The sequence below is a fragment of the Salvia splendens genome, chromosome 19 (assembly GCF_004379255.2).
Source record: "Salvia splendens isolate huo1 chromosome 19, SspV2, whole genome shotgun sequence".
NCBI lineage: Eukaryota > Viridiplantae > Streptophyta > Magnoliopsida > Lamiales > Lamiaceae > Salvia > Salvia splendens.
In genome coordinates, this window is record NC_056050.1 from 5,223,779 (window position 1) to 5,294,783 (window position 71,005).

Genomic DNA, 71,005 nt, shown 5'->3' on the forward strand with positions numbered 1-71,005 from the left:
TCTTCGGGTAAAAGGGGTTTTTCTCAGTCTCTCCTTATTTTTCTAAATCTCCCTCTGATGGTTCTTCTATACTGACTGGTAGCTGAGCCCCTGCGGCTCCAATGAACTCCGATTTCTGACAGAATTCCTTGATCGCTACTTCTATTTCTTCATCAGTCAACCCTTGGCTACTGATCAGATCACACCATGCAGCAGCTTCTATGTCAGCCTGTTCATAAACATCTAAAGACTGGAGTTTCTCCTGCAATAGTTCGGTCTCAAGAAAATCTTGGACTAGGGGGTCAATCACATCAACATAGCATAGATTTTCAGAATCGATGGGTTTCTTCATGGCATCATTTATATCGAAGGTAAACTTCTCCCCATGAAAATCAATGCAAATAGTCCCCTCAGCCATATCCACTATTGTCTTGGTCGTTCTCAGAAAAGGTCTTCCTAACAAGACTCCACTAGACTCCCTCGCTTCATGCTCACTCATTTTAATCACATAAAAATCAGCAGGGTATGTAAAATCATGCACTCTTACTAACACATTTTCTAAAACTCCCTCAGGACTTATGCACGACCTATCAGCCAGTTGGATCAACACCCTAGTATTTGACAGCCTCACTCCTTTCAACCGATTATAGATAGACAATGGCATGACATTTATAGATGCCCCCAAATCACACATTGCATGTTCGACCTTCACATCTCCTACAGTTATGGGTAGGGTGAACATACCTGGGTCGGTTCTCTTGGGTGGTAACTTCTCTTGCACTATTGCTGACGATATCCCTTCCACCATAATCTTGCCATCTTTCTGGGCTCTCCCGGCTATGAAGTCCTTTATGAATTTCCCGAGAGGGGGTAGCTTCACGGCTTGGAGGAATGGTATGGTGACATCCAACTTCCCAAAAATCGACAAGTAGTCAACCGGGTTCTCTTTCTTCCTCTTTGTAACAAATCGGAATGGGAATGGTTTCTCCCCTTTTTTCTCCTCTACTGGTCCCTCAGCAACCTTCTTGGAGTCTTTCTTGGGTAGTTCCTGGGTCTGGGCCTCCATTCTGGGCTCTTCCTCTTGAGGAGGTTCCTTCCTGGTCAGTAGGGTGTCGGGTTCACCTCTTACACTTGGTGTATCATCCAAGAAGAATGGATCCTGCATCCGAGGCATAGGTCTCCCTAATTCTTCCGCTGAAATGGTATCGCCTCCGATCTTCATTCCATTGGATCCTCCACTAGGTCGTTTCGGTTGAGGCGCGTCATAAGTAGTTCCTGACCTCAACGTAACCTTACTCACATTTGCCTTTTCGGGCATTTGGACTGTAGATGGGAGTTTCCCCGCATTTCCCTTCAAATCACCCACCAAACTGGCCAGTTGAGCTAACTGCCTATTCATCATATCCATGCTCGCCTTATGTTCCTTCTGGGCATTTTGCATCCCCTGCATGACCTCATTATGGGATTGCAATTCTCCTTTGATGCTCTGTTGTGACGCTAGCATTTCACCCATCATGTCCTCAACGGATCTCCTTGGCCTGTTCGAATTTTGGAAATGACTCGGCCCTTGGTGTTGATAGTTCTGGGAGTTTTGCTGGCCTTGATTAGGCGGGAGGGGTGTACTGATCTTGAGGATATTGATTCTGGTGCTGGCCTTGGAATTGATTTTGGTTCTGATGGTGTTGGGGTCCTGGGTTCGGCTGATTTTGGAAATTTTGGAAGTTTCTCTGGTGGGGCGGCACATAGACAGGGTTCGGGTTCTGGTTTTGTGGGTTTTGGTTTTGGGATTGTTGGTTTCTTCCTGACCAGTTGGGCTGGTAGTCTGGGTTTGCTGGTCCACGGTTAGGGTTTTGGTTCGGATGGGGGTTATACTGGTTCTGACCTTGGTTCTGATGTTGGCTTCCGTCACCCCATCGGAAGTTTGGATGATCCCTCCATAGTGCATCCCGTTGTCTACCTTGAATCCAATGCCCACTAGAATTGAAGTACCCCGCAGCATTAACTTGCTCCATATTCCCGAAGTCATTAGGCTGATCATAGTTCGGTCCTTGATTTCCCTGCTCTGCACCCTTGTAATTCCCAGCTGGGGGAGGTGGTGGAGTGCTCTTCTCGATCGCACTCAGAAGTAACTTCTTCAGCTCATCCATTTTCAAATCCATTTTCTGCTCCAGCTTATTTTCCTGATCAGTAAACGAGGCAACAACAGCCCGCTCTCGGTTGTATCCTTCCCTTGAATGGTCATACTCTTTCTTTGCATTCAGTAGCTTCCTTAGGACTCTCTTCGCTTCGCTGACCCGTAATTGCGTGAAGCTTCCTCCTGACGATGAATTTGCCAGGTCCTTGGTTACCGCGTTTATACCTTCGTAGAAAGTATGATGTACTTCAATGTCCGCCATGCGATGGTTGGGACATGATTCCAAAAGACCCATGTATCTTGCCCAATAATCACTCAAGGGTTCATCATACCCTTGCTTCACATTAGTTATTTTCCTCTTCAGCGCGCTTGTCTTGGATGACGGAAAAAACTCGCCCAGGAATGCTGACTTGAAATCGGCCCAAGTCTCAATAGAGTTGGGGGGCAGGCGCATGAACCAGGTGTTAGCTTCCCCCTTGAGCACAAATGGCAAAGCCTTCAGCCTATAATCATCCTCAGTCGCTCCTGCTGGTCTCCTCTGCGCCCTACAAATTTTACAAAACTCATGAAGAAACTCATACGGCCCTTCATAGCTCTTCCCACAGTATGTAGGCAGGATCGCGATCACATGAGGCTTCATCTCCCTGGTTGGCCATTTCCCTTGGGTTGTCTTCCAACAGTGGTTTCTCTTCTGGTATTGGTCCCTCTATGGTGCCCTTCTCCTCGTCACTACTCGTGCCTTGGTCAGACAAGGTGGTCGACAGGCCAGAACGAGTGGTTACGAGTATAGTTCCTCGCTTGAGTATTTTCGGCCTCCACTGATCAGGAGACGAGCTACTGCTCATAAACTGAAATGAAAAGAAAAGGAAAATTATACACAATATATACACCAAAGTATCACACACAATAGCAACTCAAAAACGCCATCCATCCCCGGCAACGGCGCTATTTGAAAGAGCAGGTTTGTGCAGGTGTCGTTTCAAGCAAAGGGTGTATCCTACTGATCAGTATGGAAGTCCCTGCTAATCCTGAACCTGGTATCAATAAATCCTCAACCCTCTTCTACTGGGTAGTATAGTGAAGGTAGGGGTCGAATCCCACAGAGATGAATGCGTTTTGGGAATTGTGGTGATATTCTGGAAAGGTTTGGTTAGCTACCACGCTTGGGTTGAGTCTCTACCTAGACGGGAAATTAAGATGGTGTCCTACTGACTAGGAAGGGTGAATGGTGGTCGACATGTAGTGGTGTACGTGGAATTATGGTGGATGCGGTGTAATAGAAAATATGCGGAAAGTACTAGGTTTCTATAAAAGGCTAAACAGAAAAGCAGAGAATAAGTGGTAGTTGTGGTGACTAGGCTGACAGATCTGCAGGGTGTACTAAAGGTGAAGGACAAAAAGCAAAAAACATCTGAAAAGCAAAGTGGTCCCAAACTTGGATATGGACATCATCTTCTTCAACAAACACAAACTAAAATCAGAAAACAAAACATATTCAGCACCATAAAAACACAGATTAATAACTCACGAACACAGATCTACAATCAAACATTCCAAATCGAAAATCAAACATGGAAACTGAAATCTCTCCTACTGATCAGCATGGAAGAAAACAGGAAACACATAACTGCACCTTGCATGAAACAAACCTCTATGAAATAAAAGTAAACAGATTATGCTAACTCGAAGAAATAAACTACTAACTGGAAACACACGATTCGATACTCAAAACGACCAGAAACTCTAGATCTAAGCTAACTAGGCAAAAGGAAAAGAGATCGGCGAAGTAAACTGAACAGAAAACAACTTCATAGCATAAAACATGTTTGGATCTTCAAACAAAGTACTTCTAGGCGGTGAAATTCAAAAGCAAACAAAGATCCAGCGTAAGGAAAAATGCAAGTAAATTAAACTACGAAAGCGAAATAAAAGTGTTTTGCCACTCCGGGCGATGGAACTCCTAACTACGATCGTGCTGACTGGAAAGAGAACTTCTGGAACTCCGGAGACTTCTAGAACTCAGGTGATCATGGTTGTGGCGAGGAATGAGGCTCTGGACTGGGCTGAAGGACTGAACTACCGAGAGAATTCTACCTAATAGTGGATGATGATGAATAATAGATCCTCCTCTCTCTCTCCAAGTGGCTTCCTTTTATAGGGAGGCTTACCCTTGATTTTAGGGTAAAACCTTGTGGTGAGATGATTTTTTTGCCCTTAATTGTGGTTGATCAGTCCCAGCTATCCTTCTTCTCCATCTCGAGCCATTTTTGCATGTATACTGGTCAGTACGTAATCGTCCTGACGCCCTTTTCACCTGAAGTATCTGAAGCTTTGCCTACTGGCTAGAACACTCAACCTGCACGCTTAAGCAACTTGTTTTGCAGATAAAGTTCAAATATGCACATCATACTGACCAGTAACCAAGGCCTAGAATACGACTTATCAACGCCCTTGTTTAACCGTCACATGTGGACTTCGTGACTTGATCAAGGCACTGATCAAGACATCACTCAAGGCACATCAGGCCGAGTTGATCAGGCTGCTGCCCAAAACTGAGGTGGTCCAAAACATTAAGTCTGGATCCAGGGACAGGCCCAAGCCCAAAGACCACCCAAAGACCAATTGCCAAGATCCAAGTCCAAGTCTAAGACCAAGAGCAAGGGCACGGCTCGGCTCAGCGCGCGTGTGCGCGCGCGTGGGCTCTTTCACCCATCTCAGTCCTCGATAATTACTAAGTGTAGTAAGTCACTTAATAAATACACATTTAAAGACGTGTCTCATCTCCTATGTGGGATAATTAACATTAGTTAATTACTCCCTACACTTTCAACTCATAGCTTTATCAAAAACTACAATGTGACCAACTTTTATCCACTATTTCTCACTCACCGGGAATCGGATTTGAAAAAGTGGATATACTACGGTCATCTACGCGGAACGTAGATCGACGCTATATCATTTAATTTCCAAAAATTAAATGTCTCGTCACATTTATTATTGGTCAAACTTCGTTGACCGGACATCTTAAATTCAATATTCCAACAAAATATTCATACAGGATCTTAAAATAGGCATATTTTTCGGTATTATATGCACTGCATATAGAACATTATATATATTGCACTTGGTTCATCACACTGCAACATATTTCATTATATCACAACTGCTTGCAAGTTCAAAAATACATTTTGATGTGAATCAAATTGTAGTCTTTGATTGCATTATTTTAACACCTTTCTTAGGTGAAAACTAGACTCATTTTGATATATTGTAAGACGAAAGACCGAGCTCTAAGAGAGAGCGGAGAAAGAAAAAAAGGTCTGAATCTAAACAGTATTCAATCTATCAATATTAATTTCAGACGCATCTACAAGGCCACCAGTGCATTCATCTTCGAAAGAGCTTCGCGTGGATGTTTCACACGCCTCAATCAGAGTCTGGTAGAAGAAGATATGATTGTTTCACTAAGACGCCACATTGTAGTGAGAAACGTCTGACCGAGTGATTTGGGCAGGTCGTGTGATACGAGTATATCACTAGAAATATCCCCATATATCTATTATTTGGTTTAGTATTGATTTAGCATATCTTTTCATATATTCTTAGTATCTATATTTTCTTGTTCATTTAGTTAGGGCTAATCTTATAAATAGGAGTCATTGTATCCTCCTCAATCATTGAAGAAATACAATTATCTTATTTTAACGCTTTATTTCAATTTTGTATTGTTCTTGGTTTGATCGACGGGCAAAGCTCCCGCGACGCCGGAATCTTGTTAAGAGAAATCCTCTCTTAACATCGTGAGTCGGAAAAAAACACGCGAATCAAGCGTTTTCTGAGTAAAAAAAGAACCAGACCAGACAAAATATGTCTGGGACTGTTTGTTAAGCTCTAACTATTTAAATAGTTGGGGCACGACTCCGTAAATGAAAGCCGGAGATGCATAAATTGTCATAATAAGAAATAATAAGAAACGCGGGCTTACCAATGGCTTATTTTTACTTTGAATCTCCTATATGAGAGCGAATGTCATTTAAAAGTTCGTAAGAAATGTATTATTCCCCTGTTGTGTGGTTGTGTTATATTTTTGTTTAATGATTGATTTATTATTGTTAACTTTTTTTTTGATATAAGTAATACATTTATCAGTTTTTATTTTATTTTCAATTCTTATTTTCTTTTTATTAAACTCATTAAACATCATTTTCTTTAATCACATATTTAAACGGAATGTCCCAACAACAGTGGGACATAAGAACTATAATTAGTACTTAATTTTTTAAAGTATAGTTGTATAACAAATGTGTACGAAACGGTCACAACCATTTTAACTTAATAATAGCTTGAATTCTGCATGTTTCTTAATTTGTTGAGACAGTTTAACATGCATCTCTAGGATTTATATCCTTCTTTCCTAAGCTGAATGGCATAGATAAGGAAAGCCAATTGTATAGAAAAGATAACAAACCGAAACCAAATTATATATCACGATTCTATGTCTATGTGTGTAACTGTGTGTGTGTCTGTGACAGTGTGTGGTTTGTGTGTGTGTGTGTGTGTGTGAGACTATGTGTGTTTAAGTGTGTGACTGCGTGTGTATGATAACGTGGGTGTGTGATAGAGTGTGTGCGTGTGTGTTAATGTGTGTGTGACTATGTGTGTGCGCCTGTGTGCGTGACTATGTGTGTGTGTCAGTGTGTGTGTCAGTGTGTGTCTTACTTAATATAGATATGACATAAATTATACATGAAGGATCGGTGGTCCATTGATAGATTATTCTATTTCTCTGGTCAATGACCAGAGTTCGAATGCTGCCTCCTTGTTCTTCTCTATTTTATTTATTAATTATTACTCCAGTATTTATCTTTATAAACCATTTTTATGTTTTGCAGATTTTAGATAGTTTTCATTTATTCTTTCTATTTAACATTTTCAAGTAGTACTACATAGGTAGTTTATGGAGTACTCCCTCCGTCCCAAAGTAGATGTCACACTTAGAAGATGACACGGGATTTTAGGAGATGTTATTTTGTGTGTTAAGTGGTGAGAGAAAATATAATTTTATAATTGATATGAGAAGAAACTTTTTCCAAAAGAGGAAATGTGATATCTTTTGGGGGACAAACTAAAAAGGAAAGTGCGACATCTACTATGGGACGGAGGGAGTACTATATTTTATTCTTTTTTTTATATTTTATCTCACTTATATTTTTATTAGAATTGTATAAATTTGAATTTGTTTCTATTTTTATTTAGATATTAAGGACTACTTTGCATTTTATTTTTTTTATTTTAGTTATTATTTTAATATATATGACTTCAGAAATGAATATTATTTAAGTTATAAATTGTAGTGTTTATTTTCAATGTGTAAAGTAAAAACTCGTACCCCCAATTTAAAATTTCTGGATCCGCCATTGGTTACTCTGTGTGTGAATGTGTGCGTGTGACTACGTGTGTTGTGTGTGGTGTGTTTATGTAGTGTGTGAAAGTGTTCAATTTTATAATTATTTGGAATTCCAATTTTCTACTCTTGACGTGGAATTGAAAAGAATTGGAATTCTAAATCAATTCCAAATTCATATAATTTGCAGTACTGAATATCGGATTTGGAATTGAAGGCTCCAGTTCCGTGGTACCGGAGCCTAATTATGTGATGTATCTTTCTTATCCAAGTGCCATATCTAGTTATCCTTATTACTACCAATACATTTCCATGTACCATACCCGGTTATCCTTATTAATACTGATATAAAATTAAACAAAATAAATATAGAAAAAATATACTTTTTCAAACTGAATAGTCCAATCCATTTTTGTCATTTCTAAATCTAGCATCTTCCCTTCTTTTAAAAGAAACTCCTACACAAGTTATTTCTTCAATTGTGGATATGGCAGAGGCGTGGAAGCACACTGCTCTTCTTGTGATTGATATGCAGGTCCATTTCAAATTAGTTATATTTTCATACATAATTATGCACTCCATTTTCTATTAATTAATTAATAGTACTATAAACTTAGCTCCTTTATTTCTCTCTCTAAATTAACATCTTTGTAGAAAGATTTGATCCTGCCGTACAGTCCGGCCGCTGTGAAAGGTGAAGCTATTGTGCCGAATGTTATCAAGGCCCGTTGAAGTAGCTCGAAACCGCGATATTCCGATTATTTGGGTGCAATTTTTATTTCTATGCTCAAGTATCATACTCTATGTTCTTGGCAAATGAATAGTAATATAAGGATCTATTAAAATAAATAGTATTTTGCCTTAATTAATGATCTAAGGTTGTTCGTGAGCACGATTCTCTTGGAAGAGACGTGGATAAAACTAAACTGGTCGTAAAGGGTAGCCCTGGCGCAAAACTAGTAGAAGGTCTCGAGATCAAACCCCATGACTACAAACTCATAAAGACCCGATTTAGCGCGTTCCTTAACACGAACCTTCACTCATATGTACAGGGAGCTGGAATCTCCAAGATAGTAGTATGTGGTAATTTAAATTTAAATTCATGTTGTAATTGTTATATAGGGAGATTAAATTTACATAAGTAATTAAATTAGTACTATAATCCTATTTAATTAATTGTTAGGGGTTCAAACTCCAAATTGCACAAGACAGACTGTGTTTGATGCGGTATCGTTGGACTATGATGAGGTTACTGACATTGTTGATGCAACTGCTGCTGCCTCATCTGAAATTCACAATGGTGCAATTTTTGTTTCAATAATATACATATGATCAATTCTTGAAATTGGTGATAAATAATGGTTGTATGTCATGTTTCAGCCAATGTTGTCGACATGAAGAACATCGGAGTGGCAACGCCAACACTCGAAAAATGGTGTCATACCTATAACTAGTACATTATCTAGCTGCTAAGAAACCTCTTAAAACTAAATAAATCAATCAGAAATGTGCTTTTATTAGTTAAAATTTCAGTATTACTATATTTGTGTTATTAATTTACCGTCAATTTGTCACAAATTAAGGCTGGACTATTGTTTCCAAATTAATATACACCCTTCGTGTACTGCCAATAATATATAGTCTTGGTAATGGACTTTACAAATTGAGGGAGTATAATTCCAAAATTGGTTGAATAGAAAATATATGGTTCAGCAAGAAAGATAGATAGAAAATATAATAAGTGTTATTAATAGATACTTAGAGCATCCGCAGCGGTGGCGAAAGACGCCACCGCCGTCCGCGCCGTTGGCAAGGCGCAGGACCGCCGCCGCTGCAGCCGCGCCGCTGGCACGGCGCTGCTCGATGTATCGAGCACGTCCGTGCCAGCGGACGCACACGTGGCGCGCTCCCATTCGTCAACGGCATAGCCGTTGTGTTTAACTTTTTTTTATTTTTTTTTAAAAATCGGTATTTAATTATAAATAATGCTAAAAAATAAAAAAAAAAATTTTCCAAATCCCAAAAATATGGCCGTTTTTTTCCCGTTTTTTCTGAATTTTTTTGATTTTTTTTTATTTTTTTTTCCCCAAAATCATCTATAAATACACACATTCATCATCCATTTATCACATCAAATCATCTCTCATTCATCTCTCATTCATAATTCTCATACAAACTATCAACACATTCATCACCCACTCAAAATCTCAAATGGATTTCACCCATATTATGGCGGAAGCGGAACGCGAAGAATAAGAATACTACGAACAACATCGTGCCGCTTACGAAGCATATGTCGCGGCGAATACCCCTGCTCCTCCTCCTCAACGAACCAGATCAAATCGACGGTACATCCATCGTGACCGGGAGGGAGCCCACGAAAGGCTCGTTGCCGACTACTTTGCCGACCAGCCGCGGTTTCCGGCAGATTACTTCAGGCGCCGTTTTCGCATATCAAAGCGCTTGTTCATGCGAATTGTCAACACATTGTCCGCACGTGTTGAATACTTTCAAACAGGTGTAGATGCAGCCGGCCGGCAAAGTATCACGGCGTTGCAGAAGTGTACGTGTGCCATCCGACAACTCGCTACTGGGCAAACGGCCGACATGTTCGACGAGTATTTGCATATCGGTGAGTCCACTGGAATCCTATGTTTAAAGAATTTTTGCGAGGGCGTTCGTTCTGCTTTTGGGGATGAATTCCTTCGAGCACCCACCACTGATGATTGCCAACGGTTGCTTCGTCTTCATGAATCAGTCCATGGCTTTCCCGGAATGCTTGGCAGCATTGACTGCATGCATTGGAGGTGGAAGAATTGTCCGACTGCTTGGAGGGGGCAACACTTGAGCGGTCACAAAGGCGGCGGCCCAACGCTTATCCTTGAGGCGGTCGCCGACTACCGCCTATGGATTTGGCATGCATATTTCGGCGTTGCTGGATCCAACAACGACTTGAATGTGCTATATTCGTCACCACTCTTCAATGATGTGATGAATGGTGTAGCACCGGCGATCGACTTCACCATCAACGGAAATATATACCGCATGGGTTACTATCTCGCCGATGGTATCTACCCAAGGTGGTCGACGTTCGTGAAGACGCTCCACAACCCGCACGACCCGAGACGGGTTCTTTTTGCGCAGCGTCAAGAGTCAGCGCGGAAAGATGTCGAAAGAGCCTTCGGGGTCCTTCAAGCTCGATTCAACATTGTGAAGGCCCCGGCTCGGCTGTGGTACGTGAATAATATCGCCGACATCATGTTCACGTGTATTATATTACACAACATGATTATAGCCGACGAAGGGCCGAGGGCGGCTAGCTTCTACGACGAGGACGAAGCCGGAAGCTCAACAGCGAGGTCTCCCCTACGCCGAGGCGAGCATACGACGGTTGGCCAGAGGATCGAGACAAGACACACAATGCGCGATACTCGAATCCACAATCAACTACAAGAAGACCTAATCAACCACATGTGGGCGAAATTCGGCAACGAGTAGTGTCATTTTTAATTTTTAGGATTTTAATTATGTAATTTTTAATTTTTAGGATTTTAATTATGTAATTTTTAATTTTTAGGATTTTAATTATGCAATGTTTAATTTTATTTGTCATTTGTAATATTTATTGTGGGTTTTAAATGAATTTTAATATTATGGAAATGTTTTTGTGTAATTGAATTTTATATTAATTGTGCTCGTCCTTGCGGAAGAGCACAGTTGTGGGTGTTGTGCTCTTGCCAGAGAGCAGGCATGAATAGTACCGCCCGGGCCCACAACCGTGCCGCTGGCAAGAGCACGGTTGTGGATGCTCTTACTCTTACCACATAACAAAAAGATGAATTTACCAAAAAGTGACTTAATTTTGTGTACGATCCAAAAATAAATAAATAAACAAGATTATTGATTGTGTGAAATATGAGTTATTAATTAGGTAGTGACTAGTGGCGGACGCAAGATATTTATATTGGGGGGTCCAAATTACGAATATCGATAATTTCATATTTTTAGGGTCGACAATTCTAGAAACAACCCAACATATTACGAAGTTGCGAGAGAGATGGATGAGAGAGATAAATAATTTGAATGAGCAACATAAATTAAATACCATACGATGTAATGTTGGCGTTGAAATAATTAAAGAAAATAATTTTATAAATTAATGATTATTAATTTATGATCTTATAATAATAACATTTATACAAATATAGAAAAATAAACAAAATTTATAGTGTAAGAAAATAAAAAATACTACTATTAATTAATTAATTAATTAATAGTTAATAAACTACGTGAAAATAAAAAACAACGTTAATAAATTAAATTAGTTACGAGAACCATGGAAATACAAATTAAAACAAATAAAATTTTACAAAGGAAACAGGATAAGAATAAATTAAGTCAACATATGCCAGCAAGAGTAATCAAACCTATGATAATGTGGTTACATGTCAGCCTCGTCAGCCAACAGCCAACAGACCAAACAAATTACTAATATTTTATTATAGACACTAAAGTCCAAAAATAGTCCTTAACATATTGCGTTTTTTATTTTGGTCCAAAACATTATCTTTTGAATTACTCGGTCCCTCATATTTTAAATCGGATCACATTTGGTCCATTTTGGACGGTTCCGTCAAATTTTTGACGGTTTTAATTACCGGGTCACAAATCCGTCACTAATCCGTCACTAACTGGGAGAAACAGATCCGTCACAAATCCGCGCAAGAACATCTTCAAGTATGCATTTGATACCTCTCGTTTGCCACCATTTGATCAACTTCTACTCCAAGCTCCAGCTCCCGTATTGATCGGAGCGAATATTTCACGAAACTCAATTCAAATCTTCCACCACTTGGAGTTCAATCATATCATGTTTCGCTCAAAATGAGCTTCCCTTTCACGGATTTTGAGTATTTCAAGCTGATGCGTCGCAACGATGGGATGATTCCGGATGATTATATTTTGCCGCGTGTGATGAAAGCTTGTGGTATGAGTAACGATCAGTTTATGGGGAAATCCGTTCATTGTCTCGCGGTAAAAACTGAGTTTGATGCGGATGTGTTTGTGGGGAGCTCTGTTGTTGATATGTATGCAAAATGTGGGAGTTTAGGTGATGCGCGAAAGGTGTTCAGCGAAATGCCTGAGAGAAATGTGATATCCTCGATGATATACGGCTATGCCCAAACAGGGGAGGACGGAGAGGCCTTGAGAGTCTTCAAGGCTGCGTTATGGGAAGGTTTGGATGTTAACGACTTCACATTCTCGAGTGTAATTCGAGTTTGTGGGAATTCGACTTTGTATGAATTAGGGAGACAAATGCATGCTTGAAGATGTTCTTGCGCGTATTAGTGACAGATTAGTGACGGATTAGTTTCTCCCAGTTAGTGACGGATTTGTGACCCGGTAATTAAAACAGTAAAAAAATTGGCGGAACCGTCCAAAATGGACCAAATGTGATCTGATTTCAAATGTGAGGGACCGAATAATTCAAAAGATAATGTTTTTGACCAAAATAAAAAAAACGCAATATGTTAAGGGTCATTTTGGGACTTTAGTCTATTATAGATAATTAAATAGCCAAATGGGTGGGGGGTTCCAACGACTCGCATGACTCGATGTTGGTCCGCCTCTGATAGTGACTTATCCGTACCCATAAAGGAAATGCTTATCTCTGTTTAACTGATTTGTATTCGTTTTGAAATGTCACAAGTTGAATAAGGCATTACATCTCCTTGACAAATTAAAATTATCATTTACCTATATAAAAAAGAACTATTTTTATTTTAACCCGTCCCTTAAAATTATACATTTTATTTTAGAAATTAAATTTATTTCTATCTAATAAGGTGAAATTCATTCTCATATTACTTCTATCACTTTTTGTTCTTTTTATCTTCCATACTTGATTAATTGTACATTAAAATACTGTTCAAAAGTTCATATTTCCAAGAGAGGTAGGGAATACTACTTATGCCAAAAACAAACCCTTCGATTAACACAACACCGGGATATATATAGCTAGACTATTGAATTCCAAGATTTACTAGGCCAACAAAATTTAGTTTTAGTTGCCAAAAAATAAAGTTAACATACATTAAGTTTCGAGCAAGCATCTTCTTAGTTTTCTTGAGTATCGTCTTTACATATACGTTTCTTTAGCATAGTTCGAAGGAGTTGTTCACTTAGCAACCCACGCCAGTTATCTATACTTATAAATATAAATCCACTTAGCGCACGTTGATTCGTCGAATTCCACTAAATAATTTCGAGTTCTTTTGACAAATTCGAATTGACCAAAATCAAGAACTTATAAATGCCGTAATTAATAAGCAAGCAAAACAATGAAATGCGTTATTACAGCATATAATACACCACTAAAAAAACCTAAATAAACTCAATCAATCCTTAACTAGTAGTATAGTGTAAATTACATAAAAACAATGTAACGCTCACACAATATCAGAAATGAAGGGACGTGTATCCGATGGAGAAGAGATCTCAGTTTTACCACTAGCCCACGTGTAATCTATGTCTGTAATCATCATTGGCTTCACTTCACATCCACTAATTTCTACACCTTCTTCACCCCTTGCAGTTGATGGCATTTGCGACATTCTAATGCTTTCCAACTCTATTGCTACTTCTCTCATACTTGGCCTCATTTTCCCCTTGTGATTCAAGCACCTTTCCGCAAGCCTTGCAACACTACCAACCTCTTCCCTCCCACCCTCCTCCGACACCCGGCCATCGAGGATACTCTTGAGATCGCCAGCTTCCAACGAAGCCAAGAAACGCGTCGCTAGATTCCTGTCTCCTTCTCTCGTATCTGGCGATATCGGCCTTCGTCCTGTCAGAAGCTCGACCAGTACTACTCCAAAGCTGTACACGTCGCTCTTGTCTGTGAACTGACTAGTCTGGAAATACTCTGGATCTAGATACCCGAATGTCCCTTTCACTAATGTGGTCAGGTGAGTCTGATCCACTGCGACAACCTTGGAAGTCCCGAAGTCGGACACTTTGACCACATATTTTTCATCCAGAAGGATGTTACTGGACTTGATGTCCCTGTGAAATATAGGTACTGAAGATGCTGAATGCAAGTACGCCAGTGCCCCTGCTATATCTGCTGCCATTTTCAGACGCATCTCCCAAGAAAGGGATATTTCAGCGTTGCGGTCATGGATGAGATCGAAAAGGGTCCCGTGAGACACGAACTCGTATACGAGGAGAGGAACCTCCGTGGCCAAACAACATCCCAACAATTTAACCACGTTTCTGTGGTTTATCTGCGATAGTATCACCACTTCATTGATCAACTGCTCAAGTTGATCCTCGTCGACCAGCTTCAGTTTCTTGATAGCGACGATCTTACCGTCGGATAACATTCCTTTGTACACCGTGCCTTGTCCTCCTTGCCCGAGAATTCGGCTCGCGTTGAAGTTATCGGTGGCTTTCTCCAACTCTTTTGCCGGGAAAAGCTTGGTTCTTTCGAGTGTGCCTTCGTTTGTTTGATGTTGTAAAAGAAGATGTTCGAAGAATTTCTCTTTCTCTATTCTCTTGTTTCTTTTCTGCTTTGCCTTATATACATAAAAGCATATTGCCAGTAGCATTATAAATCCCACTCCCGCACCAACTCCTGCAAAACAAATGTAACAACAAAAACCAAAATAAAAAAACAAGAAAATAAAATATATCGTTTTTTTTATAGACAAATGAATATAAATTTAAAAAGCCACGCCACTGTTGACCCAAACCTGAGACCTTTTTGGTCATGATTAATTACTCTACCATTAGACCAACTGATGAACACTCTGTATATTATGTTAGTAAGTGAGGATATGTTACCTATGGAGACATTAATGATTGTAGATGGGGGCAACTTAGTGCAACCACTTCCGCCTTTCATTCCGTCGCCTCCATAGCTTTTACGACATTTGCAAATAAAACTCCCGGGTATATTCGTGCAATCTGCGTTGGGGTCGCATGGATTATCAGCGCATTCATCTGAATCTGCTCGTAACCAAAACAAGAAAAATTATTTTGTTTTCAGCACAAAATAACAATTATCTTATATACTCCATCCGTCTCATAAATTGTTTCACACTTTCACCGGCCACGAATTTTAAGAAATGTAATGAAAAAATGAGGTGAAAAAGTTAGTGGAATGTGGGTCCTAATTTTATATATTAATTTTATAATTAAATGTGAGTGAGAATGAAGTTAGTGGAATATGAGGTCCCCTACCAAAAATAGTAAAAAGTGAAATGTGACAAACTTTCAGGAACGGAGGGAGTACTAATTAAAATTATAATCGGAACGATGCTCCAACCTTGGCATCCCGGGTCGAGATATGGATTGCCTTGGTATCCTTTGGAGCAGTTGCAGAGATACCCTACAATGTTTGTATCGAAATTAACACATTCACTGTTGGCTTTACATGCGTATGTTGTCAGATTTCGTCGCGCTTCGTCGCAATTCTGCTGCCCGATCTTCCAGTCGAGGACCACCGGCGGGGTGTTTTTGGCTGACCAATTGTCACTCAAGAATATTGTGGCATTGTTTAAGTCGTTCAAGCGGTATGAAAAATTGGAGGTGACCATCTCCCCCACAAAGGCATAGCTAGTAGAGAATAACTTGTTGTTTCTCCAGTTTCTGTGTACGTCTGTTAAATTTACAAACAAGTTTGTGGTGCCTGCATGCGATTGATGGTCAGATCGGAGAGAGAATAATGTAAAGAAGACTCCATCTTATTTTACTTTTTCTCTGCTTTAATTATTTATTATTATTATTATTTCAAAATAAGTGTAAAAAATGAAGCACCTATAAGGAGGGATGGAGGGAGTTTTTACTTGCGACAAAACAACTGAATCTGCAGGCCAGTCTATGGAAAAAAAGACACGAAAAAGAGCATCGAACATCATCGTTGTTTATTTTTTAAAATCCATTTGTGATAATTAACTAAGCTAAGATTATCCGAATTGATGATATTAGAGTGTGAACTAGGCTAAAAGGTCTTGATTCTGATCATTAGACTAATACTGAAAAAAATTGGTTTAATTTCTTATTCTTAATATACCATACTAAGACAAGAATGTGAAAAGTGGTCAACTTTGGATGGTTAAATGATCATTATCTTTATTATAATTAGATTATTAATCAATAGATTTCCGAATAAAAAAATTGTTTTATTTCCGTATATCACTAAAACACGGTAAGTCACTATAACGTGCTAAAAAATATTCAAAATACGTTGATCACCAAAGCTAGAAGAATCAAAATAAATGTTTTTTTATACACTTAATTTGAGAAATTGATATTTAAAGATTAATTGAAAGGAGAATAATTATGAAAGGGAATCAAGTGTGTGATGAAAAGAAAGTAAAATAGAGAACATAGGTTTTTTTTAGTAATAAAAAAGAAATGTAACAAGTAGTTTGGAACGATCCGAAATGGAATACATGTAAGTACCTTTAGGAATAGGGGTACGGCAACAGCCAGTGCCAAGCCCAAACCCGTTGCTATCATTCGGGCACGACGCGACGCCACCAGAATCACCCGCGCTCTGACAATACGAGACGCATCCACCGCTGAAGCTCCGGTTGGCTAGCCCCGTGACCGCCGCCATGTCGTCGCAGCCGATGGCCGTGAGCCAGTTCTGGTCAGAGAACGTATACCGAGTCGTCGACAATCCATAGACAACGGTCAAGATCCTCGCACCCTGTCCGTAAGTAGAGAGCGCCAAATTCGGCATATTGACCCGAACGTTGGTCGGGTTTATTCCCATGATCTCCCCGCCAAGGATGGAGAGGAACGCCCTTGGCGGGTTAAAGGAAGTGTTGCAGTTGATCTCGAAGGATCGCTCCATGGAGCAACCCGGCCCCACCCCGAACGGGTACGGGACCGGCTGGGTCCCGCACCGCTCTAGGCATCCGGGCTTCGCAATTGATGAAGATTGCGCTGAGACTGAGTGAAGCCAGATTGTGACATAGAGGAGACAGAGTTGGAGAAGCATGTTTGTTTGATTAAATTCAAATATATTTTGGTATTTATAGCAATTGCCGGCCGGTTTTATATTTGTATATTCTAAGTGGATTAGACCTTGACCAATGACCACGTCTAGTTTTCTCAATAATTCAAGATTAAAAGGAACATTTGTCTTAGTCGACGACCAACTTTATCTACTTATTTTGAAATACTATACAATATCTAATAAGACTTGGTATGCATTTGTTGCAAAGGAGTTAGCACTGGCCTGACAAGACAAATGTAGAGCCTGAACTGGTTCAAATTGATACTACTTTGAAAAACTCAAGATGTGAACTCATTATTATTAACTTAAACATTGTAAATATGAAGTCAAATTTTGCGATTTGAGGATCGTATTTTAATTTTTATGGGTATTTATATCATGAACAAACAATGAGAGAAGGGACATCTGTGCGAGACCATGTCCTGAGATGATGTCCTATGTGAATAAGATTGAGAATATAAGTGGAAGAGTGGGTCTGAAAACCCAAGTCAGCATCATCCTTCAAATTTCAAAGCTTGTCTGCATGATCATATTTGCATTGAACCTAATTTGATGCCGGTGACAAGGTAGTTGCGTGAAATTGAGATTTACTTCAGTAAGGGGATGCTATGAGAGTAGCGGCTGTTGCAGTTGGAGCCGTTTATTCACGTTTTGCTCACGATAAAATTTTGGTGTTGAACAATATTGCATTGGTACCGTCGTTTTGCCAATATTTAACTTTAGTTTCTAAACTTGTGGATAATGGATATTTTATTTTGTTTGATTATTCAGGCATCATTAAGAAAAGTGGTTCTTGCATCTGTTGTTGTATCTTAGAAAACAACTTGTACACCAACACAATACTCGCAACATCATAAAGAATCTAATAATACATCGACTTCTTCTAGGAAAAAAAAGTCTCATTCTTTCACAATGAATGATAAGCATTTGTTGCACCTTAGACTATGCCATGTCAATCAGAGAAGGATCCAAATGGTGGTGGACTACATTTCACTCAAAGATTTAGAAATAGAACCTTACTCTGGAAGACAAGATGACTACTAGACTTCATTTATTCTACGTGTTTGGTCCTATGATACTTCAAGCTAAAGGTGGCTATCATTATTTCATCACCTCAATTGATGATTACTCAAAAATGGAATACTCTATTTGATGCGTCATAAGTCTGAATTCTTTTGATAAATTAAAGGAATTTAGAGCACTTGTGGAACCTATGTAGTTACTTTCGCTACTCAAGCTTTCTTGCTTACTCACTCCTTCTGTCAGTTATTTATAGTCTTGTTTTGACTTGACACAAATTTTAAGACATTGTTTAACTTTGTGAATAGAAGTGGAGAAAAAAGTTAGTAATTGTGGGATACACTTCTATATATATATATATAGGTTCAATAAAAAAAATATGAGTGCAATGACTCAGTTGAATGTAGGGTCTAATTACCTAAAATGAAAATTGCAGAAGACCCAAAATGACAAAATGAATTTTTTTTTCATGAATGGAGGGAGTACTTTCTTGCACATATCAGTCCATAAACAAGTAAAATTGTTGTTAACATATGTTATGCACAGAAAGAAAGGATAAATGTAAGAGTCCACAACATTGTAGTTTTTACAGCTGTCCAAGTACGTACGGTTGATGCTATTATGTACAACAATCCTACAGCTTCAAGTATACCGGCTGAAAACCACAAAGCGAATGTGTTTTATTCTAATTTTGTGTGTGATGCTTCATTACTTTTAAAATTTGCAGTAAAACTTTTGATTGATCAAACATACACTATAATATTCCAACTTCATTGTATACATTGAATACTGTGTAAAGCTTTTATTCGTTGGAATGTATATTAACCGCAACTTATTCTTCCTCAATTTAAATTGCATTCTACTACTTGATTCATCTATTGAAGTTGGTGATTGAGGTAAATTTAAAAGACAAGATTATTATCTAGCATAAAAAATTAAAAAGATTAATGTGTCAGTTTCAAAACTGTAGTTCAGAACTCAAAGAGAATAGTATCATTTTGACTTAGGCTTCGTTTGTTACCCATGTTAGGCATAGATAGGCCTCCCTATCTACCCATTATTCTTTGTTTGGTTTCCATGTTAGCAATCTTACTGACCCGGTGCATCCATCCCATAACCCGACTCTTAGTGCGATACGGGCGACGAAAACAGAGTTAACTCTGTCTCTACTGAAACACGCGATAGGAGCTCAGCATCGCGGTGAATATTTCGCACTTCACCCAAATTGACTGCAATACCCTTCAGCTCAGCTCCATTTACTCCATCTCCATCGAATTTCCGCCACAATCAACCACCAATTGCTCATAATCGACGTGTTCAGTGAGGATCATTGGGTCGGACATCGTGGTTGCCGTTGTAGCACTTGTAGTTTAAAATTTCATAATGTGCTTACCCAATTCGAATTTCTGACCACGGGTGCTTTGATTGTTAGGTTGCAAGCTAACGTTCTTGGTCTCTCGCTCGCCGTGCTTGCCATGTCCGACCACGACGATGTTCAGCAGGTATGTTCGGCATATCTCGGTACCTGACTTTAAATTAGGTTGCTATTGAGCCGAAATGGCCTTTTAAATTTGTTGCTAAGGGGTCGCCTATATGTTGTAATATGTGTTAGACTGCGGTCCTCTGAATTTGGCTTAATAAGTATACGTGATTCCAGAAATTGGCACTGCTGATATTGAAGTCAGTATGTGTTCTGTGTTTAAATCAACGATGGTGTCTTGCGTTGGCAGATACGTTGGCCATTTTGAGGTTTTGTAAACAAACTAAGAAATACATGTGGTCATGAACCCCCATATCCTTCACCATTTGTGCCCCAGTGTCCATTCAGCAATTGATTTAGGCATACAATTCCATGGATTTTAGGGTTACACAAATACCATCCAGCAATTGATTTAGGCATTTTATTAACGTTTTTTTTTAAAACGATGTAATGTGATGATTCAACTGTGCTTGTCTGTCATTTGAGCTGATGTTGTTGTATTTGTAGCACCTCCAGTAAGCTATGCTGACATTTGCTCATGTAGATGGATAGACAGGAGCCAACCGAGGTACTGATATTGCTTGAGGAAATAATGCGAAACTATCGGCTAAACATGCTTCTTGTCAGCATGTTCATCACAATGTTCAGATCGAACGAACGGAGTAGGAAACGGGGGGGGGAGAGTTACCCAAGAAGTAATGATTGACTCCATTCTGGCGCATGTAAAGCAGCTGGATAGGCTTGTCCGGGTCAGTGATCGTTCATGTATAGACAATTTGCGGATGGATAGAAACACGTTCGGTAGATTATGTCGAATTCTTCGTGACCGGGCTGGATTAATAGACCAGAAATTTGTCACGGTGGAGGAACAAGTTGCTATATTTTTGTCCATCCTAGCTCATCACAAAAAGACAAGGGTTGTGGGTCACGATTTCATGCGTTCTTCTGAAACAGTGTCTAAGTATACACATATGGTGCTCCGTGGGGTGCTTACGTTGCATGAGATTATGTTAGTGAAACCTAATCCGGTTGGTGATGATTGCACGGGCTCAAGATGGAAGTGGTTTAAGGTATGTGTAATCTGTTGGCCGCAAGTTTTTACTTTGTACTAAAATCATGGCTGACCTGTGATCCAAAAATGTTTGTAGGGTTGTCTAGGAGCTTTAGATGGGACATACATACCCGTACGAGTACCCATTGTTGACACACCACGTTATCGTAATAGAAAGGGGCAAGTGTCCACAAATACACTTGTAGTATGTGATCGACAACTTCGGTTCGTGTATGTGCTGCCAGGTTGGGAGGGTTCAGCTGGTGATTCGCGAATATTACGTGATGCAATAAGCCGGCCTCTCGGGCTTAAAGTTCCCAAAGGTCAGACATAGTGATAGTTGCGTTAGTATTGTGCATATGCTGGACACTCACTTTTGCACATTGTTTCAAATTTGTAGATTGCTATTATCTCTGTGACAGTGCATACGCCAACAGCGAGGGATTCATCACTCCATACAAGGGCGTTCGTTACCATTTGAAAGAGTGGGGTCAAGGATCCCAAGCACCGCAAACAGCAATTGAATTGTTCAACTTGAAGCATTCTAAAGCTCGTAATGTGATTGAGCGTTCTTTTGCAGTTTTGAAGATGCGTTGGGGAATACTTCGTAGTCCAAGCTTCTATCCTATAGAGGTCCAAACGGGATTGATCATTGCGTGTTTCTTGCTCCACAATTTTATTCGCACTAACATGGAGGTGGACCCGTATGATGAATTGGTAGGAGTTGAGCTTCAAGATGGGTACGGGAGTGATCATGATGACCCCGTCTTGCCCACTATCAATACGGTCGCGCAAACCCCAATGTGGACGAAGAAGAGGGACGACCTTGCTGCTGCAATGTGGGCACATAGGGCAAGCGTGTGATCGATGGGGGTGCGATTATTCATCAGATGACTCTGCACTTTATATTAATGCAATGATATGTGTAATAACATACTTTTTAACACACTTTGTTTGTTGTAATGCGTATTTGTTTTACATCTTTATAGTCATTAGTATTGCTTTTCGCCTCTGTAGAGTACTATGTTATGGTCAACTACAATTGCATTGCATCGATTAATCATACAAAATATAAATTCAAAACCAAACAGATCAGTCCCGCTTCTACATCACACTTACCAAAACAGCCCTTAAACACACAGCAAACAACCATTACTTCATTCTACTTATACATCAAAATATAAATACTTTAACAAAAGATATCGACACTGGCCGGGTCACAACGTACATACTTACGGTGCTGCTTTGCGCGATGGTGCGGCCGGACTCCAAGACGCGCACGACGAGCCTTTCGGTGATGAGTACTCTTGCTTCACTGGAATCAACCGCGTTCCATCCATGCGTCCAACAAGTCCGCCCGCCCTGCTTGGGGAGCCTTGTTCAGTATTGCTCGATGACTCGTCAAACAGTTTCCGGATAACCGTCTTAGATGGATTGATGAAGGGCGAATTGACTTCTTCCGCATCACCTGGCGAAGGAACATGCTTCGCACGAGTTGGTGCATTTGGCACGGGCGAATCCGTTATCACAATGACCTCGGTTGTGTCGGATAGGGTTATCACCTCGCGTGAATTTTCCTCCTTCACCCCCGTACATCCAAAGACGGCCGTTAAGCGGCCATATTCCGCTTCGTCTTGATAATAATACGCTCCGGCGAGGGGGTTAGTCTGCAAACAAAGGTATGCAAAACGCATGGTGAAAACCAATATGCTTCAAAGATAATGCCAACACATTTCACACTTCAACGACATACCCGAAATATAATCTTCCAAGTTTCGTCGTCCGCAACGATGTGCTTCTCGTCAAGGTCCCACCGGACACCTGGTGTACTTAGAATTTCGTTGAAAGTCTTGTGCCGAACACGGAGTAGCTCCAGCCGACTGACAACATCAGCACAAGTTATTGCATTGCCAAAATGTTGATTTATTACCTTGCATGCCTCGTGTAGCACCGAGTCGGAAACCATATCATCAGTCGAAGCGATGCTTGTTCGCATCTTGCTTACAGTAGCCAGTAGCAATGTATCCATCGATGCGTTCCACTTGCCTTTGTAGAAGAAGGTCGCTTGATTAGGGATACGTGTGATCATGGCCCTTTTGTTGTTAGTTGTGTGTTACAAATATTGTGAATTTCCTAAGTGATGCACAAGCTCCTTATGTAATAGCCTAGGAAGTACCCATCGATGCAATTGTTATGGTGGTTGTTATAGATGTATTAACTCCAGTTAGATTAAAGTCTTATCAAACAAACCATTTATTTCTTCCGCCGAGCTCGCCTGCTAGCATAATAGGCAACAACTATGTTTACATCTATTATTTTATGCATGCATATAATGTGTTAGTGGGGAAGTCATGTTTGTAGCTACAGCATGGTCTTTATCAATTAGATGAGTTTGAGTAAATTTGATTGACACTTATCTACCAATGACATAAATGCTACTAGTGTCCCTCCAGTCAAAGTACCATTGAGCCACACAATAAACTAATTGGGCATATGACTATCTATGACTATCTATGTGCAATCAATGCATGCATACTTCACAAGAAATAAAGCATATAATATTATTTTTAAGTATTAGTGCAATTGTTGCAGTTTGTGTACATTTATCTTGTACAAGTTGAGATTAAAAGGAACTTATAATCAGTATGTATAAGCTGGGTTCACTCTTTCTTGTTTTGTTTATTCATTTTGTAAGTTGTGTCATGCGAATATACTACATTTATAAATGATAAACCTAGATTATAGAGGGTGATCTTCAATTTTGGCATTTCTTACTAATAATGCATATAAAAACTATAATTTCTTCAAGTCATTCTCTGTAGACATTAACATACATTGTTTCTCCACTAATAAATTAATGAAATGTCTTGCGTTGTGCATCTATAACCAAGCACCAAGTGGAACCTTAATAAATAATGTATGACAAGATGATGACTTATGATTGCCTATGTCTTTGACCCATCGATGCATGAATCATAAATTTTCTCCACCTTTCTCATCCTGTCACTTTAATGCATACGGTTGTCTTCTCCATGCAAATGCTATATAGGAAATAGGTGTATAGACGGATATCCTACATTCAACCCTTAGTCGAAAATTTCGGCACCTTTGCTGCAGATACATACCCGAAAATGGAAGCTGATGGTTCAAACTCCGGCCCTAACGTCGACCCGGCCTACGAACGACTCCCTGCATTCATGGCGGTTTTCGAGCAGGGGCGATTCCATGATGACATGGTAAGCTCGTTTATGCGTTGATGTGTTACTCACGATATTGGAAGAAATTATATTTCACGTCGGCGTATAATATGCAGCGACTTCCCGACGCATTCATCGGGTTTCACGGCCATGACCTACCGTTCGACTGTAGGCTCGTTTGGCCGAATGGAATCCGCTATAGAGTGCGAGTTCTAAAGCTTGGTCATGGGTTCTTCTTCGCATCGGGATGGAGGGATTTCGTTCGTGCTACCGGGATCGTAAATGGCGATGTTCTCACTTTCACCTTGGTGGATGTGGGAATTTTCAATGTTAAACGGTTTGATAGCGAAACACATTGCCCCCCCCAGGGAGACGTCGACGGTAATGTAACTTGAAATCATATAATTTCTAGATATCGGCCTAATACTCAAACACTTGCTTATTTGTAGTTGTTGAAGACGACAATGTAGAAGGAAGCCACGGCCCGGACATCGATTCGTCCGACAATTACTTGCCTTCGGGGACTGAATCCGAGACAACAATGGACGAAGACTACGTAGACGATAGCCGGGCACTAAGCATCGATGGCTTCCCAACATTCATCGTTACGCTCACTCCGGCTAACATCAATCGCAGACTTGACATTTCATATGGCTTTTGGCGACGCCATATCCCGATGGGTGCAATACAAGCAGGATTGTATCTGGTGACAGATGGGAGGATGTGGCGTTGTACCCTTAAACACAACTCGACGACTATATGGGTTAAGCAAGGGTGGGCGCGATTCAAGCACGACAATAATCTGGTCGAAGGGGTGCGGTGCCATTTTAAGCTCGTTGATGCGTTTGTTGTCCAGTTCCATGTGGAGATTGAACGTCCTTAGATCGTTGGAATTGCGTACGTTAGCTATGTTCGGTAGTAGTTAGGATCTGATTATGGTAATGTAGGTGATTGTGACCAGTTTGTAAGGGGATTTCGATCAAGGTAAATTTTCATTTGACCTCCGTTAGTGCCTTGATCAGAGTGGTTAATGTATGGGCTTTTTCGATTAATGTTAAATTCAGCTTGACCAATTTCAGTCATCTTATTATTTTGCAAGTGATTCTGTTGCTTCAGTCGAATAACACACGGCGTAGTATTTGTTCAATTTAAGTTGCTTTTTTGGGATATAGTCTTAAGTATATTCCTTTTCACATGGCCACATGACTGCAATGACCAACGTGCATCCACGCACAGTGATCACAATTGGATTCACACTTCCTTTAAATGCACTCATCAAATGCAAACCAACCACTTCTACTTTGTTGCAGCCTTTGCCATTGACTCGACTTGTCATAGTATTAAAGAGGGTGGGGGGTTGTTGATCCACCGAGGAAAAACGACAATAAATATGTTAATCGATGCCTCACTATGTGGAACATGTTGATATCTACCTATGGCGGACAACGCAACGTACGGGGAATACCATAGGCTTCCTTCCTTCATCAAAGTGATTTCCGGTTCCCGCAACAAAGAGGAATTGGTATGCTTTATAGTCCTTCCACGAGTAACATTGTCGATTTGATGTATCGAGCAACCGTAAAAAAGTGTTTCTTCTGTTGATTCCGTGCAGCGGCTACCTCCACAATGGGTTGCGGAATATGGGAATGACCTGCCGTTCGACTGTCGGCTCGTGATGCCAAATGGATGCAGTTGGCAAGTCCGCGCACTTAGAATAGCCAGTGGATGCCACTTTTGCGTTGGATGGTCGGAATTCCGGAGTGGGAATAATATTTCCCATGGTGAGAAACTAACCTTCACTCTAGTGGATGTGGGGATTTTCCACGTAAAGAGATACAAGTCGGGGACCGGGTGTCCGCCACGCTGTGATTGCGCAGGTGAGTCTCGTGTGATGTTGAACATGTTTTACTTGTATAAGTTTAAAAAACTATCCGCCTGCATTGCCCTTCTCATATTTGTGAAATAGCGTTAACTGAGGAGGAAGAGGACGATGAGGTGTACACACCTGACATTGATTCGTCGGATGATTATCCCCCCTCCGACGTGGAATCCGAGTCAGCAGACGACAGTGACTACGACGCTGATAGGAGTGCGCTTGATGAAGACGAGTATCCCACATGGTCGTTGAAGCTGACCAAATCAAACACCAAGCGAACAATAGAAATTCCTAATGAATTTTGGCAGCTTCACCTACGTGCCGCCCCGAAGCAGAGTGTCGTGCATTTTCTAGTCGACGGGCAAACATGGCGGCTCTTGATCAAGCATCGCTCGGGCAAGTTCTGGGTCAAGCATGGATGGCGCCGCTTCAAGGATGCCAACGCGTTGATCCCCGGTGTTCGTTGCCACTTTAAGCTCGTTGATGCGCAGGATATCCAGTTCTATGTTTGGTTTGATCGCCCATAACAAGCTTGTGTGTTTCCATTATTATTCGGCCATGATCTTAGTTAAGTCTTAGGGTTTGTTGTGTTTGTTTTTGTGCGTAAACTCTGTGGGGTGCGATTTTTCTGTATGTCTATTAATGCAACCAAAGGAAGGAGCCGTCTGTGCAACTCCACGTACGTATATGGTGACATGTTCGAAAATCAAATATTAACAATGTCCAAGGATCCCCATGTTAAACGACAAAAAGATAAGCTGCATACTACAGGAGTTTATCCAAAACGAACTTCGTAGCTACATGGATTAAGGTTTAAACCATGATATATAACAAAATAGCCAATAAGCCATGGACTCAAACCTTTTCAAATCATTCCATCTGTCTCTAGGAGGTCGAGCACAAACGCCGGTCGAGCCAACTCATCCAAACCCCTAAACAGATCCATAAGCTCAGGCTCCTTTACCAACTTTTTTGCGGCATAAAATTGTTGCTTTATGGTCAGCCCGGGCATCCCTTTCAGCTGATTGAAGACTTCGGTTCTCTTCGTGCTTAGATCAAACTCGTACCCAATGCGGCTAGAGATGTCCTTCAAACGCTCATTAGTGTCTTCATGGATGCGATTCATAAGAGCAAGGACACAATCCATCTTGTCCTCAGTCTTCCTCTTCTTCGGTGCCTTGTTATGCACCCTCGGATGTGCACGCCCATGCCACGGTGCGGAAGTGCACTCATCTACCATCTCAGGCATAACACCGCTCGGGAACACTTCATCAGGGAAGAGTTCCTCTAAAGTAATTGGAGAATCCATTGCTGAACTTTCCCCCACCGCAGCAGTTGACCCATAAATCTTTTGCACTGCCTCCCCAGTGTCCATGCCCTTAAGCCCTTCTGCACGATCCTTGCCAAAAATCTCTTTCCAGTCACTCAACATAGGCCACGACTTATTCCTCATATACTTGGCATTGCTATCTTTCTGTCACACAAATTTAAACAAATGCACAAGTTAAAGCGAGTACCACCATTGAAACTTGAATATGGTAAGAGTGATTATGATAGTATTATTGCAGGTTGCATGACTCTACTAAAATTCGAACAGAAAATGCAGAAGGCCGAATCCTTGTGTGTGTGGGTTTGGTCTCCCACTGAATGGCTCAGTGATTTTGGAACAGACACAATATGCAAGCCAATTTGTTTTACCTGCACGACTTGTGCCCATTGTTCATCGTCGATATCTATCTTGTAATCACCATCCGCATTGAAACCAACTCCACTTCGATCAAGGATCTGCATTAGAGAATAGTAATTCTTCTTCCAGGAAGTGATTTTCGATTTGATGTGAGGATGAACAACAATATCCGTTTTTGGAAATTCACGTTTCAGTGCTTCCAGTGCACGAGTTAGATATCCCGAACGGAACCCATTATCCGACTTCCATCCAGTGGCAGCCAACTCCTTCATAGCTGCCATGAGGATGGCCTCCTCGCGTTCTGTCCAACAACGTCTAGCGCCACCTGCAACTACTCCTTTGTGCGATACCAATTCAGAGCAACCTGCATAGAAAAGGTAGTTCTGTATAATGTCGATGGCTAAGAAGAAGAGGAACGACGCATAGATGAAGGCATTACCCTCAGGTATAGGACTGCCGTCGGCTTCATTAAAGCTGTGCTGTTGAGAACCCATTATCAATAGAGCGTCGTATGTCTGACAACACACAAAATACATAAATATAAACAGTAATTCATCAAATTAATATGGCCGCATATTCACTAAAAGGAGTGCAAACACGACATTTAAACACAATGTTGGCCACAAACCAACTAACTACTGCTAGTAATGAACCTATTGCACAGAGTAAGACGATCGGACAAAAAAATTCTTCATAATCACCCACATTGCACGGCGACCACATGGAGGTGGCTGGATCTTCTCATCGACGATACACATACCTGGGATTACAGCTGGGATTGAACTTTAAATGAGCCGATTCACAGGAACACGCCCGTAGTCGCCACTGTAATTGGGAGAGTATGTAAGTTGTTGGCGGGCATTAGGGTTGTAGTCGAAAATTGGAGATCAGCGCCAAATGGGGGCAACGAGGGCATACTGGGCCTTTTGAAAAATCAACGAGGACAAAATGGGGATTTCACGTGTGTATCTATAGTTTCTAAAGGGCGTACTAAACGAGTGTTTACGGATATGGAGATATGTGTCTGTACAAACAAACACGGAGCGAAGATTACTATCTCAACCACTAAACCTACGCTTGGAGGTTACAACCTCTTAAACCATGTTGGCCCAACATGGGTAACAAACGAGGCCTTAATAAATTTTTATTGTGAATAAGATGTTTTATCGAAAGCTAACATATGTCTTATGTAGAATCAAATTTTTTTGGACAAAGATATAGAACTTTTATTGAACTCTAATTTATAAGAGTATTTAATAAGACCAAAATATTACTCCATTAGTCTGTGAAATATTGTCCAAGTTTGATTCCGTACGAGTTTTAAAAAATGAGAAGAAAAATGAGTTGCAAAAGTTAGTGAAATGAGAATCTCACATTTATATATTAGTTTTATAATAGAATGTGAGTATAAAGAATTTGTGGAAAGTAAGGTACATTTACTAAAAATAGAAAAAAACTAAATGAATAACTTTTTATGGACGGATTAAAATGTCAAAACTGGGCAACATTTTAAAAAGACGGAGGGAGTAATATTGTGCTACACATGGTGGCCGGCTGAATATTTTTTTCTTATTTAAACTGATTCCAGCGTCACTGGTGACGAGACAAAAGCCCGTTATGGCGGTCGGGCCCACCCCACATTCTGAATTTAAATACGCATTTGCATTTGCATTTGCATTTGCATTTGCATTTGCATTTGAACCGCACAGAATTGGTGTTCCAGTGGGTCCCAGGGTGAAGATTTGACTTTGACCAATAGAGAAATGAGAGGAATAAATTAACTGATTCGAGAAGAAAAGTCACACCATCCTTCATCCATCTCAACCCTTTTCGGAAAAATTTTCAAATAAAGCTTCAATTCTCTGCCTCTAACAACTCATATAACTTCAACTCGGATCACTCCCCAGCCCTCGTAGCTTTTCAAATTCGTCCCTCAAAATTCTTCTTCTTAATAAAGGTTAGTCTACCTTATCTATTTTCTAGTTAAAGATTCGATCTTTCTTCTTCTTTATTTCTCGGTGAACTTTATATCTGGAATCCTAGCTTTGGTGCTTCAGTGGGTTGTTTATTTTGATGATAAAGATCCGAATTTTAGTTTGTTTTGCTAAAGGTATTTCGATAAATTTGTTGGTTTCAAGTTTCAAGATTTTGGTTTAGGCCTGTCTGAAATTAGGGTTTTTATGCTGTGTGATGTGATTTGTAAAGGGCTTCTTGATTAACTGGTTTTAAAAAATTGGGGAAGATTATTTCTGTCGACAACCTGTCTGTATGGTTGGATAAATCTTTGGTTTCTCCGAGAAAATATATGTAAGTATTTGTTTTTATTAGCAGAACCAGGCTGTCAATACAACTAGAACTGTTTGAATCTATAAACTGTTTATATGTATATATATGTCAAGACTATAAGCAAATCTGGTTCTTTCATTTCAGGTTTTGAATGTGCAGTGATTCAAAGAGTAAACGCAGCCCTTCTGATTTGGAGATGGAGGCTGGATTTCATGTGGGGAAACACGGGAATTGCTCAAAGCTGCTCGAATTGGCAGCCACGGATGATTTGGCCGGCTTCGTACACGAAGTCGAGCAGAGGGGCTGTGATGTTGATGAAGTGAGTTGTTGGTATGGGAGAAGCTTTGGGTGGAAGAAGATGGGGTATGAGGAGAGAACTCCTATGATGATTGCTGCTTTGTATGGGAGCACGGAGGTCTTAGGGTATGTAATCGCAACTGGTCGAGTCGATGTCAATAGGGCGTGTGGCTTTGATGGTGCCACGGCCCTTCACTGTGCTGCAGCTGGTGGCTCGTGGTCCTCCGTTGAGGTTGTTGAGTTGTTGATGGCTGCCTCTGCGGACAGCAGCGTTGTGGACGTCTCTGGGAGGAAGCCCGGTGACCTCATTGCCCCGTGTGTGAGATCCTCTGCAGATCCAAGGAGGAAGCAGCTGGAGATGTTGTTGAACGGGGTGAGCAGCAAGGGGGAGGAAGACGGGAGCAAGACGCCGTTGGCTGCGAGTGAGAGGAAAGAGTATCCGATTGATATATCGTTACCGGATATAAACAATGGTGTTTATGGCAGTGATGAGTTTAGGATGTATACCTTTAAGGTGAAGCCCTGCTCGAGGGCTTACTCGCACGACTGGACAGAGTGTCCATTTGTCCACCCCGGTGAGAACGCGAGGAGGCGTGATCCGAGGAAGTATCACTACACTTGCGTCCCTTGCCCCGAGTTCAAGAAGGGGAACTGTGGGAAGGGCGATGGATGCGAGTATGCTCATGGTGTTTTCGAGTCGTGGCTGCATCCCGCGCAGTATAGGACTCGCCTTTGCAAGGACGAGACGGGCTGCTCGAGGAAGGTGTGCTTTTTCGCGCACAAACCCGAGGAGCTGCGCCCGTTGTATGCTTCCACGGGCTCGGCCATGCCGTCTCCAAAGACTCTTTCTGCGTTGGACATGGCGACATCGTTGATGATGACTAGTAATACGTCGACACCACCAACGTCCCCATCCGTTACCTGCTCGTCTCCGATGGGGGGAAACATGTGGCCGAACAAGATGAGCCTTGCTACACCGCCTGCTCTGCAGCTGCCCGGGAGTAGGCTGAAGACGGCCTTGAGCGCGAGAAATGTTGATCTGGATCTGAAGATGCTCGGATTGGACAGAATTCGGACCCAATACGGGCAGCAGTTGGTTGAGGAGATGGCTAGTCTCTCGTCTCCATACTCCCGAATGGCTGATCTGACGCCAACGAACCTTGACGACGTGTATGGATCCATCAACCCTTCTCTGCTGTCTCAGTTGCAGGGACTGTCACCGAAGATCAACGGCTCGCAGATGCAATCCCCAACTCGACAGAATATGAACCAGCTCCGAGCAAGCTACCCGACGAATGTCTCGTCTTCGTCATCAAGAAATCCCTCAGCATACGGTTTTGACTCCTCTGCGGCAGTAGTTGCAGCGGTCATGAATTCACGGTCAGCTGCCTTCGCGAAACGGAGCCAGAGCTTCATCGACCGCAGCGGTGGCGGTGGATATCATTACGGGCCGACAACCAATTCGCCGGCTGGTGTCATGCTGCCGAATCACTCGGAGTGGGGTGCTCCTGATGGGAAGCTGGAATGGGGCTTCAATGATGAAGACGTGAACAGGCTTAGGAAATCCGCGTCGTTCGGTTTTCGATCCGACAGTACCGGTGCGAATGTTCGTTCCAATGCAGGGGAGCCGGATGTGTCGTGGGTTAGCACGCTGGTGAAAGACGTCCCGGCTGGTGGGAACACGGGGATGTACAGCCCATCAAGGGGTCAGGGGGGCACGGGTCTGTATAGTCCGCACCAGAGGCAGGCCGCGGGTGGGTAGACGCCAACGGCGATTCCTCTCCGGCTCGAGCAAATGTACATAGAACAGGAGCAGATAGAGGCTTGAGATGATCGTTAGGAATTGATCATATTCTTTCTGATTCTTACAATTTTAACACCATATCTTTAGCAATGGTTGCTTCAAGGATTTACTGATGGAAATATCAGTACTAGATTGGGAAATGAGATTAGTTAATTTTTTTGTTATTTGATATGAATATATTGTTTACTTGGGAATCGGAGTAGTTTCGTGTAATTCTCATATTCAAAACGATGAATAAATGTGAGGAATGAATTTCTATATTTCTGATGCTTGTTTAATTGCGTTTTCCTGATATGGAGTATTTTACTCCAACAAAATTTATATATGGTATATTTCTCGTACAGATATAAGCCAGTTACGCTAGGTTGCTAACTATCTTAAAATGCTAAATATGTTAATAGCATATATTATAGATGTCAATACGAAGATTTGACATATAAATGCCCTTGTGTTGACATGTATTTTTACATGTCAACACGAAGGCATTTATATGTCAAAGTTAACATACAAATAACTTTGTGTTGACATCTACTCCCCCAGTCCTATTCAAGATGGTCACATTCTTAAGTGACACGGGATTTTAGGAAGTGTTGTTAGGTGGAATAAAGTAGAGAAGAAAAATGTAGTTGAATATTTTAATAAGGAGATAGGAGAGAGGAGGTTATTTCCAAAATTGGAAAGTGACCATCTTGAATGAGACAAACAAAAAAGGAAAGGTGACTATCTTGAATGGGACGAAGGGAGTATAACATAGGCGGTTGATATAGTTAGCAGTTATCAATTAGTAAATAGTTAGAAACTAATCACATCCCTATGACGTTATTATTTACATAAAAATATATTGATAAAATACGTGACAATATTTTTTTAAAGTAGACTGACAACATTGTTGTATCCGCCCAAGAGTTCAAACGTTTAGGTGCTTGAAACCAATGTTTTAAAAATCGAACTGGATCAATCGGTTTGATTAGTTCGGCTGCAATCTGATACCTTTCTCGTTCTATCTATAAGCCGGTCTTCAATCGGGCCATACTGGTGAACCAGCGGAATTGGCTAGTTCGGCTGAAAATGGTGAACTAGTCTGGCCCCATTTCTATTTATCCTTGCTTTGTGTTGAGTCTATTACTTATTAATTGTACTGTTTGTTGATTGTCTAGCAATTAATTGTGTAGTACTTCCTCCATTCCATAGTAGTAGATACATATCTTTTTGGCATGACGATTAAGAAAAAATGTGTTAAGTGAGTTAAGTACATGAAGAATAAAGTAAAAGATGAAGAATAAAGTAGTAGAAAAATTTATCCAATTTTCAGTAGATATGTGCGTGTAAAGCAAAATTTTGGGGTAACGCAAAGAATACACACATGAAATAAATATTTAAACAAAAGGAAAGAAAAGAAAAGAAAGTTAGGTAATCGATCATATAGAAGTGTGACAATTGTTGAATCGTAAGTCAGCATCTACTACCAAAGTAGACCAACAACGACTTATACACCCCACTATATTATCAATTATCAACACTTTAGATTTAGGGAGGTAAAAACGTGTATCACTACATAATAGAATGGTGACCAAAACTTGAAAATTTTATCAACTTTTCTAATCCACTTTTTTTTTTCTTTGTATCTATAAATACGAAAAAACTGAAAAAAGGATAGAAATTAAGAAAAGGTTGCCGGGCTAGATATAAGGAATTTAGGAACAGATAAAAAAATTTAGAGAAATTAAATATGATGGGTTTAGTATCATGGAATTGAAATTTGAATATGGAAAGCATTCCAAAATTCATTGTTTGGCATTACAAAAATATTTAAATTTAAAATTGAGTTGATATTTCATACTCCGCTACCGATTAAATTCAGCGAATTCAAATATATAAACAAAGTAACTTTATAAAAGTTCAAGTAGCTGCAAAAAATAAAAGAATTTAAAAATGAGATTTCTTAAATTATACGGAGTGATTATTTATTGATTTTTTTTTGCAGCCGCCTAACCAGAACGGTATTACCCTTGATTATTTTCTAATTCTTGACCTTACTACGTTTATTGGCGGTGGCGGATCCAGAATTTTTATTCCGGGGTGCGAATAGTAAGGTAGATAATTACATAACAAAGTAAAAAAAATATACATTAAAACATTGTTTAATTTTAAATTAATACTCCATCCGTCCCACTCTAAGTGAATCATTTTTCTTTTTGGGATTTCCAACTCTAAATGACATATTTTTAAAAACAAAAACACCACTCTCTCTATTTTTTTTCCATCTCCACTTACTTTATTCTCTCCAAATAACACAAACAATAATATAAACTATTACTAGAATAGAAAATATACTCATGTGTTATAAATTATCTAACATAACAACAAATAAGGCACAAATTTTTATGACTATAACAAGAATTTAAAAAATAAAGTGTGAATATTAATTAAATGCTGTATCATATTCATAATTAGACAATAAATCTAAAATGAGGCGCCATGTATCATATACTCCATATCATTACCATATCACTATTTTCTAGCAGCTTAATTTAAGTTAAATATCTTCTTTAAATCAGACGTGAGATTGCTTTATAATTTTTAATTAGAGATATATTAAATTATAAACAATAATTTATAGTGATCAAAAAATTAACCATAGGTTAACGTGGTTCTTATAGAAATACATATATAATACTCCCCAACCATCAATAAATATTCAATTTTTGTCATTTTCGCTCATCCACCCATAAATAGATTACAACTAAAAATTATATACATAGAATTAAACATATACATATTTATAGTGATCAACGGCTAATAAAAACATAATATTAACATTTAACGGGCTTCAGTTTGTAGTGATCAACAGTTTAAAATATTAACCTTTATCGATCTTCGATAAAAGGCGATTGATTGCGCTTCTTTCACGTGTAGAATTATTCAATGCTGACATTGAATCTAATAACTTATTCCCACATATTTTCTTAGGTATAGATGAAGATTATGGTTTGGAAATAAAGAGAATGAAACACGAGTGGTCTAGTATGGACCCTCATTTATTATATTCGAATAAGTTCCAACTGGTTAGGTTTTGTATAATAAATCTTTATCCATACATTTCTTGGTCATAATTTAAACTCGGACACCAAGATACAATTCTATACAATGAAATAACCAACATCATTAAATATTAATTACCACTGTCCAAAATACCAGATTTAAGGTTACGAAAACATTACATATTTCATAAGTCAAATGAATATACATATAATCTTGGGGTTGTGATCAATTGAGATTTTTTTTGCCTAATTGAGAATTGAGAATTGAGATGCATTATGAGCCACTCATTTTTATTAAATGAGTGGTCCAGAATTTGCCACATGGAAAATATTTTTAGATTAATTAATTATGAAAGGGCGGAATGGTAATTTCATGGTACATTTTATTCAATAAATACTTTTTTTTAATTTTTAAAATTTTTTTGTCAACTACATATACAATTCATGTCAACTACACACATATAATGTCAACTATGTGTATAATCCATGTCAACTACATATACAATTCATGTCAACTACACACATATAATGTCAACTACATATACAATCCATGTCAACTATACACATATAATGTCAACTATAAGTTGTTGACATTTGATGTGCAGACTATTGGCTTTTGATGTTCAGGCTATTGACGATAATACCCCCGAGTTGACATAATCTACTTGTAGTTGACATTTCGAAAATGTTGTGTATGAGTGACTGAAAATGCATCTCAATTCTCAATTAAGCTAAAAAATCTCACCCTAACTGGACCTCTTATATTCTTGTATGTTTAGTTATATAGTGATCTATAAATAACTAAATTCTAATGCATAATTAGAGACCATTTTATTAATTCCGTGTAATGTAATTTATGAAAATAAGGCCATTTCATAACCATTTTCGATCACATAATTTTATGGGGGTGTAATTAGGTCATTTCCTAATCGTTTCAATATGCTAGATAGTATTAATCATTTCAAAAGGAAAACAATACATTCCAATTTGGAAAGACCATTTTATCCTTGGGATTAATCAAAACACTCTTACTGACCTTCGTCTATATCACATGAGGAAATTTTAAAACTCAATCCATTCTGTCAATTTTTGATCTAATGATTGAGATTTAATCACTGGTTATACACTAATATAATTTAGTTATTTATCAATCACCACCCTATATATGTTACTTCATATAATATTTGGTCTGTTCAGTAGTCAAATTAGTTCGATTAATTGAATAATGAATCAATAGTTTTAATAATTTGCTTATTGATTCGATCTTTTAACATTTGTCACGGTTAACTTGCCATGGTGGAATGTTTCATAAAGAGAAGAAATAGATATAAAGATTAGCGCATCCGCAATGGGCGGACGATGGCACGCCCGATGGCGCAGATCGTCCGCGCCATCCATCGTCCGCACCCATTACGGGTGCGCGCCATAGGGCGCGGACGATAGTCGCGCCCTATACTTCAATCGCGGAGGATAGCGCGGACGATAGTCGCGCCCTATACTTCAATCGCGGAGGATAGCGCGGACGATGACCATCGTCCGCCCCATTGCAGTTGTCGCGGACGATGGTCATCGTCCGCCCCATTGTGGAGGTCGCGGACGATATATCGTCTCACCTTGGCCCGGTGTTGGGTTGATTTATTTACTCGTTACTTGTTATTTGAAAACAGTTAAATTAATTAAATAAAACAATAAAATGATAATGTGGCGCGCCATAGGGCGCACCTTAGGGCGCCCCACTGCAGGTGGGGAGGTAGGAGGATAAAACTGCTGACGTGGCGCGCCATAGGGCGCGCCTTAGGGCGCCTCATTGCTAATGCTCTGTCTCATCTTTATTTTAACCTAAAGTGACTATGTATTTTGCAATTTCAAACAAAGTATAGTGTTGAATGCCATAACACTACAACTCAACATAAAAATCAAATACACTATTATATTCTTTGACAAATGCAGTCAATCTATTACTAATATATGATTGCTCCATTATAGTAATGAAGCAAAATCAATTGTGTTGCAAAAAAAAAACACTATCTATATGTTCCAAAGGTCAGAATGTTTGCAGTATGAGCCCAGACCAGTGTCATTAGCATCTGGTAAAGAATCCATAAAAAAAATTTCATCACAGCTTAAGATTTTTGACCCCCATTGAGTTGAGGATCTGTCTGATAATAGACGATGTCGCCTGTGTCGCTCACATAGTGATCCTTCTTCATGCTTCGCACGAGGTCTCCCAGCAAGTGGAGTGGCAGAGGGCCTGACTTCTTCGGCTCTCTGTAGTACTTGCCCAACACCCCCTTGGCTGCTTCCGTCTGCATTGCAAGAATCGGCCAAACTCACGAGTCAAAAACATGTAAAACCAAATCAACTGTCTAAGGCAAAGTAATGCCTTTAAATATGGAAAAAAACTTACAGCTTCTATTAAGTTGTAGTGTGGGATTTGGGGGAAGAGATGGTGTATGACATGAGTTCCTATATCATGATGGATGTTGTTAATCAACCCGTAGTCACGGTCAAGTGTCGTGAGCCCGCCTCTCAGATAACTCCATTCCTGTTTTATCCAAGAATATAGAGACATTATAAAAAAATAACTACAAGTACAAGTTGTGAGATTCTCTCTTCCCGGATTTTCATACTCCCTCGTTTCCTAAAAATAGGAATATTTTTGAAACAGCACGAGTTTTAATGCAAAAGTGTGTTAAAAGAAAATAGGTCTCATCTCATAGAGAGAAAGAAGTTTCCTATAATGGAAAGTTTCTATTTTTATGAAATAGACCAAAATAGAACGAGTTTTTTTTAGGAAACGGAGGGAGTATTATGAGTTAAGTTTTACCTTTCCGCGGTACCAAGGGAGCTTATCTTCATGGCCGTGATGATGCAAATAAGTCACGATATCAAGCCACACAACAAAGCCCTGAAGCACAAGTCAAATTCGAAGTTTTACCAACAAGTCCGAGATAGGAAAATTCATGACCAGTTTATACTAAAACTGCTCAAATCTTTGACACGAAGAAGAAACCACATTTAACAGTCGTCTAATCAACGGGATTGAAATGACTGACCAAGTAAGGAATGCCGTATAATTTGAGAAGCTGGACCGGACCCATGACAAAAGATAGTCCTACAAGCAAGGCAGCCATTGCAGTCCAACAAACTGTTGAGGTGATAATATCTTTCCTCTCAGCCGGGACAAACAAATCACTGTCCGGGTGGTAATGAGAGCCTTTTTTTCCAGGACTTCGTGTCCACTGCGATCAAAACAACAAAAAACACGAAATTAAAATGAATTCAGAGGAAAAAAAGAACACATCGAACAAGTAAGGTGCTCACCAGATAAATAGGATATGCCAACACAGGGAAAGGCAATGTAAACCTCAATTTCTTGGACATACTGTCCAAGCTATTGTAAATCTTCTCAGGCATCTGCAATCAAGATTATAAATTCCAGAATTTGTGAGACATCACACAAAAGCATCAACAAACAATCGAGGTTTTCGAATCCACAGAAACAAACTTACAGGGTGCCAAGATTCGTCATTCTCAACATGCCCATGGTTCTGATGATGAGTTCTGTGACTAATTCTCCTACATCAATCAACCATAACAATCAACAATCAACATGATTCAATTTTAGTTACTAAACATAAACGTTACCAATGCAATGACAAATAGGCATCAACATACCATCCATGGTAGGGCACCAAAATTGAAGAGTGGAGAAAATGGCCAAACACACTATTCAACTTGGGGTTGTTAGAAAAGCTTCCATGGCCACTGCATCAATCAATTCAAGGCACATCAAGATCAAATCTTTAACACAACTCCCACCAAAAACACAAAAAGCAATCTCCCAAAAACATTACCAGTCATGACCAAGAACAAAGAGAGCCCAGAACATGGTGCTCTGAGCAAACCAGTACAATGGCCAAACAAGCCAACTGTTGAAATAGGCGGAGGCGGCCGCCATCCCCAAAACAGCCACGACATCCCTCACCACATACCCCACAGACCTCCAAGGGTCCTTCACCCAACAATGCTTAGGAATGGCTGCCTTTATGTCAGACAACTTGAACGGAGGCGGCGCCGCCGGGTCGAATTCCTCGTTCTCTTCTTCCAGTGGCTGAATCCTCAATGGCGCACTCACTCCCAAACCCCAATTCCGTTTCTGATTAATCCCAATTGACGAAGAACAAAACTGATTGGGTCTTGAAATCCTTAAATTAGAGCTACAGAAAGAATTTTGGACACTCCTTGGTTTAGGATAGATTCTTGGAAGCGGCTTCAAGCCACATCCTGATATGACAAAACTCGCCATGAGAGAGAGAGGCAATCCAATAAAGATTTCACCTTTTTAAGAGGGTGGAGAAAATTGTGGACTTGAGGAGTTGGGGAATGTTGTTTGTATATGGAAACAGAGCGCAAGTTGGTTTCGGTGGAAGAGAGTTGAGAGGTTGATAAAGGGTTCCACTTCTCTGAAGTATGCAAGTGGAAGCAATTTGTGGCTGGGTTGAATTGAAAGGGAGATGGTTGTATATACGTTTATATATACAGCCAGCCAACGCGCCTCGTCTCTTTCTTCTCTATTTCCGATTTTGCAGCGGCCTATTATCATATGTATGTCACGTGATTCTTAAGCCTCAATTCTAATTTGATTTAGGTTTTCCGTTAATTAGTGATGGGTCGGTGCATTTGGATTTCCCTCCATTATACGGTCGGTTGATTTGGCTTCGGCTTCGGCTTCGGTTTTAGTTTTGCTTTCGGTCTCGATTTTGGTCTTATAAAGGTTGAGTAAGTGTTACTTCATCCGTACACGATTAATTGACATCAATTTTCTTTTTCGTATGTCCACAATTAATTAACACTCTTATTTTTTACTACTTTGTGATATCCACTAACGTATCACACTCACATTTTATTAGAATTAATATATAAATTAGAACTCACATTCCACTATATTTCTTAAAACTCGTGGAAAGTCAAACGGTCTCAATTAATCGTAGGCGGAGGGAGTACATTTATTTCACACGAGTTGTTTTCTTTAGGCATGTGATTTAAGAAATTTGTATCTAATGGCTAAATGGGAAAAATTATTGCAGGGAAGAAAATTAAGTAGCACGATGATAGAGAAAAAATATTAAATTATGAGAGAATAAAGTAGTAACATACAAGTAGGGGTATCATATATGATACTCCCATCTGTTCCTTGCTAAGTGATTCATATTCTTCTTCTTCTTTTGGATATTCTAAGATAAATGAGTCATTTCCTTTTTTTGACACTCTCTCGTACTTTTTTCTCTCTACTTTATTCCATCTCTTACTTGATTCACCTCCACTTAACTAATAAAACTCTATTTTCTTAAACATGTGCCAAAAAGAAATGTCTCGCTTAGTGAGGGACGGAGGGAATATATGAGTATACCGGTTAAGAGTTCTACTTACTTCCTCAGTCCACCATTTAAAGAACCATTTTGACTCGGCACAGATTTTAAGAAATTGTTTGAATTTGTGAAGAAAGGTAAAGAGAGAAGGTGAGTGTAATATGTGATCCATTTAAAATATTAGTTTTATATTAGATTTTGAGTGTAAAAAGTTGGTTGGATGTGAGATTCGCATACTAAAAGTGGAATAAAGTAAATGGTTATATAAATGGATAACTACCTTAAAAGTCACCAACTTTCAACAAATTCCGGTTTTTCCCACGAACTATAAAGTTGGCGCATAATGTCACCAACTTTGCCGGGTTGCTGGTATCTCCCATTTTGACCCGACCCTGTGTTTTCCGATAAATAAGTGTCCTATGTGGCATGTCTGAAAGATGACATGGATGTCGCCGGATAATAATAAAACGACAACGTTTTTAACAGCTAAAACGTCGTCGTTTCATGACGAATTCTTTGAATTAGGTTTAAATTCCCAAATCGAACCTCACAATTGACAAATCGCGAATCCACGCCAATTTCAATTGTTCTTCCCTCTGTGGCGAACCCACTTCAAATTCAGCCTTCACCCGTAATCACGTGGGTAATATCAATTCAGTGCCATTTCTTTACAAGGTAAGGTCATAGCTTCAATTTATTGTTTGAAATCCCGATTTTTGAGAAATTTCAAATTTTGAATGTGCGATTTAGGGTTTTGTTGGTTTTAGGGTTGAAGTTCCCGATTTGTGGTTGGATTGGGCGATTTTGAATGTGTAATTGGTTTAATAGTTCATGATTGTGGTTTTGGTTTAGGATGTCCACTTCTTCGCAGTCTTCGAGCAGGGTGACTTGGCCAAGGTGTGAAGCAGTGGTCTGTGATCACGGTCTAGAAGCTGATGTGGTGACATCAAAGACGGATGCCAATCCCGGGCGATGGTTCTATCGTTGCCAAGTATGGAAGGAGGACGATTGCAAATTCTTTCGTTGGATTGATCCATCATTGTCACCGAATCAAGAGTACTTTTAAAAAAAATTGAAGATGGATAAGGACAGCATGCAAAGAGCATTGAGAGAAAGAGTTGCTATGCAGGATGCACTTGATGAGAGTGTTCGTTCCAAAACCAGTGAAATTGAAACACTCCAAGTTGTTCTCGCAAAATTGCATCGTCAAAACCGAAAACTTAAGTTTGTCATTTGCATTTTATGTATCGACATTTGGATACTGATGTAGCTTATATAATAGAACCAGCGATTGTAGTAGACTTTTCAAGTTGAACTCCAATGTAATACACTACAGAATTGTAGTGAATTTTCCCTATGAATGCATTGAGTAATGAGTTCAACATTAACTTTTGTCCCTTTGTTCACATTCAAAAGTATCCAATGCTATGACATTCACACTTACACAAAACATTCCCACAAAATTACACATAGTTTAGTAACCAACTACAAATAGTTTGGTGTCCACAAAACACATTGTATACATATAGTTTACTACCCAACTACAAATAGTTTGGTGACAAAAAAACACATTGTTTACTTTAGAATACACATCAACGACTTCAAATAGTTTGGTGACAAAAAACACATTGTATACTTCCAAATACACATTCAAGAACTTCAAGCATTGTTGTTGCTTAGCTACGTGGGGATTGTATCTCCAAGATCTCCTCCAGCACGGCCTCCTCCACGGCCTCCACCACGGCCTCCCATTCGTTCAGCTCTCCCCGTAATAGCGGTGGTACCACCTTCGGCATTAGATGGTGTCTTGCGAGGCCTTCCCATTTTGGCCTATAATTTTGAGTAATTGCACTGTTAGTAATAATAGATGGAGATAAAATAGAGTGTAAGTTGTACAATTAAAACTAGAGTTTAATACCTTTGGTTTAGGTTGGACTTCAACTAGATCGTTTTTGCAAGTTCTAGAGTTGTGGCCTTCTTGAAAACAGTTCAGGCATGTCATCACACATATCTTCCTCATTCTATTAGGCTGGATGGATCCTTCTCGAATGGATCCCTCCTTCTTACCTTCTTGGGCCTACCGGGCATCTTCTTCACAAGTGGAGCGGGTACCCCTCAGCAACAGACCAGAGTTTCTCCCCATTTAATGCTGGCAACCCATATCCATAAGCAACCTTATACTTGCTCAATGAGAAGTATTCGTGGACATAATCATCAACATTCTGCTTGAGGAAGTGAATAACATCACATGCATGAAGGAAAGGGATTCCAGTCAAATCCCATTTCCTACAACCACACTGCCTTATGGAAGGAGTCACTACAAACCTATCCTCAAAGTGACTAACTTCAAATTTCCCCCAATTGCAGGAATGGTGGTACAATTTATGCTTTCATAAATCATAGCTTCAATTTTTTTCCTCACTTTTGGACACACAGTTGAACTGCTACCAGCAATCTCCATTTCTACACTCTTTCTATAAAGTCTCTCCATGAGTGTGGTTCGCATTTCCTCAAGCATGTCTATTACATGTTTACTCCTAGCCTCCAGAATATAGGAGTTGAAACATTCACAGACATTGTTAAGAATAGCATCAGCGCATTGTACAGGTGTTAGAAAAGCCTTACAGAATCTGTTAGGTTTCTTGTCCATTAAATCAGCAAAAGCCTGCCCATCTTCCTTCTCTAGCTCTCGGCATGCAATCTTATATTCTTCCATATAAGTACTTCTAACCAGCCTCCAGAAAAGCTGCTTCAAAAGTGGACCTTTGTGTGTCCTTTTCCAGTTTGCATAGATATACCTTGCACAGTTTCTATGCTCTGCCAATGGAAGTAGATTATGTACTGCATTCTCAAGTCCCTATCAAGCAACATTGTAAGTGACAACATAACAAATTAGACAACAATTGCAAATAATACATACATATAACTGACATAAATAATAAGTTAGCATAATATATACCTTTTGTTGATCACTGATAATGGTAATTCCTACTCCTTTACCCAAGGTCAACTCTTCAACAAGAATGTTAATGAACCAAGTCCAGCAAACCTCATTCTCAGCTTCAACCACTGCCTAAGCAATGTGATACATTTGATTGTTTCCATCAGTTCCTACAGCAGTTAACAATATCCCACCAAGATATGTCTTAAGGAAAGCACCATCCAGACCAATCACATGTCTACATCCCTCCTTGAAACCCTTTCTTACACCACTGAAACCAATGTACACAGCCTTAAATACAACATCTATATCTACATGTAGTTTAAACCACCCTTCTCTGTCAGACCTACCCAACTCCAGCATATAACTCCTCAGCTTTGCATAATGAGCTTCCACTATTTCCCTTAGCATGTCAATTGCCTTTCTCTTGGAATGGTATAACCTCCACTTGGTTGCATCAAATGCAACCGCTGCATCAAGTCCTTACCCAATTCCTTACAGCTGAACTCTAGTCTAAGTCTAAACACATGCAAGTATTTTCTGGCAATCCAATTAGATGTCACAATCTTGTTTCTCATAGCCCTAGGACATGTGTGCTCCGGTTCAAGTTTCTTTATTACTACAGAACCATTTATCCTCACAAGACTCCCAGAACATAACCATTTGCAAGGACTTTTGCAACCTGCCTCAAATGCCTTCGTACTTGCTCTTTTGAAGTGAATCTTCCAACCATTCTCAACTGCATTGTCTGTCAGAGCATCTATGGCTTGAAAACCATCAATAAATCCCATTCCAATACACAATTTCAAATGCTTATGATCACTCCTTGGATCATACATCACTTTAGCATGCCTTTCCATCTTTCTTCTCCCTTCATCCTGAGAATCAGTTGAGCTAGAGTAGATATCACCTTCTTCTGAATTCTCATACTCAGACACATAGTCACTTTTCTGCCCTCCTCTGACTAGGCCAAGAACATGTCATCAGTAACAACAAACTCTTTCTCCTTATTTTCTTTTGCTTTCTTCATTCCCTGTGTTTATTCCTCATCCTCAGACACTAACTCCTCAGCCTCCATGTCATCATCAGTTTCCTCATCTTCAGAAGATGGTATATAACTCTCATCATCCTCACTATCATATCCCATACTCACTCCCATACTTTGATCAGGCTTATCTCCCACACTCTCATCAGGTCTAGCTCCCATTCCCACAAATACACTTGGAGCTCCATCAGGTTTCCTACCTCCAACATCTTCACCCAAATCCTCAGCATCAGAATTCCTACATCCCACACTCTTACCCACATCCTTAGCTGCAGAATTTCTAGCTCTCACACTCTTACCCACACTTTCAACCACTGACTTCTGGGAAGACTTGAACAAACTCTTCTTCACACTGCTTTCAACACTCTTTTCCACAATATTTTGGGTAGAAACTGATTTTAACTTGCCAGCCTTTGAAGGTGTTTCCTTTGTACTCTTTGTGATACACTTACTCTTATTCACAGACTCAACATTAGTCTTTCTCACTGACTCAAACTCAACCACTCGATGCTTGACAACTTCATCACCCATAGTGTCTCCCCCACTTACGGATTTATCATCATCAATTTGCTCTAGGCCACCCCTTCTTCCCACCAACAACATACACATCACATACTTGATCTTTAACTGTGGTTAGAAACTTAGTTTATCCCAGCTATCTAAACTTAGTTTGTTCAGTTCCTCCACTAGGTCGAAGTAACCAAATCTATCTGGATCAAACCCACTGCCTTCCCACATTTTTCCCACCTATGTATTTCTCGCAAATCTTCCCATTTGGAATGAAATGCCCCCCATGGTAAATCCGAAGCACAAAAGGCTTACTGAAAAAATGAATGGAAAAAAAAGTCAAAAAACAGAACCAAATGGGGACCAACGAATTTAAACAATGCAGAGTGGGGACCAAAAATTTTAAACAAAATTGATGCAAACTGGGGACCAACGCTAAACCCTAAATTTAATCAAAATTGATGCAAAGCATGTTCAAGATAATGTAAACAATGCAAAGTGGGGACCAACCAACGCTTTTGCAGTAAAAAGGCAAAGATACACTTACGGGTTCAGATTCGGCTTGTCCGGGAATAAACCCGGCCACATCTCCATGTCGAAGAAACCTTTCTCTCTGCCGCCGTCGTAGTCTGGACTCGACGGTGACCAATGTTGTTGCTCGTCGGCGTCGTCGGCGTTCTCGTCGAGGACCAAACTGGAGAGTGAATTTGGGGGTGGAAGCGTTTGGGGGTGAAGGCGTTTGGGGGTGAAATTAGGGCATGTAATTTTAGAGTGTAATTCTAGAGTGTAATTTTATTTTAGTGTATTATTAGTGTATTTTTTTAAGTGTAAATTATAGTAAATTGAGTGTCATTGCCCCGTCAACTATTTTTGGCCAAATCACCCGCCACGTCAATTAAAAGCGACACATCAGCTTACTCATTGACCGGAAAAACCATCGTGGGAAATCAGCGACAAAAGGCAAAGTTGGTGACATTATACGCCAACTTTATAGTTCGTGGGAAAAACCGGAATTTGTTGAAGGTTGGTGACTTTTAAGGCAGTTACCCCTTAAATAAATCGTTGGCAAACCAAAATGGCAAAATGATTCTTTAAATGGTAGATGGAGGGAGTAATTTTTACCATAATTGAAAAGTAGGCATCACATTTACCAACTTATTTCACTCACATTTTATTATACTATTAATATATATAAATAAAAAGCATACTCCACTAACTTATTTAACCAACTTTTCTTTAAATTTCTTAAAACTTATACCAAAACCAAATAGGACCTCTCGTAACTCAAATATCAAATCTGTGATAAAAGATGTTTCATTTTCCTTTTAATTTGTCCCACTAAAGATGCCACATTTTCATTTTTAGAAAATGTTCCCTCTTACAATGATATAAATATTATATTTTCTCTTTCCACCTAACACACAAAATAAAAAAAATAAAACCTCTTAAAATCCCATGTCATCCTACAAGTGTGACATCTTTTATGGGACGAAGGGAGTAATATATAAGCGGTGTCCATACCGAAATTACTCTGCATTTTAACATCCATAGACCATAGGGCAACCAACTTATATTCATTCTCTTGTAGGAGATGCAAACTGCTTGTATATTTACGTTACTTTGATCTTTTTTAATTACTTTATATGGTTCTTTATGGAATGCGTTCACAATATGACTTTACCTTATAGACCTATAGCTTTATCTTTTTTTTATTCAACTCACACAATTATTTTCCACTTTCAAAGTTCTGACTTTGAAAAATACTACATCAACCATCTTTATTGCTATAGATATAATTGTGAATAGTTATAATTTGACCCCTTTCCGCACGTGTGAAATTTAAAACAGCTAGACTCATTTTCATGCCCATATTCAAAGGTCGGCTGCAGAAATTTTGGTCAATTCTTAATTTTTTATGTGGTATTTATAAATAGGAGAAAAGATAAATGTACATCTACATAATATTCTTAAATTATAGTAAAATTTTATTGAATCTAATTAAAGAGAAATTTTCGCCGTTTGTGGATCACTCGGATAAACGCAGTAATTCGAGAAAAGGGAGTATCCTATAGTTATAGTAAATTAATACATGATTTATATAAGAGGCAGTTGCTTCTTAATCGTAAAATACTGGCCCAAATAGCTATATCAAATAGGAATTGTCTTTATATGATTAAAAAGTAGTTTTGTTATTTATTGTATAATATGTAGCAATAAAAAAAGAAGTGATATAGAAAATTTATGTCAAATCGTAACATAATTTCGAGCTTGATTAGAATTAATTATACAATATTTAGTAAAAAATATATTTTTTCTTAAATTTACAAATATTTAAGTTAAAATTTTAAATTTTTTACGAAGTGTTGCAAAATGATTAGTATGAAATTTAGTTTAAATCAATAAATGTTTATAAATCGATTTTCAATGTAAAATGTTTTAAAAAGTTTGATTATGCACGTACAATTATATACATTTATCACTACCCAATAGTTACGTGATTTGGGACATAAAATCTTTGTAACAATAGAGTTTAAACTTTAATGGGGTATTATTTTATGTTAAAAATTACCCTGAAATTTGCTTTTTCATTAAATTGAATAAAAAATCTAATCAATTTTTTTTATCAATGCAACAAATTAATATAATTACTGAAAAAGGATAGAGCTATAATAACTGAGTTTCTTTTAATATGTGAGATTAAGAATATTAACTACTTTGGTGTATTTTCATTCATTCATAGTAGGATTTGGTAATATTTGTTTTTATATGAAGATGTTGAGTTATTCGATTTCCGAACTCTAGATATTTATTTGTTATTTTTAATTGATTTTCTTTATCGTATCTATTAAAATGTAATTATGTGATCAAAATAAATATATTATGAGAGACAGTCAAATAATCATTTCACTTAACTTGGATCTATTTAAATAAGAGCATTAGCAGTGGTGCGGATGTCCCGGCGGACACACCTGCGGACATCCCAAAAACACCCTACTGCCATGTTATACGGACATCCCACTGTGGATGCCACGTCATACGGACATCCCACTGCACAATGGCGGACATCCCCAAGGACATCCCGACGGACTTCCCACAATAATAAAAATTCACAAATTCACAAATTAAACAATTTCCGGAATTAAACAATTTACAGAATTAAAATTTCGATACAAATAGGGAAAAAATTTTCATTAAATAAAAAAAAGAAAAGTACATTTCACCAAATTAAAAAAAATACATTTCAATAATTAAAAACTACATCAACGACGACCCATCCGCTGCCATACTTCTTCAATAATATCGTTCTGGAGTCGAACATGAGCTTGTTTTTGGCGCATGTCGGCAAATGCACGGACTCAATCGACTTCGTCGTGGGGTATCCCCATGCGTACATTGCTAGTGGCCATGCCGTGGCTTGGACCAGCAACATCAGCATCATCATTAGTCCAATCAGTCAGTGCTGGACCTTCATCTTCGACAATCATGTTGTGCATGATAATACATGCGTACATGATGTCGGCGATGCTGTCAACATACCACAGCCGTGCTGGACCCTTCACTGCCGCCCATCGAGCCTGGAGCAAACCAAATGCCCGCTCCACATCCATGCGCGCTACCTCCTGACGACCTACAAAATATATCTTCTTTTCATCTGTTGGGCATCTGATCGTCTTCACAAAGACGGACCACATAGGGTATATCCCATCCGCCAAATAATAGCTCATATTGTGTTGGTTGCCGTTGGCGACGAAATTGACTGTCGGACCAACGCCCTTGCTCTGGTAGTTGAAAAGGGGCGACGACTGGAGGACGTTGATGTCGTTGTTAGACCCGGCTACTCTAAAATAGGCATACCAAATCCACAGCCGGTAGTCAGCTACCGCTTCAAGGATCATCGTGGGATTCTTGCCCTTGAAAACAGTAGTGTACATCCCTTTCCAGGCAGCGGGGCAGTTCTTCCACTCCCAGTGCATACAATCTATGCAGCCTAACATTCCCGAAAACCCGTGCTGATTCCCGTGCATATCTAGTGAGGTGGTTCCGGGGTACTATAGATCGACGATGGATGGGTCGAGGTACCGCCGGCTCAATGCCGCTTGTTCCTCCCTATCCGCTGCCTCCCACACACGTGCATGAATTAGCCGCATCATGTGTTCATAATGTCCACCACTACCACTACCACTACCAGCCATTATGGATATATAAAAGAAATTTAGATAGAGAGAGAAACTTGTTAAAACAAGTGGTGCGAATGAAATGAAGTTCAACGAGCCTTATATATAGACTTTTAAACAAAAAAAATTAAAAAAACAGGACGTCCGCACGGACGTCCGTCGTGTCTTCGCAATGGCTGACGTCTGCACGGACGTCGCTACGGACGTCCGCGAAACACCTCGGAACTCCAGTGTACTCAACGAACGTCCGTATCTGTCGCGACCTTGCACAATGGCGGACGTCCCGCACGGACGTCCGGCACGCCGATCGAACTTCCGCTGGGACGGGCGCCATTGCTGATGCTCTAAGCCTAGAGTTTATATTTATCCCTAATTCCCTATTTCTTAACTATGACGACAAAGTCAGTGAATTGCACAAAAGAGCCCTAACTTTTCGCCATGTAACAGCAGAGACCCCTAACATTTAAAAATATCATCACAGATATCTAACAAAATATATAATCACAAATCGTATGCATTTTGCCATTTTCTGGACGAAAATGCCCAAAAGGGCTGAAGGGCAGTTTAGACTATTTACCCACTAAACCTGCACCCTATGCTGCACATAGTCTGCATGTATAGCACATGTCTTGTCAAACAGAATAATAATCATATTTCCATTCTCCTATTTTCTTTTATCTTTTCACTCTTTTATAATTTATAAATGGAATATAATAATTACCTTATTCCAAAGAGGATATAACAATCGTAAACCATATTTTAATCTGAATTTTATATGTTTAAAACTGTATTTAGCAAAAGTTATCTAATTTTTCCATATATAAATATTTGGAATCCAATAACCAAAATAACACAGAAGGGAGAATATTAATGATTAATACTAATGAGTAATGAACATGCTGAATTGTTTCTTTTTACAGTTTTCGCTTTACATAGTATATAGTTATTTGTATTTTTTTTCTATTTTTCATAATATGCGAAATATTTAAGATAGATTTATCATGTGTTTATGCCATATAATCCATCTTTTTTAGATTATATTCTAAATTTAATTACAACTTCGATTTAGTTTAGGATTTATTTATGTCAAATAAGCTATAAACACGACATTTTAAATAATTTATATAGTAAAAAATCATTTTCTAGATATTGTCGGAATTTCTATAGATTTCAGAATGAATCTACGCCTCTTGTGAAAATTGTAATTAATAGTATCAATATCCAAATAAAAATTAAATAATTCTAAAATTTATGAACTTTGCAATAAAATTTGTATCAAAAACAAAAATGTCAGCTTCCGGATAATATTGATAATTTAAAATTGATATTTTACGTACCAAACTTTAAAAGTTGCTTGTGTATATGAATATATGACTTTAAATTTCTAAATTTTCGTCAAAATGATGTACTCCTATTTGCTTACCAAACTAAAAAAATAATGAACTATACTAATTTAAACTAATTTTGAAACCAAGACGCATTTTCACGTAATCATTATCCTGTCCTAGCATTTTTTGTCACCTTTGCAAGTACATGAACATCCCTCAATAAATAAAATCATACCACATTAAACTCAAAATTATTTAAATCAAGGTGTCCATAAAATCTAATGAGTAGCAGCAGCCCAATTAATTATACCTACTAGAAATACCATTGCTACTAAGTATCCCATGACTAGTAGTATATCAATTTGAAACAAAGATCCTCTCAAAATAAACCGAATGATGCTATTACACCCATAAATACGACAAAAGGACCTGCTTTTCTGTCACATCAATTGCTTTTCGGAGTTCCGTCAACAGTAGATGCAGCAGCCAATGCAGTGGCGGCCATACAAAAGGGCGATTTTGTCCTTCCAAGCCCTGAGGGTGTTATGGTCCGAAAAAACACGATTTGTGATTATATATTTTGTTAGATACATGTAATGGGATTTTTAAATATTAGGGGTCTCTGCTGTTACAGGGCGAAAAGTTAGGGCCCTTTTGTGCAGTTCACTCTATTTGCTAATACTTGAGAACCAAATATTTGACAAATCAGCTTGATCAGATCGATTATCCCCTGCATAGATTCATAAATCAAGCATTGACTTCCTTTTAAATTTGTTCTTTTGATCGATTTTTCCTAATCACAGTTATTGATCCTACGTGGCGGCAAGACTCGAGAGATCACATTTATATATGAAATACTCCTCTAAATCTCTCCCTCCACCAAATATGGTCTATTTTTGCCATTTAGATCACTTTACCTTTTTTTTTTCCTTTTTTCTGATAAATAGACCTAATTTTGCACTATTTCATTACATTTACATTTTATTATAAAATTAATATTCCCTTAGTTCCTAAAGGGTATGCACTTTGAATTCGCTACGAGTATTAATGCAAAACTGGTAAAGTAAGAGAGATGTAAATAAAAAAGTAATTAAAATATTGTTAGTAGAGACTGATTCTCACCTCATTAGAGAGAAAAAAGTTTCCAAAATTAGAAAATGCATATTCTTGTGGGACGGACTATAAATGAAAGAATGCATATTCTTGGAGGACGGAGGGAGTACTATTTTTTTATTAGTCCGTCCCAGAAAGGTATGAACTTTCTAATTTTAGAATAATTAAACTTAAACAACACATTACCCATATACATTATTTTATCTACAACTTATACTATTAGACTACAATCTTATTTACAATCTTAATGATGTGGAGCTAACTCTTCACTAATACTAATACTTACACCAACATTTATCTTTCTCTCTCACTTTACCAAATATACATTAAAATTCGTATCAAGTCAAATATGGACAACATTCGGCAGAAAAAGGGAGTACTAGATCATTTTTCCTCTTTTCTCATTTCTAATAAAAAAACTTATTATGAAAAACGTGTGTACTTGTTGTGTGTGGAAAGAGAGACATACCGACCATCCTTTTTTATGAACAAAACTCATTTAGTCAATAAAGAGAGAATTTTCAGCGGGGATAAACTTTACATTGATGATCCATTTGAAGGGGTTTTGTGGATAATTTGTTGGTCGTGACGCATTCTATTTATGGCCATCGAAATTGAATTAGTGTTTAGAAATTCTGTAGGATTGTAAATTATTAAATGTGGTCAATTATAATTCATTTAATTATAGTACTACTATTTTGGCATGTAGTATGTGGAACTTGAACTTTCAAAACTCGAGCTTCTATGTAATGTGATAGCGATATATAAACCGTCATGTAGCTCTGAATGAGAAAATGGTAAACGAGAAAAAGAATCTTCTCCACATCCTAGTCATTTCAAATCCTTTATATACAAACAATTCTCCAATAAAATAATATTTTTCTACCCATACAAAGTAGTCTTGATCCCAGGTGGGAAAATTGATCCCCATAAAAGAAAAATAAATGCTACTATCAACCTACTAATTTGTTATGCCTTGAGAACGAAAATGGACTGCAAAAATAGAGAAAGGTAGCTTCACAAACGAGATTGCCATATATTATCCGATCAGATGTTCCACCATTTACGTTTTTCCATATTCTTAGCAAGCTCATTAGCCATATCCGCAAAGTTCTGAGCACCGTTCTGTAGCTCTTCCGTGCGCAGGCTGAGTTTCTGGTTTCGAAACAAGACATGAATACATATATATCATCCTTTCATTTTCCACATGAGCTGACAGTGACCAATTTCTGTGTAACGATTACCTCAAGTTTCTCTCGGCGTTCCATAAGTTTATCCCTTGCTTGTGATGCTGCACCTGCTGCATCCTGAAACAAACTAACAAAATCAGACTACGCATTTCCTCACCAATCTTAATGCCTAACAAAAGCTATTTGAAGGGAAAAGTTTACCCCCGTGTTCCTATATTTTGCAATGATTTCTTCAGTTGTACGTACTGTTGGTTTAGTGTTGGTGGAACTACCTTCGAATAATTTATGCCGCTCAGTTGCCTCATCTGGATAAGCATAAGCAGGAACAAATGTTCAAGGGTCAGTAAGGCATGTAACCACAATCTAGAAATAATGTTCAATCAGAAATTTGTAACATTAACCTTTTGAGCCACCGGTGCTCTTTTGTGAAGATGATACATAAGGAACAGGCTCTTCACCTTTTGAGCCACCGGTGCTCTTTTGTGAAGATGCTACATAAGGAACAGGCTCTTCTTCAATATCAAGGTCATCTGCAAATAATGAACACTTTCATGAGCATAATTATTTTAAATTTTCTTTCTAAATATTAACAATTAAAGTGAAGTGTGACTTAGTTGGTAAGGCGCTGCTTCCTCTCCAACCAATAGGTTGGGAGTTCAAGTCACCACAACCATGGAGTGAATGAGGAACCATTATTGATCCTCCTCATTCCTCCTTTAAAAAAATAAGAGTAGCAACGTATGATAAAGTGGTGTACAACACAACTCACCTATTTGAAGTTCCAAGTCTTCAAAACTAAAGGGTTCAGAAAATGGAAACCGTGAGAATATAGATTCTAAATGAGCAATCACCATCTCACGACCTTTTGCATTATTCATAAGTTGCTCTTCTTTATCACCTTTCAAACCCTTCATCAGATTATTCACAAACCCAGGCAGAGCTCTCTGGTAATGGAAAAAAAATATAGTTTAAACGGGTTCAGGTAATGAAATCTATAAACTGATTGTGGTTATGACTACCTCTTCCTTCTTTTGATTTTGGAAGTAGTTAACATCAGCATCGGCAGCTGCAGCAAGGACTTCATCGTGTAGGCAAGGCAGCGGCTTACGAATCCTAAGAAAACATAGTTTCTTGTCAGGACTAATTGGAGAGAGACAAATTGGTTTTCTTTTTTTCGGGGGAGGGAGGGGGGGAGTGAAGGAGGACAGAAGACCTGAATTCATCCGCATATGCGATAAGAGATACAAGAGCAAATTCACAACCATTGACCTGTAAAAGATAGAGACCATAGTGCAAGTTACATACCCTCACAAAACAAGATTGAAACTGCTGCTCATAATTTAGTGTCTTTAACAATTGGTACTGGAAAATATTGGTTTGAAATGCAGTATGCTACACTAAAGCATATCAAGATCTGGGATGATACAACAAAATTACAAGTAATATATGAAGCTGGAAGGGAATTCAAGAGTTAGAATTGGAATTTGCAGTGTTAGGACGAAAACCTAAGTTACGCCATTTCAAAAGCTGCTTAAGATTGTATGATCATATCATACATAATATTTCCTTTCTTTTTATTAGATATATCAATTTAATATCGCCGGTAAAACACCCCCCCACCCCCACCTCACATGATGAAATCAATCAGTTCACAACACTCTGAACCTAATATTCGGTTGAACAAAATAATCAATTTAATATGGAGTTTCAAGAAAATGCAGGAGAGTTGTGTTCGACAGAGAACCAGCACGATATGCTTTGATTTACTTAAGCTTAATAACCGTGCAGGAATATTTTTTCGTTCAGAATTTCTTTTCAATACATAGTGGAAAAACAGAATTTTATAGGAATGGGAAGAATCTAATTTCACTAATTCAAGAAATATATGCAATAAATTACTTCATATGTTCCAAGTTAGGGAAGACGTTTCTTTTGGGCACGAGATTTAAGAAATTGGTGTTCAAAGGCTAAAGTGGAGAGAGAAAAAGAATGAGAGAGAAATAGAATACAAAGTTTTTTGCCAAAAAAAGGAAACGACTCAACTACCTTGGGATGACCCGAAAAGGAATACGACTCAACTACCTTGGGACAAAGGGAGTAAAACCTAAGGGCAGAAAAAAAAATTTATAGGTACCAACCAGCGTAATCTGCCCTTCCTCAGAAGCACTGATTGTCTTTTCCATTTTGTTCTTGAAGTTCCACCTTAGTATTGACATCAATGAGTTCTCACCCAGCAGTTTAAGATCTGGTAAAGACCTAAGAGATACACACCATTAATTCTGCATCCAAAGAAGTGTGAGACAGTAAAATAATTCTAAGTGTATTTTTAGTTTGTGGATGATTGCCAGATAATATGCAGTGATATTATCTTAATCTCATTTTATCATTTTGATAAGCATATACCATAGGGAGCCCTAACTTAACCAAAAAGCATGGTCAAAGGTAAGGGTTGACTCCCTCTAATATGTCATTCCACACTTTCATGTGGAACCGATGTGGGATTCGTATCACATTTTGACATTAATTTTAATATCTTCAATGCTCCTCTAATAAAGATAATCGTTCTCCATAATTTAAAATTATCTTAAATGAGTAAATCATACTCCCTCCGTCCCACTTTAGAAGTTCTTGTTTACCATTTTTTGGTATCCCACTTTAGGAGTCCCGGTTGGAATATTCCATAAATGATAATAGGCCGACATTCCACTAACCTTTTTCCACTCACATTTTATTATAAAACTAATATATAAAAGTAGGACTCATATTCCACTATCTTTTTTCACCAACTTTCCTTTACATTTCTTAAAACCCATGCCGAACTCAAATGAGACTCCTAAAGTGGGACGGAGGGAGTATCATTTTATTAGTATAAAGTACCTCGCAGGATAACCATTTACAAACAAGGCACTTGAAGCATTTTTAGTTCATGTAATCAAGTTAAATAAACCATGCAGTTCACACTTAAGTTTTAACATAGCCTCACTTGGTATTAAATCACCTTTGTACAGTATAAATCTCAATGAAAACTGTGCACCTAAGAGGGTATCATGGTCTAAAAGAGTCAGATATGCAACAGAATAAGAAAGTAACCTTAGTTCAATTTCTCCACTTTGATAGAATACTACCAGCCCATATCTTTCTGCATCTCTCTTGATGACTGTACTCCAGGAACACTGTTTTCCATGTTCTATTTTGTTGAAATAGTTATTATCCCCCTAAATTCAACAATTTCTTATAAGGTGTGAAAGAAAATTCTTAAATTAAAGAGAGAACCAGTTGAAAGACAAGCACCTGAATCAAAGACTCTAAAGTGTAAAAGTAGAAGGCTTCCTCACAACAAAGTAGAATTTGAGATGCCAGCATCTTGTCACCAAAATTAGACTCCACTGCTTTAGCATTTGGAAAACCACTCTGATTCTTATGAATGGATACTGAAGCCTCATTCTGAGCTTCGATATGCTGGGAGTATGTGACAGAACTTTTGGACTCTTCGCCAGGATGACGCTGGTCTGCACTCAAAATTCAGAAAATATATAAATATCTGAGTCTGAAACACTGCATAAAATAGTAAGCAAGGAGCACACTTGCCTAATATATGCATGCTTATTGCGATAGATTTTTCCTTTGGATGCGTTGGCTGTGAACTGATCATATTGCCTGTGGAACAGTCAATCAAGACCATCTGAGCATCTTTGGTCAGGACAATCACAACCTCTGAACCAGGTGCACTTTCAGTTTCATTGTCAGATTTGTCAGCCAGGTTACGACGAGTTGGACATGTTCCAACAGACAGAGATGTGATAGGAGAGTTTGAGTTAGATATACAGTCTGTAACAAATATAACTGAAGCTGAACCGGTGTCAAGCACTGCGATCTGTAATAGGTACATCATAATTTTAGAATGAAATTTACAGGTTAGGAAACAATTATTAGTTTATCAATTTTGGTAGAAACAGCTCTTGCCTGTCCACATTCAAATCCAGCAACAAGTCTGACTCCAGAAGTAGCAAACCTTAAGGCACACACAGGAGAACTAAGGATGGAATATATGGTAGAACAATAATTTCCATCTTGAGGTACGCAATGGTGAACTGTAGATAAGGTACATGATGTTCATCATATCTTTAAAGATTTTCTCTGTCAGATAAGCTACTAGAAGAGGCAACAAGACTCATTCAAAGGTAAACTGTAGATAATATAAATGGTCATATTAAAAAATGTAAGCTACCATAACTACTGAAGACAGTAGTTATGGTAGCTTACAAGAAATGTCTACAGTTCATACAAGAAACAGCATATAGTAGTTCATAATCAAGAGTGTTGTTTTACGATGAAGCCAAATGTTTCCATACACACTCTTAGGAAAAACATCTATTTGTATTGAGAGCCATGAAGATTTTTACATAATGCACAAATACTGAAACCCAACTTTAAGGCTAGATTACTCACTTAATTAGAGGCAGTCTATACAATTGTGGTCACTTATTATATACTCCCTCCGTCCCACTGTAGTAGAAACGCTTCGTTTTGAGCACTCGTTTTGAAAAAATGATAAAAAATAGTTAAAGTGGAGATAGAGATAATAATATAGAGAGGAGTCTTCCCTACATTATTATCTCTCTTACTTTACTCTCTCTTCACTTCAACTATTTATTATCATTTTTCCAAAATAAGTGTTCAAAACGAAATGCCTCTACTACAGTGGGATGGAGGGAGGGAGTATATGAGGTCAAAGAAGCTGAACAGTGAACTAATTTGAAGCTGACTCCATATATGAATTAATTGCCTCAAGTAACACAACATTGATCCTAATCTGCAATTACAACACAACTTTTAGAATGTTGTGATTACAACACCACCTTTTAACTTTTTTCAATCATGCGAAGTTTGCCTCACATGTAAGCTAAATAGACATTGCAGATTAAACAATGTGAATTTACGGCTGTTTTGAGGAAGTTGTAATTGCAATAAAAGGTGGTTATTTAATGCAGCATTTTGAAAGTCATGTTCTGATTGCAAATTAAGGTCAACTCAAGAGATCAGCATCATCACATGCATCTCTATTGGGTTGTGCCAAACGAGCCGCCAAAACTTCCACGTCATATTATGAATGATACCTTGATGTTTTGTTTCAGTTACGATGGTAATTGTTGCTTGATAAGAGTCTCCTTGTAGCTGATAAAGGAAAATCTGTACAGAGAAATCAAAGTTTAGCAGCATTATATTACCACTTTTATGAAGCTACTGACAGACAAAATTTTCGTACCAAACCAGATTCGTTGCCAACAGCTAAGGTTAAGTTTGGAGGATACAAATCCAATGCTGATATTGGAGCGTTAGCACCAGTAACTTCAATACCCTTTACCTGCAAGCACATGGACCAGTAACTTCAATACCCTTTATGCTGTTTAACAGTATGTATAGAGAAGTCACCAAAACCATTAGTACAATTGATAGTTAATACTCTACTTACCTCAGATCCTAAAACAGAAACAAGTGACAGAACAGGCAAACTGGCATCCCAGATTCGTACAGACCCATCATGATACCCTCCTATATAAATTCTCTCAACAGTATAGCATTCGCTTGTAGAAATTTGACAAGTAACACCACCTCTAAGAGGCCACATTGCACTCCCACCGGTCAGCATTTTATCTGGATGCTGCTTTGTAGGGGAAAATGCCTTATAAAACTATCAATAATCATTAAAATGGAAGAAAACAGAAAAGTATTGCACACAAATCAAGGCAGATAATATCGGGTACCTTTGAGAGTGAACCAAGAACATTCCCCTCTGAACCCATCATATAAAGCTTACCCACAGTCATATATGGTTCTACAGTGGGTATGAGTGAATTATACTGTGAGGCTTCCTTACAATGATTCTTTCCTCTCTCAGACTTTAACATAGACAGCGAAGCATATTCATAAAAATGCAATTGCCCTGGACTGGTCAAAACAAAAAATGACGTGCCACTACTGTGGTCTGCCTTATAACTGTTTGATATTACAAGAAGATCTGCAAAAGATCCGTGGAGGGTGAGGTCAACACGGTCAATGCACTTCAATCTTGATAACCCAGAAGACCAGTTGAGGTCAAGGATCTGCATTGCATAAGTAAACTTTCACTAAAAAATGATATATTCAATGCTAGAATGAAGGGTAATTTGGGAATCACTTCTAATTCTGCACAGTACTTTGTGAAAATAGTAAGCAATAAATTTACTGAAAAAGATAAAGATCGTCCAAGACAAATTTGTTTGCAAACATCTAACCTGATAGCAGATGTAGTTTGATTAAACAGACAATGAAAATCTAGTTTGAGCACAATATCTCTTATTATTCTTTTATGGCTTTAAGAACTACTCCATGAAGCAATCATAAAGTTCCACATAATGACCTTCATCTTTTAAAACTATTCTCAGCTCTGTGTGTCACGTGATTTCCTCTATCACCAAATAAGTATGAACATTAATACACTTCAAGACGAAGTTTAGTGAAGATTTGGATCAGGGACACATATTGTTCAATACATAACCCATTAAGATCTATGTATGTATTATTTCCCGTATCAATCTACATGAACAAATGGGACCTCAATCTGATTACAAAGGATTCAAGATTGACAGTAGGCAAACTTTGTCCGAGGTGCAGACGAAGTGAAATACATCAAAAGAATTGGCAACTAAGACCTGGAAATATGGTTGACTTTTCTTTACTAATACAAAAAAGCATAATGTCAAAGAAGGTGAGAAGATCAATTACATTCAGGGGCTCAAGCATACCGTTAATACTTCTTCAGCTCCAATATCTACTCCACCATATGCAAAGAGTTGACCTCCATAACCATTATGAGCTTTGCTGGATGACCAATGGAGAACAATGACAGGAAGTTTCTTATCCCCTGATGACAGTTGTATCTTAACAACATCATCAGGTGACTTCTGAGAATTCTGACCTTTATCACTGTCAGAAGCTGATAAGTTCCATAATAAAATATCTCCATCCACATAACCAACAGCTAACATGGATCCATCAGGTGACACCCAACACAGTGAGCTTATTTCCTTCTCTGTTTCTTCATTATCTAAAGAATCATTCAGATGGGTGTGGCTCTCACTGTCGGAAAAATTGACAACTGCACCACCTCTGAGTTGCAGATCTCCATAGCCTAAAACGCGGACAGCTTTGTCTTGTGTAACATCCCACAGAATAATCGAACCGTTTTCATAAGCAATCAAAACCCTGCAAAATAGCAGACTGGTCAGTGTTGACTGTAATAACTGATACTTCTACCAAAATCCACAATTTCCATGGCCAAGGATGAGTTCGATCCATTAGGTTCTTCGATTTGTTCAGAAAAGAAAGGAGAGACAAGAATTGATTACGGATTGAAAAAACTTCCATTCATTTACTTACCAGCATCACCAACAAGTCCAAGGAACTAAAATGAAAAATATAAAGTAAGTTGCAAACATAAACTAACCAAAATTATAACATGAAGCGATGGAACTTGGAAAAGAGACAAACTATACAGTAAAATTTGTTTGCAATAGAAAAAGTATACAAAAAAGGAATCTTAGATTTGTATTTCAACTGTTTGTCCAAGTAGATTAAGCAGAAAACTAGCTCATTTCATTGTAATTCCAGGTATACAGCCTAAAAACTCAAGCCTGGAACACGTTACCCCAATGAAAATGGAATATGGCCATGCATGATACAGAAAATACATTTCAAAACAGTTTTTGGGAGGCACCCAATAAATATGATAAGACGAATTACTGCAATTTTGCATCTGAGTATGTCTCTGATTATCTTTCAGACACTCCCAAAAGAACATGTGGAGCAAGTTGGGCAGATTGGAAGATATTAACTTTCCCTCCTTTGGAGTTAAATGTCATCTCACAAACTCAAGTTTGTTTCTTCTTTGGGGTCAATCTATGATAAAGTCCCATTTTTTATTAACAGAAACAGGAAAAATGCTGCGTACTTGAAAACGCATAGACCATGTGCGTTTTGAAGACCCACACGCTTTCTGTGTTTTTAAAAATGCACAGGCTGTGTGCATTTTCCACTTAAATTAAACGAGAACCAGCATCCCCATTCTACTAGAACAGACCCCCCCCCCACACACACACACAACGAGCCTCCCTTTCCAGCCGATTTTTGCCACTTTTTTGGTAAGATTTCCTTCATTTTTCTTATTTCTTTACCAATTATGTGCATTATGATTATTGTGATGTTGTTTTTACTTGGACTTTGTTGTTTTGAATATATTTTAGAAATTTAGGTAGCAATTTGTTGATATATGAATTATGATGCTGAAACAAAGTTTGTTTTATTATCTTAGCATGTTGATAAGTGAACTTAATTCTGTTTTGGCAATATTGTTTCTAAATTAGATATTGGATGCACAATGGCTATAAATTCTCTCGAGTATACCTTCCAAAAGTTTCCGTTTTTATTCCATACCGTCATGCAGAGACAACTCTTTTCTTATTCGCGTATATTCTTGAGTGTCCATGGCCATAATAATGCAGAACTATTTGATGAGATTCATTTTCTACTTATATCATTTGAAATTCTAATCAGTGAATAATAATTTAGTAAATTCTAATCAATTGAAATCCTGATTCATCAATGTTGATCAAAATACTAAGTCTAACAGAAAAAGGTTTGCTGTAATTTCATTCTAAAACAATTGATAAGAAAACTACCAAATGGTATTCATTTGCCAATCAGAACAATACAAGCTTGGAAAGCAAGACAAAAAGAAGAAATCTATTTCCCAAGCAATTGGAAACAAGAATTTGCACAAACAGGTGAAAGCCTAGAGTTGAGTACTAATAATTTAAGTAGGTTCGAGAGAATGTTGTTGTGGATATAGATTATTGAAAATTTCAAATGGAGCGTCAGAGTAGAGAACTGATGATGCGAAACCGCAGTATTAGCGAGTGATAAAATATCTGAATGCACCTACTAGAAGCTGTTAGGTTTTTTTAAGGCCAACAAGACAGAAAGAGAAATTGATCTTTCATCAACATTCTGTAGCTTATGCAAAGGTCAAACCCAATGACATATAAACTTGTGGAAAGGCTATATCACATAGTGTAGTAGCCCATTATCCAAAGTTATAACACCAGGATTGTGCTGGAGATGCCTCACACAATTAAATGACAATCTTAAAGCAGAGTATTGTTGCAGCTGTAATAAATTGCAAACCCCAGGAGAAATTGCACAGAACTGAGGTGATTAATTTCCAAGAAATTAAGAAGTGATTTAGAATCATAATATATTTACCTATTCCCAGACAAACAAGGTTGTGAGAGCACGCCAACAATGGACTGATGATCAGGCAATGTAATCCCAGATCCTTCTACAAAATTAATGGCATTGACAAGTTACTTTAATGATGCACTTTAATCATTACGAAATAAAATTGTAAATCAGAAAAACAGAAACAATATTGACTTCAAATGAATCAGATTTATGCCCAATAGGCCAAGGGCATGCATAAGTATAACACACACATATATAGGATTATTGGGTATGGATTTGGTAAAAACTATACCTAGTGTAGGAGCATAGAAATATAACACATATACATAGGATGATTGAGTATGGAGCATAGAAATATAACACATATACATACGATGATTGGGTATATATTTGGTAAAAACAATACCTAGTGTAGGAGCATAGGAACTTAGGTCTTTGCATATATTACAATTTGCAATGTTTTTTATGATATTTTTCTTTATACATACAGCACATTTTTAAATAATAATGCTTTTTATAAATTATAACGATATATTTTTCATAACAATTGTAGACTACACAAAGATCAAAGGTCCATGTTGGTTCATAGTTCGTACACTAGAAAAAGATTTTTATAATATTCACTTCTAAAATAAAACTTACTATAAAAAATAAACCACGAACAATGAATCCGCTATGGAGCAAATATGAATTCAGTAGGAAATTGCAAGAAGCCAAAAATAAATTTTTTTGTCACCTTTGGAGTTCAAACCCAGGACCATGAATTCATTCAACAAGGTGATGAATCCACCGTATGAAGACATATTTCCTAAGCCTAACAGTGTCTTGTAGAATAAACCATATATATGTGAGTGTATATATACATGGGTTGGCTACTACATAAACCACTTTTAAGATATAAACTATGAACCATGAATTTCGATGTGGAACATGTATGAATTTGCTAGGAAATTGTATGAATTCAAAAATTTAATGTCACCTCTGGGATTCGAACTCTGGACCATGAATTAATTCAACAAGGTGATGGATCCACCATAGATCTTTATGATCTAAGGCCTGAAATCGTTCCTAATTTATAGTCTAAAAGTGGTGTGTAGAATAACCACTCCCTATATATATAAATATAATCCTTCCCTTCAAGCTTTTGAAACGTTTTTTTTTCACACATATTTTACTATGAAGATGCACACTTTCCATATTTAGCAAAAAAAATAATTGACAAAAGATGGACTACGCAATTATTGCAGATTTATTAAGTATTTAGGTCACTAAATCTTCACAAGTTATGAATCCTCAGCCTTCTTGCATTACCACCACTAGTAAATCAAACTCATAAGCATTACTTTCAGAATGTCATTCTAGAGATCCAGTTACCAGCAATCAGATTTGGAGGAATGTGGTATGGTAATGGAGCAATGTTTTTTTCTTCAGCATCATACTTTAGCACTGACAGGAAGCCATACTCATCTCCAAGATATCTGGAAGTTCAATAATAGGAAGGACATTTATGCCATGTCTGATGCACTACTTCAGATAAACATATAAAATACTATAGATCAAAATCTCTTACATGTAATTGGTTCCGGAGATAACAGAAAATGCAGTTATAGTGGATTCCCATTTTATCTTAGAAGATATACACCTCATCCCAAGATCCCATACCTAAGAAAGTTGCATACAGATATAAGTTAAAAGAAGAAAATGGTGGTTGATTAGAAAACGAAAAATCTAACCGAGTATCAGGCATAAGATGGAGATGAATCTATAGCTGATTTCGGAACTTGAATATCCAAATGGTAACTATAAAAATTGTGAAGATTGCCAGGGAAGACAGAAGGATTTTACCAGAAGATAAGCTAGAGTATACATGCACAATTGCACACAGTAAGTTAGACAGAGCACGTACCTGGATTTCATTTTCATAGGAGACACTCACTAGAAAACCCTGGTTTAGCAGGAACTGAAAAGAGCAAGTGAAAACGAAAAGGTATGTAATAAGAACTTCAATCATTTATGAATGGGTGACTGATGTAAATGCAGCCAGTGTCAGCATCATTATCATGTAAATATAGGAAATTAATAGGAAACCATTCGATAGAGGGTTGACGTGGAACAGTCATAATCTAGTGAAACATTCAGGAAATCAGAAGAGAAGAGGAGATGGATGGAAGAAAATTGTTCTTATTTATTACGACTATAGTAACAAACCTCTAGGTACTTAAAGGGTAAAGCTGTAGGAGAGATAAGAAGAGCTTCAATGTTGCCACCACCAATCACTTTAATCCTGCCATCCCTGCAGCCCATCCAAACAAATGATTACTAAAACTACGGATAGAATACCATTGTAACGGCTAGATCCTCCACTGTGATCAGATGATCTATAACTCAACCATGCAAACAGCTATCTCGTTCCGTATCACATAACATGAAAAAGAGCAAGCAATAAAATCTATGATGGTTAATTCATAGGCAACAAAAATGGACACAAACTTGAGATGATGAGTTACTGCAATCGGAATAGCAAAATTATGCTAAATTGGAAGGAATGAGGTAACAATAAAAGAATGTAGCTTATTAACTACTGAAACTAGATGCACGTTACAACTGAACATACAAGATTGGTAAATTATCGGAAGTAAATAATTGCTAAATGTAAAACAATATACACCAGTTTGTATGCCTCAGAAATGAATAATAGCTACCGGCATAACAAAAGACAAATGCACCGAACATCTACTTGGACATTGAACGTACAGAGTCCCTACTGCCAAGAGGCCTTGAATGGGATCAAAAGCAAAAGTCGATGCAGTTGATGGGATGCCATAGTGAACAGCGACAAGTGGTGCCAATTCGGAAGACACCATGGTTTCCTGAGTAACATCCTGCTATACAATAATATAAGAAGACAACCATAATTATCAGTAAATTTTACACGGATTGCCAATAGGTGTTCGGTATACTGCAAAATGATGGTTACATAGGCATTATATGCCCTGTGACAAATTATTTAATTTCTTGGAACAGCACAGCTCCAAACTTATGAGTATCAACAACAAAATAAAAACTCCAAATACCATGTTGGCTTTTAAACTTAATTGCGATCAAAATCAACAAAAAGACAGACAACATATGCATGACTATAAGAGCTCCCACAGCAATCATAAAATTCCAAATTGTTAAAACCCAAACATTTTAAACGAGGGCAATTCATAAAAAAAATCGAGCTTTGATTCGCAAAAAAATATGAAACGAACCGGAAAATTAAAATAAAGGAAATTATGAATAAATTATGGAGCTCACCAGGGAAGAAGGTGAAGGTTGAGGCTGAGTGGGTTTTTGGAATAATTTAGCGAACATATTTATATCAATGAAATCGGGAAATCGATTAACAGTAATTTTGACTTTAAAAATTGGATGATATTAATCCGATTCAGTCGTTTTCGTGTGCAATTTTGCTGGACTTTGATTGTGAGAACTAATGTTCAACGGTGGGTAGTCGGAGACGATGGGTAATGTATATCCGTATATACTACTCCTACTATTAAAGTTATTTAAGAATTTCTTTTATTTAAAATTTAAGAAAGTGGTTTTAGTTAGTTAGTTAGTTGGACAAATAAGAAGTAATCGAATAAATAACAACCTTGATTTTTGTAAAAATAAATAAATGACCGTCTAATTATCCTAAAATTGATTATGAATCACATAACAAGGACGAAAGAAGTATTCTATTATGAATTACTCCAGTTAAAAAAGTTGGTAGAATATAGGTTCTATTTTTAAAGTTTTAGTTTTATAATAAAATGTGAGTGAGAATAAGTTAGTGGAATGTGGGGGTCCACTCTAAAAAACGGTAAAAAGTGAAATGAGACAAATTTTGTGGGACGAACGGAAATGGAAAAATGTGACAAAATTTCAGGGATGGAGGGAGTATTTAGCAAGGATGAAAGAAGTATTCTATCAGTTTCCGTTTTCTAAAAATAGATATTCTTTCTTTTTTAGTGTGTTTCATATAAACATAAACATTTCATTTTAGGAAATAGACTTCACGATCCACTAATAGCCATTGCATTTTCTCTTCCTCACTTTTACTTTATCAATTTTTTCTCCTGATCTCTCTTATTTTACCAATGTTATATTAAAACTTATGTTGTTTCCAAAGTTTCTCTTTTCAGAAACGGACGGACTATTTCTTTTAGAATATTCGCAACAGGAGGTTTTGGAGAAGTGTTGCACGACATGGGGGGGGGGGTTGTTGGTGAAAGGAAATAGGCTAGAATTAAATTAATATGGATCAAGTAATTATAGTTGGGCTACAATTATATTAATTCATGAGCCCAACAATCATAGAACCCAAGTGATTTTTCAATTGCATGACTCTTAATATACTAATCTTCACTGTGGAGAATGAATAAAAAGGTGAAAGTGGAAGGAACAGAAGAGACACGAGATAGAAAATATGTAAAGCTTTGTAGAGAGAATTCCTAGCCTTCTTCTACATAGCTATTGTACTGGGATAGTTCCTGCATCAGATTGGATTGCACGTGGACCTCGATAGTAGTGGATTCAACCTGCAGGATTCAATCAATCGAAGAAAACAACACAACAAGTAATACTTAATTCCGCTGTGTTTTACATGCTCAACTTGCAATATGATTATGAATCTAGATCTTTATTCTTGTATGCTATTTCCGCTGCGCTCATTAGATGAATACAAGAATTACTAACAGTCGGGTGTGGCCCGTAGTATTGCAGGGGAAGGGGTACGGTACGGAGCTGCCCAGCAACTTGTGACCATGCGGTGGGGTATGGTCTGTGTGGCTAGACTGTGCATTATTATCTACCAGGGTTGCACTGCAACCTATTTTGTAGTATATAATTATTTATTTTAATAAAATTTTAATTGATAATTATTTTTATTAAAAAATAGAAATTTAAATAAATTTAAATTAATCAGTTTTGAGTGTTTAATTAAAGGGCAAACTGCCCTAAAAATCACATACTTTTTCTATTTTTCGGTTTTTCCTACGACCTAAAAAATTAGCGTATAATGTCATGAACTTTACCAAGTTGTTGGAATTTCCCATTTGATTCGACCCTGGTGTTTTCCGGTCGAAATCTTGATCACGTGGCAAGCCTGAATTCTGACATGGAAAACGCCGGAATTCATTAACCCTAAAAGTCACAAAGTTTTCCCATTTTCTGGTTTTTCCCACGAACTTTTCCCATTCTCTTGTCGTGATTTCTTTTCCCTTCTGTCGCGAATTCTGCCGTAATCCAATTTTGATTTTTCCCGTTTCAAATCATCGATTTTTGGTCAAATGAAATGTGTGATTTTTAGGTTTGTTCGAATTCAGCCAATTTTCTGGTTTGAATGTGTGGTTTCGATTTCAATTTCGTATTTTTTAGAATAATCACTTTAGCTCTCAAATTGTCATGCTCGCATTTTCTAATGATAAAAAACACAGTTGATCACTACTAGGGGGATTAAAGATTCGGGGAAGAAAGGGGAAAACAACACAACTCAATCATAGCTCGAAATAATTGGGAAGCATTCGCGAGAAGAATAATATTATGTATGAAGACATAATATATTCGGAACATTTTATTTGTTATCTTCTCCACTTTCATGCTCAACACCTACCGCGTTCGTCACAGCTGAACCTGCACATACGAAAAACACATGCATGGCTGAGTACTTAATGCACTTAGTGGACTCATGCTGAAAACATTTTTATAAAAATTATTTATCATGCCATTAACGAGTGACCTCGTGATTTTAACTTAGAAAAGACCCGAGTCATTAAAACATTCAATGTACCATCCGTCAACCTCAAAATCAATACCACCATCATCAACATCACCATCATCAACGTCACCATACCATATCTGAATATACATGACAAGGAATGTGGCCACATTCCAAGTCACTAGACCGACCAACTCGAAGAGATAGCGCACGATCTATGTGGTGCACACTAGCCTGGGTAGGGACTCACTCCCTAGTCAGACCCGAATTCGATTAAACATATATGGCAAAAGCCACTTCAGATAGGTCTCATAGCAACACTAAACATGGTATGACAAACATATTTTGCATTATTTGAAAAATAAACATACTTATATGAGTGTAGTCATTTTTTAATTAAGAAATTTAAAAATTTTAATAAAATAATTAGATGTGAAATACTAATACAATTTCTTCAGATGATAACATGAAGAAATTGGGTATATATGCATGTAGTCGTTTTTATAATTTAGAATTTTAAGAATTATTTAATAATAAAATAATTATAAGTGAATGACTATAATTATTTCGTTTGATGATAGAAATTAGGTACATATGATATAGTCAATTTTTTTAATTAGAAATTAAAAAATAATTCAATAATAAAATCATTAGATGTGAAATACTAATACGATTTCTTTGGATGATAACACGAAGAAATTAATTATATATGCTATAGTAATTTTTATAATTAGAAATTTAAAAAATATTTGATAATAAAATCATTCGATGTGAAATACTAGTACAACTAGTATTTACACCCGTGCTATCCACGGGGCATATAATTTTTAAATAATGAATATAAATTTTAATGAAATATAGAAACTAAGAATTAAAAACAATATAAAGATTTACAAAAACATAAATATGATTATAAATAAGTGGAGTAAAATAAATGACAAATAAGAGATGTGTGACTAATGATCAAAGAGTATAAGTTAGTTAGAATAAGATACACAAATAAAGAACATGTTATTTGAGTAGAGATTAAAGAGAAAAATTAGAAAACAACATCAAACCAACCAATAGTTCATAAGTTTTGAAAAACTTCTTTGTAAACAACATTAACAGTAGCATCGCTTCTATTATCATCTTCATCTCCACAAACTAAAATTTGAGAGCTCCACGACTCGTAACTCTAGATATAGCAACATACAATTGTCCATGACTGAACACTGGTTTTCGTAAAAATAATCCAACATGAGACATAGATTGACCTTGACTTTTGTTAATGGTCATTGCATACGACACAACCAAAGGAAATTGTCGTCGTTGGAATTTGAATGGCAACCTTGGATCAGATGGTATTAAAGACATTCGGGGAATCAAAACTTTATGACCAACATTATGGCCACCCAATACTTGTCCCTCCAAAACATAATCACCCAAACGCGTAATTACCAGTCTAGTGCCATTACACAATCCATTCGAGTGATCTATATTCCTTAACAACATCACAAGAGTACTAACTTTCAACAACAATTCATGATTAGGTGTACCTGAACACTTCAACTTATTCAAAAATTCAACAGAATGTATCTCAGCTAAGCCATTTGAGGTCAAATATGAGTTAGAGATCTATCAGAACTCAAATAAACTCAACCCTGAGACTGATTCAACGACATCATGAATTGGTTAACCTCATCAACAACCTCTAAAGTAGGAGCAAGTATGGCACGATCATGCAAACAATTACTCAACTCTTCATGATTCATATAGGACGGATATATCGTTCAAACAATTGTTCTAAGAGGATCCCCAGAATTAGACAAAACAATGTCAGAAGGAAGATCAATAGTCACTTCACCATCATTTGGACCACCAACAACTCCATCTCCAATAGAAGCAACCCAAGAAGAAAATTCCTTCAATCGTGAAACTTCATCAGAAGGTGCAGCACTCAAAAGTCGCATGTTTTTGGTCAACCTCAGAACTGTGCAATTCCTCCAAAGATATGAAGAGTTAATAGCGGCATTCACAACATCTTGCCTACTACCCTTAGGAACAACTGTTAAGATTTGTCTAAAGTCACCACCAAAAACTACTGTTTTTCCGCCAAAGGGTTTGTCTGTACTAAGCTCAATACATACATGCATGATATCTCTGAAAGTCCTATCCACGGCTTGTACGCAATGTTTATGAATTATCGGAGCTTCATCCCATATGATAAGCTTAGCTCTTACAATCAGTTCAGCAAGTGCACTCCCTGGTTTTATATTGCACATAGAACCTTCATTAACAATGATGGGAATCTTAAATCGAGAATGAACTGTTCTACCTCCAGGCAAAAGTAAAGAAGCTATGCCACTGGATGCCACGTTTAAAACAATATCACCCTTAGAACGGATCCCGGCTGACAAAAACTTCCATATAAAAGTTTTACCAGTACATCCATTGTTGTAATAGTATCATGAACGGATCCCGGCTAATTTAAGACATAATCGAGCAAAACACCCAAATTGAAACCTTTAAGTATTAAATATATATTTAAATCTCAATATAATACCCAAGTAGTACATTAATACCCATAATAAAGCCCAAAAATTATGGAATACATAAATTAATAAACCCTCATCCTAAAAGTGGCGTTCCTTCTCTCTTTCTCCTCTCTCACGCTCGACGCCATTTTTGTAGCACCTCTTTTTAGCTCGAAATAGTATAAGGCGCAATACTAAAAAATACAATTTCAACAGTTACATGGCCAAATTTCTCCGACGGAAAGTGAGTTGGGGAAAGAGATTGGAAGACATGAAAAATGAAGATAAAATATGGTGTATTTATAGAGTGGAAACTATGAATAAAAACAAAAATTAAATAAAAAACTATCAAATTATAGTCTAGGTGCCCGCAATACTTCCTTTGTCAGTGAAGAATTTTAATTTTATTTCCTTTTCGCTTCGTCCATATATAATGATCTCATTTTACTCTTTTATTTTAGTAAGTGAACTTCACATTTCACTAACTCGTCTCAATCACAATATGCT

At 38.0% G+C, this 71,005-nt stretch overlaps 7 protein-coding genes and 2 pseudogenes across 13 annotated transcripts; 5 read left to right on the forward strand and 4 right to left on the reverse strand.

The window, feature by feature from the left end:
- Window positions 1–8,004: 8,004 nt before the first annotated feature.
- LOC121779517 lies at window positions 8,005–8,971 on the forward strand (annotated as a pseudogene).
- A 4,844-nt stretch (window positions 8,972–13,815) lies between these two features.
- Window positions 13,816–17,517, reverse strand: LOC121778537 (wall-associated receptor kinase-like 2). Its single transcript, XM_042175910.1, has 4 exons — window positions 16,986–17,517; window positions 15,847–16,209; window positions 15,363–15,527; window positions 13,816–15,153 (listed from the first exon to the last, which is right to left on the reverse strand). Exons 1-4 carry the CDS (start codon window positions 17,380–17,382, stop codon window positions 13,967–13,969), a joined length of 2,112 nt encoding a protein of 703 aa, XP_042031844.1. The 5' UTR covers window positions 17,383–17,517; the 3' UTR covers window positions 13,816–13,966.
- Window positions 17,518–19,678: 2,161 nt separating this feature from the next.
- Window positions 19,679–21,365, forward strand: LOC121778906. Its single transcript, XM_042176294.1, has 3 exons — window positions 19,679–21,117; window positions 21,196–21,284; window positions 21,344–21,365. The coding sequence occupies exons 1-3, from the start codon at window positions 20,746–20,748 to the stop codon at window positions 21,363–21,365; spliced, it is 483 nt and encodes a 160-aa protein (XP_042032228.1). The 5' UTR covers window positions 19,679–20,745.
- Window positions 21,366–24,229: 2,864 nt separating this feature from the next.
- LOC121778907 (B3 domain-containing protein REM1-like) lies at window positions 24,230–25,178 on the forward strand. Its single transcript, XM_042176295.1, has 3 exons — window positions 24,230–24,334; window positions 24,412–24,676; window positions 24,745–25,178. Exons 1-3 carry the CDS (start codon window positions 24,230–24,232, stop codon window positions 25,176–25,178), a joined length of 804 nt encoding a protein of 267 aa, XP_042032229.1.
- A 552-nt stretch (window positions 25,179–25,730) lies between these two features.
- On the forward strand, window positions 25,731–26,698 carry LOC121778908 (B3 domain-containing protein REM1-like). The gene is made up of 3 exons (XM_042176297.1): window positions 25,731–25,817; window positions 25,908–26,172; window positions 26,262–26,698. The coding sequence occupies exons 1-3, from the start codon at window positions 25,731–25,733 to the stop codon at window positions 26,696–26,698; spliced, it is 789 nt and encodes a 262-aa protein (XP_042032231.1).
- Window positions 26,699–29,676: 2,978 nt separating this feature from the next.
- Window positions 29,677–32,505, forward strand: LOC121778181 (zinc finger CCCH domain-containing protein 47-like). Its single transcript, XM_042175480.1, has 2 exons — window positions 29,677–29,815; window positions 30,289–32,505. Exon 2 carries the CDS (start codon window positions 30,296–30,298, stop codon window positions 32,201–32,203), a length of 1,908 nt encoding a protein of 635 aa, XP_042031414.1. The 5' UTR covers window positions 29,677–29,815; window positions 30,289–30,295; the 3' UTR covers window positions 32,204–32,505.
- Window positions 32,506–37,190: 4,685 nt separating this feature from the next.
- LOC121779911 (omega-3 fatty acid desaturase, chloroplastic-like) lies at window positions 37,191–39,800 on the reverse strand. Its single transcript, XM_042177375.1, has 8 exons — window positions 39,144–39,800; window positions 38,965–39,054; window positions 38,799–38,865; window positions 38,611–38,703; window positions 38,343–38,528; window positions 38,114–38,194; window positions 37,694–37,831; window positions 37,191–37,592 (listed from the first exon to the last, which is right to left on the reverse strand). Exons 1-8 carry the CDS (start codon window positions 39,593–39,595, stop codon window positions 37,410–37,412), a joined length of 1,290 nt encoding a protein of 429 aa, XP_042033309.1. The 5' UTR covers window positions 39,596–39,800; the 3' UTR covers window positions 37,191–37,409.
- A 12,765-nt stretch (window positions 39,801–52,565) lies between these two features.
- LOC121779672 lies at window positions 52,566–65,768 on the reverse strand. 7 transcript variants are annotated; one of them, XM_042177045.1, is made up of 24 exons: window positions 65,537–65,768; window positions 64,991–65,121; window positions 64,445–64,529; window positions 64,143–64,196; window positions 63,807–63,898; window positions 63,611–63,714; window positions 62,258–62,333; window positions 59,743–60,202; window positions 58,723–59,061; window positions 58,431–58,649; window positions 58,224–58,322; window positions 58,075–58,147; window positions 56,921–57,048; window positions 56,546–56,831; window positions 56,249–56,466; window positions 56,048–56,172; window positions 55,096–55,213; window positions 54,171–54,226; window positions 53,977–54,070; window positions 53,727–53,901; window positions 53,416–53,487; window positions 53,159–53,262; window positions 53,012–53,074; window positions 52,566–52,922 (listed from the first exon to the last, which is right to left on the reverse strand). In XM_042177045.1, exons 1-24 carry the CDS (start codon window positions 65,591–65,593, stop codon window positions 52,815–52,817), a joined length of 3,336 nt encoding a protein of 1,111 aa, XP_042032979.1. In that variant the 5' UTR covers window positions 65,594–65,768; the 3' UTR covers window positions 52,566–52,814. The 7 variants fall into 7 exon arrangements, with proteins under 7 accessions (XP_042032979.1, XP_042032976.1, XP_042032978.1 ...); XM_042177042.1 differs by having other exon boundaries at window positions 53,359–53,487; window positions 64,991–65,118; window positions 65,537–65,767; XM_042177044.1 differs by having other exon boundaries at window positions 53,359–53,487; window positions 58,431–58,619; window positions 65,537–65,767.
- A 3,283-nt stretch (window positions 65,769–69,051) lies between these two features.
- LOC121778909 lies at window positions 69,052–70,408 on the reverse strand (annotated as a pseudogene).
- Between the last annotated feature and the right edge of the window lie 597 nt (window positions 70,409–71,005).

Bases quoted from the DNA above. Each gene is read 5' to 3' on its own strand.
- LOC121778537 (XM_042175910.1), bottom strand. From the start codon at position 17,382: ATGGAGCGATCCTTCGAGATCAACTGCAACACTTCCTTTAACCCGCCA. The intron at 15,528-15,846 runs GTTGGAGCATCG...GGTTACGAGCAG, and splicing joins TCTCGACCCGGGATGCCAAG to ATTCAGATGAATGCGCTGAT. The intron at 15,154-15,362 runs GTAACATATCCT...TTTGTTTTGCAG, and splicing joins AATCATTAATGTCTCCATAG to GAGTTGGTGCGGGAGTGGGA.
- LOC121778906 (XM_042176294.1), top strand. From the start codon at position 20,746: ATGATTGACTCCATTCTGGCGCATGTAAAGCAGCTGGATAGGCTTGTC. The intron at 21,118-21,195 runs GTATGTGTAATC...AAATGTTTGTAG, and splicing joins CAAGATGGAAGTGGTTTAAG to GGTTGTCTAGGAGCTTTAGA. The intron at 21,285-21,343 runs GTCCACAAATAC...ATGTGCTGCCAG, and splicing joins CGTAATAGAAAGGGGCAAGT to GTTGGGAGGGTTCAGCTGGT.
- LOC121778907 (XM_042176295.1), top strand. From the start codon at position 24,230: ATGGAAGCTGATGGTTCAAACTCCGGCCCTAACGTCGACCCGGCCTAC. The intron at 24,335-24,411 runs GTAAGCTCGTTT...TATAATATGCAG, and splicing joins GGCGATTCCATGATGACATG to CGACTTCCCGACGCATTCAT. The intron at 24,677-24,744 runs GTAATGTAACTT...GCTTATTTGTAG, and splicing joins CCCCCAGGGAGACGTCGACG to TTGTTGAAGACGACAATGTA.
- LOC121778908 (XM_042176297.1), top strand. From the start codon at position 25,731: ATGGCGGACAACGCAACGTACGGGGAATACCATAGGCTTCCTTCCTTC. The intron at 25,818-25,907 runs GTATGCTTTATA...GATTCCGTGCAG, and splicing joins CCCGCAACAAAGAGGAATTG to CGGCTACCTCCACAATGGGT. The intron at 26,173-26,261 runs GTGAGTCTCGTG...TTTGTGAAATAG, and splicing joins GCCACGCTGTGATTGCGCAG to CGTTAACTGAGGAGGAAGAG.
- LOC121778181 (XM_042175480.1), top strand. From the start codon at position 30,296: ATGTGCAGTGATTCAAAGAGTAAACGCAGCCCTTCTGATTTGGAGATG.
- LOC121779911 (XM_042177375.1), bottom strand. From the start codon at position 39,595: ATGGCGAGTTTTGTCATATCAGGATGTGGCTTGAAGCCGCTTCCAAGA. The intron at 38,866-38,964 runs GTATGTTGATGC...TGATTGATGTAG, and splicing joins TTGGTGCCCTACCATGGATG to GAGAATTAGTCACAGAACTC. The intron at 38,529-38,610 runs GTGAGCACCTTA...TTTTGATCGCAG, and splicing joins TGGCATATCCTATTTATCTG to TGGACACGAAGTCCTGGAAA.
- LOC121779672 (XM_042177041.1), bottom strand. From the start codon at position 65,593: ATGTTCGCTAAATTATTCCAAAAACCCACTCAGCCTCAACCTTCACCT. The intron at 62,334-63,610 runs GTAACTGGATCT...TTAATTTTGTAG, and splicing joins TCCTCCAAATCTGATTGCTG to AAGGATCTGGGATTACATTG. The intron at 60,203-62,257 runs GTAAATATATTA...GCTATTTTGCAG, and splicing joins CCTTGTTTGTCTGGGAATAG to GGTTTTGATTGCTTATGAAA.